This window comes from Mixophyes fleayi, chromosome 12, assembly GCF_038048845.1.
Source record: "Mixophyes fleayi isolate aMixFle1 chromosome 12, aMixFle1.hap1, whole genome shotgun sequence".
Taxonomy (NCBI): Eukaryota; Metazoa; Chordata; class Amphibia; order Anura; family Limnodynastidae; genus Mixophyes; species Mixophyes fleayi.
The window spans coordinates 17,106,243-17,178,331 of NC_134413.1; the positions used below are offsets into that span (position 1 = coordinate 17,106,243).

The following is a 72,089-nucleotide window of genomic DNA, read 5'->3' on the forward strand; positions in this document are numbered from 1 at the left end:
ATCTATTGTAACCATGATTGCCCAAGTGGGTTTTTTGGGGGTAAGGCCGCAGAGCTGTAGAATATGGTCTTTTGCCACTGAAAACAAAAAATGTACCAAACTGGGTCCCTTCACCCTCTGCATGACATCTCAGTGTACTGTCAATATATTTATGGTGTTTTTCAGGGCTGGTGGAGGCCCACAGGGACCCCCCACTTGTAAGTGATGCCCCTACCTTCACCCCCACTGCTTCTTACCTTGGCAGGCAGGACTTAATGATGGCATCCTCGGCTTCTCAGACTGAGAAGGTGACGCATGGCTTTGTACAACACTCAAACACTGACACGGAGGAGCAGCTTCACATGTAAATTCCAGACTCTTGCAGCAGAGTCTAGATGGAAGGACGAATTGCTGCTAGCTTCCTTGGAAGATATTGTGGGAATACTATTAAAGATGAGCTCACTTGCCCGGGATCTTCCTACCTCCATGGAGGGACTCATGGCCATTTGCATTCGGCTCAACACCTGCATTCGTGACTGTCTGCTTCAAAGGAGACAGCTACTCACCATCTACTGTAAGCTCACCAGCCATGGATGATCCATGCAGTGCCATGTAAATGCTTCCAGGACACCATGAAGCTAGGGAGGTTCTCTTTGAACAAGGACAAGAGAACTCTTTGCCAGAAAAACAGTTGTCTTTATTGTGGCCACCGAGACCGCTGGAAGAAGGAGTCCTCAGAATTTGAAAGATCTGAGCTGTGGTGAAACGATCTTGCTTAGAGGAACAGGAGGTAAGTATGTTGAGCATTGGGGCATTCTTTCTCCATGAATTCATAAGGAGTCTGCAACTCAGACATAAAGAGGTAAGTCCCTGATTTATTGCTGTTCCTGGCAGTAATGTGTCTCCATCTGCTTCGTGTGCCTGCAAAGAATATTTTTTTAGTTGAATGGAAATCATTTATGTGAATCTCTGACAGAGTGAGAGCTGGAAGGTCATCGTTCAACAGAGACTGCTTGCATCCAGGTACTAGGGGAATAGAGGTTCTAACTATGTGAGTGGGATTACTATATGGAGGGCACAATCAAGAGTTTGTGTGTTTTGATTGGTCCTTTTAAATAGTTGAGGAAGCTTCTGGCCTTCCCTCCCCCTTTCCCTTAATATTTTTTTTTTTCTGTATCCCTTAAATTTGGAGAAAAAATAAAAATACTATTGAAGTTAAATAGTTGAGGAAGGGAGGTGAGTACACTTAGGTGATAATGAAGCTTTAAGAAATATAGACAGACCCAATCAGAGGAGGACAAAAACATAAAGTTAGCCTAAAAGACTAACAAAACATGCTAAAGCTCAAATAGAACAAGAAAAGTGGTAAGATCACTAATAAAAGAGGACAAAGCACTCTTTAGATTATTTTATACTCCTATAATTTTCTGGTGCTCCCTTGAATAACAAATTAGATTAGTAAAAATATCCTCAATGAAAAGAGAGATTGATCTTCACAAAGACATTACTCCAGAAAACAAGGATAAAATTAAAAACGAATTTTTAGGGCATTAAAATTGCAGACTGCCTCAATCATTTTTTGCCTCTGCATTTAGAGTTAAAAATTCAAAGCAGTCACCTACACTAGAGGGATAAGTTATACACTACTGTTCTGTGGGCAGGAATATATTTACTGCAGAAGAGGTAGTACTTAAATGTGCCAAATTAAAAATAGAGAAGTCATTGGCTCCAAATTGTATCCATCCAAGAGATTTACAATAACTAAGAGTAATACTTACAGTACCATTTACCAAACTTTTAAAAAAAAAATAACACTGCTGACAGGTGTAATTCCAGGTGATTGGAGAAAGGCTAATTTAGTTCCACAACACAAAGACTACAGTAAGAAATGAAGATAGATATAGATATATATGTGTCTCAAATCAGTAGGAAAATAAATGGAATTACTAATGATTAAATAAATAATTAAATTACCAGATTCAAGACAGTATTGGTCTGCTGCTGGAAGATCATGTCAAACAAATCTAGTGGATTTTTTTGACTCGGTAACTAAAGAGATTGAAAGTGGATCAGTGGATATAGCTCATTTAAATTGGAGATTTTGATATGGTATGCTACACTATATCAATTAAAAAACTGAAACGACTTGGATTTGACTCAAAGATATGGATCAGTTAATTTTTTTTCTACCTAGAGGACAGGAGGCAGTGTTGTAATGAATGTTGTAGGTTCAGAAAAAAGGTTATTAACCAGTATTTTTACAAAGAACTAAGGATCAAATAGGGGTTGAGGTTACCATAGGTGAAAGAAAAAAATGGGCAGACTAGATGGGCCAAATGGTTCTTATCTGCCGTCAAATTTTATGTTTTTATGTACCCCAGAGGTCAGTCCTGGCTCCTGTTTTGTTTTGTTTAGTGATATTACTTGTGATCTGCAAGAGATGATATAATGATTTATAACAGGGTTCATTCCCCAGAATGGGTAAATCAATTGCATAGGTTATTTAGAGATAATAGAGAAATGGACTAAAATGTGGAATCTTTTCTTAATATAAATACATACAAATGTATAATATTGCATGAGGGTCTCAGCAGTTGAAAGTAGAACGCAGAATGAATGGTGATGTAATGTCAACGACAGCAGAGGAAATGGACATTGGACCTATAGATTCAGATGATATGAAGACAAGCTAGGAGTGTAGTCAAACAGTGGGAAAGCCCCCTAATGCTTGGTGTATAGAGAGAGGGTTATATTGCTAATTCAAAGGCCACTGGTAAGACCTCACCTTGAGTACTGCACACAGCTCAGGAGGCCTTATATCCATAAAGACATGAATAAGACAGAAAAAAAACCTGAGAAGGAATCCAAAAATGATGAATGGGCTACAAAACAGAAAGAGGTGAACATGTACAGCGTAGAGGACAGAAGGGACAGGGGGTGATGTGATAGAAACATTAAAATATATCAAAGGAATTAATAGAATTCAGGAATGCTGTATTTTTTAATATAACAATTCTTCAAGACTCATATAATACAAGAAATGGTAAAATTTAGATATACCTCCCAACAGTCCCAATTTAGACAGGATAGTCCCAAATTCTAGTGGACTCTCCAGCCGTCCTGCCAGTCAGTACATGGGTACATGGTTGTCGACAGCAATGCAAAGGTGTCTTTAGGGGAGGGGAGGGGTGTTGGGGCGCCCAAGTCCTTCCTAAGCACTAGATTTGCCCCTGGGTGACGTGGCCATGCCCCTATCGTGATGCAATCCCATCCGTAACATGAAGCAGATACGCCCCCTTTTTGGGACGGAAGGGGGTGTTTATGTCACAATTCCAAAATGTTGAATGTAGGGAGGTATGATCTAAAATATAAAAAATACATTAAAAAGATTGACTTATCCACCTGTGGATTCTTTTCTGCCTTCAAGTTCTGTTGATCCTGATGCAAGACCACTTTTGTGGGCAGCAGGTCACAATGCAAAGACCTACAGTCCCGTACAAATGTATTAGACAAGGGGCGTATTCAATTGTGAGCGTTAACACTGAAAAACGAGCGCTCTAAAAATATTACCGTTTATACGGTAATATTGCGCGCGAAAAGCGTTAATACGGTAGTTTACTCGCGAGTAATTACCGTATTAACGCTAAGATTTTTCGAGCGCTCGTTTGTTAGCGTTAGCGCTAACAATTGAATACCATTTTTGGCGCCTTATAAATAAAATAATACTCCATTACTAGTATGAATAACCCTGTATTTAATAACTCAGAGCCCTCCCCTCTTATTGTTTATTAGTTCTTAGTTTATTTGTGTGTTATATTGATAAATTATTATGCAAATCCTTTATGAGTGGTAATTTCTACCATATATATATATACATAGTATAGAAAATAACTCCAGGGTTGTTATGAATTTTTCATTTCGTATTATTCATATCTTTTGATGGTATAAGGAGAAATTCCATGAATTAGTTGTGGTATTATATTTTCTACAGGTAATGTATTGGGTTAATACTTTAAATAGCGCCTGGTGTTTTTATCTTGTTTTTGCAATGACTAGGTGGATCGTGGCTCCGTTATCACCTTAATAATACAATTTAATGGGGGTTCTCTTAATAATAAAATAACTTCAATCACAGCTTAATATTTATTAATATGACATGGAATCTATGGGTTATGAGAATGGGGTCGGTCGAGATCCTTCAAAACGTCTGCCCTCACACTCCAAGTCACTTCTGGATCATTTATACTCTTGATGGTCCAAGTGTCCTCTCCCTTTCTCTCCTATATTTTTCCTTATTACTATTATTATTCATTCATTAATCATTATTATTTATGAATGTCCTACTGTGTTTTTTATTTTTATGTTGTTAGACCTGACATCTTATTATTTAATTTATGGTCATGTGACTTTTTGATGAGCGATAAATGCTTAACAGCAGGAGCCTTCGAGAGTGAAAACGGACTTTTTTTTTAAATTTATTCTTTTACTATTGAAAATATTGACTTAGAAACTTACACTAGAACGTTACAACTCATCATTACTTTATTCTTTAAATCTATTTTCATATGCAAGAACCCCAACGAATGAGCATCAAAAATCCCAATAGCAACCTTTGTTCCGTTATATTCTATGCATTAATGGTAATTAATCACAATGTATGTAGAGAGTGGAGGGGTGGATACACAGGCTGGAGGAGGAGAGGGGACGACTGGGATGGGAGAATAGAGGTGGCGGATGGTAGACAGAGGGAAGGAGGCGGGACTAGATACAAAGGCAGCTCATTGGTGGCTAGTCTTAGGGGAGGAGCCAGCCACTAGGAAGTACAACGATGACAGGTGTCTGCCCTCATTAGGACTTGCCCTCATAAGGCCATGCAGCCCCTGCTGCATCTTCTAATCTGATAGCCTCAAAAGATTATTGAAAAAAACAAAAACACTGGCCTTGAATGGTGGGCTCCCTGGTCATTCCAGGCCCCATACACTAGTACCTCCCATACTCACCTGATGGCAGTCCTGTCTATTAGTGTAGTCTGGTGAAGAAGACCTCATTCATGTCCCCTCTCTCTACACCTCTCTGATCCAACCTCCAAATAAGGAAATCCTTAGTAATGTCACAGGAAATTGCTTACTAATGGGCATTAGCTAAATAAATGCTGTGCACATTGATTAGGAGGCCAGTATCCAAAATGTAACATCAATAAAATATAACATCTAAAAGGTTATTTTTTAAAAAAATATAAGAAATACACAATTATTCATTTTGCACCTAGGTTATACAGCTTTTTCAGATCACTCCATTGCTATGTGGTAAGGTAATACCATGGTGACCACCAGTGGCAAGACAAACAAAAAATAGGAGAGAGGAGGAGAAGCCAGGGGAGGAAAGGAAGATTTGAGTGCAATCTGTGTAGATGTGACACTGGAGGCCAAATAAGTGGATAAACCAAGAAAAGAGGTATACAGAGAGAAGAGCAGAGGGCCAAGAACAGAGCCTTGTGGAACCCCAAGAGATAATGGTAGTGGAGAGAGGGATGCGACAGAGGTGGAGACACTGAATGAGTGGTAAGAGTGGTTGGATAGGTGAGATGTGAGTGAGGAAAGAGCTGTGTCAGAGGGAAAGAGAGTGGTTGAGGTGTCCAAAGTGGCAGAAAGTTTTCCCTGGACTTTGCTGTAAATCATTGGTCACATTTGTACTTGTTGGATTGCTGGGGTGTGGAATTCAGATTGCACAGGGTCAAGGAAGGAGTCAGAGGAGAGAAAGAGGGTTAGGTGTTGTAGACAATCCTCTCATGTAGCCTGGAGGCAAAGGGGAGAACAGAGAGGGAAGTTAATTGGAGAGAGAGATTGGGTCTAGAGATGGTTTCTTTATGGCTGGTAAGATGAGCGTGTATTTGAAGGAGGAAGGGAATTCTTCAGTAGTGAGAGGTTGAAGAGGTGAGCTAGAGCTGGACAAATAATGGGGGCAAGGGAACGGAGAAGTTGCGAGAGGATGGGATTTAGGAGAGAGAATGTGCATAAAGTATATGAAAGTAGTGCAGATACCTTGTCCATAATGGACAAGAGTACTGGATACCTGGCCCAACAGAATTAACCACTGATATGGGTTAAACATAGTAAGCAGGTTAGGCTGGGAAGCTGGAGACTCTGGTGTACCAAATTATACTGTGGACTGTAGATACTGGATATCTGGTTTGCCAGATAGTAGCAATAGTCTGCAGGCAGAGAGTCCGAATGTCCAGGTCAAGCAGGGAAGCTTGTGAGCTGGATACCAAGCAGGTGAGATGATCTGCAGGCACAGATAGCACAGATGTCCGGGTTAACCTGGATGCATGAGGCACTAGAGAACACACAGAGAATCAAAAAGACAAAAGACGGGTCAGACAAGCCAGGGGTCAGAAGCTAGAAGGTCCACCACAATACCAGGGAAAAAGCAGGAACGAAGTCAAAACAAAGCCGGGTCTGTGTCATAAGATGAGGGGCAAAACAGAGGGACAATCAGGAGTCAATACCAGGAATGCAGTCAGGATCAGAACACAGGCATTACACTGAGGAACCAGCAGCAGTAGCATAGACAATTGATGAACTGGCCCATGTTGCAGGGTAAGGCAGTCTCTTAAAGGCCATCCACAGGTGATTAGGATCCTAATGAAATTATGCAAGTTTAACCCATAGCAGGCAGGATCTGCAGATGAAAAAGCAGCATCCACAGGGGTGATGTTGCTGCAAACGAAGGCAGATCATGACAGTATCCTTGTGTAAAGGAAAAAAGAGTCCATTCCCTGGTAGCCCAACAGACAATTTAGACCATATTCCCTCACTTCTTCAGCTCTCCTGTCCGTTCATAGCCTGTCCTCCAAGTATGGTAACCAGCTGGAATTCAGTGCAGAACATAAAACAATGCGATCAGCCAATCACAGAACAAGGTCATAGCAGCTCCATTTCCTTTCCTTCCGTTCAGTGGATTACTGGAAATTAAACTGGTATAGGCCAATAGGCTGGTGGCAGCTCTGTGTATGGGCTGGAGCGCTCAGGCCATCTGAGAGCCAGTGCTGCTTGAGTGTAGCAGGAGTGGTGGCAAGCCCGAGAAAGCTTAATGTCTCTCCCAACATATGTATAAAAAAATATTTTGCTGCAAAACAATGGGCAAATCCTAATATATGGCTTCTGCAAATCATTTGCAAGCCTCTAATTACAAAAGGTTCACCAGCTTCGTTGTTCACAGGGCCCGATTAAGGGTTCCGGCTGCCCTAGGCTATTTCAGCCGTAGCGCCCCCACCCCCCCTCCAGCCACTTCACCTGCCCCCTTCGGCCACCTCACCTGCCCACGTTTAGCCACCTCACCTGCCCATCTGCCGCCCCTCCCCCCGAGACATTAGAACGGACTTACCTGCTGTGGAGTCCTCTCTTCAGCGCTGTGTATGACAGGCAGTCTGGCAGCGATTGCTGCTAGCTGCCTGTCGGTGTGGCCGCGGGAGCGGCCGCAAACTACTAAACAGCATAATATGTGTTAAAACTTTTTGGTGTTTGTACCTGTATTATTAATTTTGATTTTTGATCATTTGTCTACCAGGCAGGTGTGGGTTTATATGAGTGCAATACAAACAAATTTATATAACAAATCTTATAGCTTGATATTAATTGATTATAAGCCTCATTGCAATGTACTGTTAATAGGATGCAGATCATTCTTGGTCAAATCAGCTATAAACCCACGTTATCTTCTACTTCCTGCTATAATGCCTTAGACATTATGTAGATTAGGTATTGGTGCATGTGGGTTCAGGAACAGGTATCAGTGTTCAATGTGAGGCTGGAAAATATCAAAATTTGCGAAGGACAAAAGGTTTGGAGGACAAGCTATATAAGGGTAAGGGTGGAGGCATACTTGCCGACTTTTAAAATCTCTCCTCTGGGAAATTGTGGCATTTAACACCCTGGCCCTGCCCTCTGCTGTGAAGTGTCCAAATTTTGTAGCACCGCAGGGGTGGGGGTGGAGCCTTGATGAATTGCATCTTCAAGCCCCGCCTCTCCAAACTTCACTAGTGTAGTGGAAGTATGGGCGGAATGGATTATGAAAAACACTGGGTGCGGCTTTGTTGATTATTTCTGTATTTATCACACAAATTTCCATTTCGCCGTGCGCATAAAATGCATCGCATGGCTTACTAATTTAGCAATGACCAGTATGCTGAGAAAAAAAGATTGTACTTGCATGTTACAAAGAAAAAGCATATATTTAGAATGCACAGAGCCGAGAACGCTGAGACAGTAAACACTTTGCATGTGTAGAACTGCAACTAAATATAGAGTAAAAACTTGACGTGCATGCAATGGTGTAAGCAAATGCTAAGCGTAAGACCAATGTTCACCATATACAATTGTAAGAGCTCCATGTTCACAATATACAGATTCATGCCGGTGACATACACAGCAGCCTATAAGGAACTGCAAATAGCCCAGTGATCCAGCCAGATCAAATATTAGCAAAGAATGAGGCAAAAGGGTCCAGTTTGCAAGCGTTGTGAGATGCATTGGATAGGACCAGCCCTGGATATGGCAGCTGTTTCATGCAACATGAAGCGTTGTTATAATGGGCCTGGTACCCTTAACCCCCAGACTTCACCTAAATTCCCCACCACTTTCTCCAGCACAGAGGTAAATAAAAATATAAATAAAATAAATGGTGTCTGAAAAAATAGGCATCGACATTGTGTTTTCATGGAGGACACAGATGTTTGTGTACGGACACATTATCAACCCCTGCCCGGGTTGTCTTGTGGTCTGTGGAACCTATAACACTAATGTACACGGCCTGATTATCCAATAGGCTGCCTAGGCTGTAGCCTAGGGCACGAGGCTTTTGGGGGGTGTAAGATTTTAGGGGGTGAAAAATTATGATAGGGAGAGTTAAAAACTGAAATTTATTTTAAAATATAAGAAAATAATTGTTCTCCAAAGTAAAGAAAACATAAAAGAAAAATGTAGTAATGTTTTAATCTTGTCGTTTTCAAAATGGTAAAGGCTGAAGAGAATGAGTGTTTCTCTAGGGGCCCTTGAAGACAAGCGAGTAGGAAAGTCAAGAATGGTGAAAAAACGTAGGTGCGACAGCCCCTTCCCCCCTCACCTTCACTTCTTGCTCCTCAGTAGCGCTTGTTCTAAGCTGTGTTCAGCTATACGGTTCTGATTTTAATGAAAACAAAATGAGTGACAAAGATTGCCATTACCCATTTAAAAAGCCAAGTGGAACTTATTCGCTACCCTCAAACGAGTACTGGAGATATTTTCAGGTGATGGACTATGTTAAGTCAGTGAAGGGCTACAAATCCCTGGTTAGGGACTCTTATCCCTTTGAGGCTCTGTGTCTTTCTAAAAATACTCCCTCCCATACCATTTCAGGTATTAACAAAATCCTAATGAATGATATATTTCAAGCAGCTCCATCTTACACAGGTCCATGGGAGCGTGATCTAGCACCTTATATATCACAGACCGAGTGGCCCAAGATCTATCAAAACACACATAGTTGCTCTGTGAGTGCCTCGGTTGTGGAAACCCATTACAAACTTCTAACAAGATGGTAAAGATGCCCCTCCACACTACATAAATATCATCCTCAGATGTCCTCATTATGCTGGAGATGTAATGGGGCCTTTGGCTCATTGGTGCATATATGGTGGGAATGTCCTTGTATTACTCCTTTTTGAGATGAAGTTATCAGGCTCTCCAGGACCATTGCTGGTCATGAGGTTCCTGAAGATCCGGGTTTTTGGCTTTTATCTCTTTCTAATATTCCCTCATCCAAATACAAGAAATCACTTTTAAAACACTTAAACAATGCAGCTAGAGCAGTTATTCCAATGCACTGGAGATCTCGTTCCCCCCCTTCAGTCAAGGATTGGTTCACCAGAGTGGAGTTTTATATGTCAATGGATGATATTATTCTTTCTGTAAAAGATAAATACTCAGATTTCACGGCCATCTGGTTTAGCTGGTTGGAGTTTAAACAAAAGAATTTAAGACCCTTCTTTGCACTCCAACCTCGAGCGATTGAGGGCTACACATTTAAAAATGTACCCTTTTATTTCTTATATAAGGTGATTTAAATTGGTATACCCTTCACCTATTCAGGGATATGGTTTGACAGTCACCTCCACTCACCACGTGAATATTTGAAAATAATAAGAAGAGTTCCTCATACTCTCCCCCTCCTTCCTGCCCTTTCCTTCTTTCCTCTTGTTTTTCCCCTATTCCTATTCCTTGTCAGCCCCCTTTCTTTTTCTCTTGTTTTTCTGTGTCACAAAAGAGAAAGAGGAAATAGTTGTTTGCTTGCTTTATTGTAATTGTTGACAGATAGACTTCAATCATCTATACTTTGCATATTTCTCTCTGATAACATATTATATCATTGTATTAAATGTAACAATATGCATATTTACCATGCTTCATTGATAATATACATTGTTGTACTTTTCTCTTTCTAATAAATAAAGAATTTATAAAATAAAAAAAAAAAGCCAAGTGGAAACTGAGTTTTGAAAAAACACAAACGTAAACATTGGTGGGTTTAGAAAGCCAAATGTTAAATGAAAAACAAGTTTGTCTTTACCTTTAGGCTGTCCTGGAAGCTGAGGGGGAGCTACGAGTGTATTAGCCTAGTGCAGCCTGAACCCTTAATCAAGCCCTGCTCATGTAATCGTCAGGAGCCAATGTACTGAAGTTGATTGACCTAAAAGTTTGGTGATTTTGCAAAACGTTTATCAGGAGCTCAGTGATCATGGTCCTGCCAGTACATGGGCTTACCAAAAGGTGGATTTAGAAGAAGCTATACAGCTGCAACATATGGTAAATATGGAAATTAGGGACAGTTGCCAACTATGTTGTAAAATTTTGCAAAGGTCATAATAGCCTGTGCATGGCTTGCTGCTGATTCCCCTGACTTCCAAACATGGCGAGGTCTCGTAAATGATGTTATGGGCCATGAACACTACATGTACTAGGTTGGAAATGCCAGTCATAAGTATTATCAGATATGGGTTCGCTGCTATAACTCCAAGTATATAATACATTCTGGAAACTAGGAAGTTTATGTGCCTCCTAACTAGTCTATGCATAAGGTTTCTCTTTGTAGGTTCCTGGTTACCATTGTCCTGCACATCCACCTGTTTATGTATTGTTCTGAGCTATGTTATTAAATGTACAGAAATTCTGTTTTATATGCTTTGTTTATCCACTGATACAGCTACATATCTTCAAATATCTGTATTGGACCAATTGCTGTCATGTCAGCCCTTTCATTAGTAATTATTATTATTTTTTATTATTATTACCACTTATTTATATAGTGCTACTAATTCCGCAGCGCTGTACAGAGAACTCACTCACATCATTCCCTGCACCATTGGGGCTTACAGTCTTAATTCCCTAACACACACACACACACAGACTAGGGCCAATTTGTTAGCAGCCAAGTAAGCTACCAGTATGTTTTTTTGGAGTGTGGGAGGAAACCGAAGCACCCGGCGGGAACCCACGCAAACACGGGGAGAATATACAAACTGCTCACAGATACGTCCATGGTCGGGAATTGAACTCATGACCCCAGTGCTGTAAGGCAGAAGTGCTAACCACTTAGGGCTAGATTTGCTAAACTGAGGGTTTGAAAAAGTGAAGATGTTGCCTAAAGCAACCAATCAGATTCTAGCTTTCATTTATTTAGTGCATTCTACAACATGACAGCTAGAATCTGATTGGTTGCTATAGGCAACATCTCCAGTTTTTCAAACCCGCAGTTTAGTAAATATAACCCATAGTAATTGTTTGCATCCTATTGTTAAACATTTACCTAACTTGTTACTATATATATAACCTGGACAATATATAATTTCATTGATTAGATTAGCAAATTCACATTAGTACAACATATGTCACTTGTTTTCTTTATTTGTTTTATAGCATTCTTCCAATAATAAAACACATGATTAAAAAAATAATAAAATGGATATAAGGGACAGTTAGCAACTGTATTGTAAAAGCCTCAGATTGGCATGTAATATTTATCCTCTGACCTGTCAATCATTGTAGAAGTAAATATTTCAATGAAATCTATGTGAAACAGGACTTCTAGGAAAATAATCAGTCTACATTACAGATGTATAATGGTGAAGCCCAGCAGAGACTGATCCCTGGCAGCATCTGACATCTGCCCCCATCCCAGGCAGGAACTGACATCTGCCCCCCTCCCAGGCAGCATCTGACATCTGCCCCCCCTCCCAGGCAGGAGCTGACATCTGCCCCCCCTCACAGGCAGGAGCTGACATCTGCCCCCCTCCCAGGCAAGAGCTGACACATTACATCATGGCTGGCCGCGGTGCATTGTGGGCGGGGAGGAGAGATCGCCATTTTCATTAGGGATCAGACAGGCGGATACCGGCAGAGCAGCAGCAGCAGGAGGAGGATGAGCTCCGGAGCCCCGGCTGTCAGCTAGTAGAGGCCAGGGCCCGGGCCTGTGACAGGGAGGTCGGTAAATCCCCGGATACATCATCCATTACCCGTGGAGAGCGCTGCGGCGGCACTGACCGCTGAACGGTACGAGGAGGAGGTGGGGTGGTCTGAGGGGGTGTACACAGGGGGGGTCTGAGGGTGACGGTGTACACAGCGAGGGTCTGAGGTGTACACAGGGGACTCAGCATGGTGACGGTGTACACAGGGTGTTTTGAGGGTAACGGTGTACACAGGGGGGGCTCAGCATGGTGACGGTGTACACAGAGGGGGCTCAGCATGGTGACTGGGAGGGGAGGATGCACAGTGTGTCATCATGGACGGTGGCTGCAGGGATGTGATGGGCATCGTGCGAGGCTGCATTGTTATAGGGGAGACCTTGTCCTGCTACCTGGAGGTTGTAGGGGACCCATAGTACTTGATGGATGGATGGATGGATGGAGGCTGTACTGGGGGAGGCATGGTCCTCTGTTCTGGGGATAGATGGAGGTATTACTGGGGAGTCATGTTACTTGGTGCTCCTGGGATGGATGGTGGCTGTACTGGAGATGACCTGGTCCTTGGTGCTTCTGGGATGGATGGATGGATGGATGGAGGCTGTGCTGGGGGAGACATGGTCCTTGGTGCTCCTGGGATGGATGGAGGTTGTACTAGGGGAGACATGGTCCTCTGCTCCTGGGATGGATGGAGGTTGTACTAGCCTAGTACAACCTCCATCCATCCCAGGAGCAGAGGACCATGTAGACCATGTAGTAGGGGAGACATGGTCCTCTGTACTGGGGATGGATAGAGGCTGTAGTAGGGGAGACATGGTCCTTGATACTCTGGGGATGGGTGGAGGCTGTACAGGGTAGTCATGGTCCTTGATGCTTTGTGTAGAGGTGGAGGTTGTATGGCTATGGAGGAACCATGGTCCTTGGTCCTCTGTGAGGATGGGTGCTGTGTCTTCATGGAGACACCATGGTCCTTGGTGCGCCTGTATATGGATGGTGGCTTTATTGTCCTGGGGAAACCATGGTTGTTGGCGTACAGTGGGGATTGATACTGTATTGTCTTGGAGAAAATATGGTCCTTAGTGCTCCTGTGGACAGATGGACGTTGTATTGTATAGGGAGGCATGGCCCTTGGTGTTCAGTGAAGAGGTAGAGGCTTTACTGCTATTGAGGGTCATTGGTGCTCAGTGGGTATGGATGCTGTACTGTCATGGAGGAAACGTGCTTCTGGCACTCTCTTTGGGCATTGACATGGGCACGTGCAGTATTTTGACAGGGGAGATCCCAAATTTTCATTTTGCCAAATATTTATGCATTGTATGCTTTATATGCTAACATTGTATACACGCCCTTCTCTGGAACATACAACACATTATGCTCCCCTGCAAAGAGGAGCCAATACAAGTGTGTATACATTACTAAAGATGAATTCCAAAACTTTATCTTCATATTATTGAGCAAGTTTTGTCTAGAGGGGGATTCTGGTGACCTGTCATACCCCACTGTGCTTGCCTATGTATCCTAATGGGCAGATGTGGTTCTATGTGTTATATAATGTTACCATGTCTTCCCTAGAACAATACAGCATACAATTCCTGGTTACATTTTGTTAGGAGCATGGATACAATGGGGTCTGCATGTAAATTGTAGTCTTGTGAGCTCCAGTTGGTGATTGGGTGCAGGTAAAATGCTGAGCCTGGTTATGTTGGGATTATGCAGTAAAACTGAATATATATGTTGCTGAGGTTCAGGGAGTGGTTTGAGGAGATTTAGAGGATGAGTTCTCAGCAGGTTCTACAGTGAGATCTATGGAGTGGCTATTGTTATATTATTGCATTTATATAATGATCATGAGAGCCATACTGGATAAGATAATATTTATAACATAGTTATAATGTGTGTGTGTGTACTAGGTTTACTATTCTGCTATAAATTGATGTCCATTGCATAATATTTTTCAAAAAGCACCTAATAGAAGAGTTACCTAGAAGATAGTCCTAAGTCATTTGTTTGGTGGGATGCACTTTGTTAGGAGGCATAGAAGTGGGAGGAGGGGAAGCAGGAAGCATGGACCGGAGGACCTGGGAGTGACTGTCATCCTTCGTTCTCTTAAGTGCACACACATAGGTGTTTTTGTGATGACAGATTAGTTGCTGGGGGTAATATAGTTACATCTGCTGGTCTTGGAAGTGGTTAGTTAAAATATTACAATGGCAAGGATGGATAAAGGAGATATCCTGTGTGCAGGATCAGTATTTCTAGTAGTGGTGCAGAAACTGTTGTGTCTGCAGCATTCTCTTAATCACTGAAGGATGACTGTGCTTACTGGAATCTGGGTGAAGACTGTGGTGTCTCAGTAGTTCTGGAAGATCAATACATTTCTTTATTGACAGGAACTGTTGGGTATCATGTGTCTTTAGTGTGTATGGTAACTAATCCTGTAGTATAAAATTATATAGTAAGAAAATGCATCTTGTAACATTAGTAATTAAATGTTAAATACCCATACTGTTACAGAAGTAACAGTTTACATATTGTAGTTAACCTTGTATAGATTTCATTGCAAAATGTTGTCTTTCAATATTAATATCTAACACCGCAGTGCCCTTCAGTGGTCCTGCAGACAGGAAATCTGGAGTACATGGGACAAACTGCTTCTCTGTAATGAAAATGTTATCTCAAATATAGCTTGTGATCTAAACATTTTGCATATCTAAGTGATAATGTTATTGCTAAAGCTTTTATACTAACCAATTTAAACTTTACATTTTGTTGGCCCTTTAAGTGAAAGTACTGTTTGGGTACGGTGCTTGCTTGTTATTGTAGAGGAAGATGTCAGGTGTTGTAAAGGTATAGTTTACTGATGCCTAAACTATTGATTCTTAGGGGTATATTTACTAAACTGCGGGTTTAAAAAAAAGTGGAGATGTTGCCTATAGCAACCAATCAGATACTAGCAGTCATTTTGTAGTGCACTAAATAATTGACAGCTAGAATCTATCTCCACCTTTTCAAACCCGCAGTTTAGTAAATCCGGCCCTCAATCTGCTATTACGTGTGATGATTTATTAGGTCATGTGTATGACTATGGTGGAGATTTGACAGTCATGCATTCAGGCCAATATATAATACATATTAGCATTGATGGGACTGAATTGTAAATCTTTGTATATTGCAATAGGTAAAAAATGCAGATCATTATGAGTAAGTGATGAGATGCAGTAGTGCTGATCTTAAGTTTAGACGTATAATGGGTACGAAAAAATGTTGATGGCCTGCTTTACTAAGCAGCAGATGAGTCACCGTAGGCTAAGTGCTTGGATATAAGGATCTGCTACCTTGGTCTGTGTTGTCTCTTGTGAACTACTCCTTCTATACCCAGGCATTGCAGTACTTGTACATCACATGGATTGTCCGTCTGCTTTCTGGCTACACAGATTTCCATGACAATCTCTCATGAAAGCAGGTGGATCAGAGACTGGGTGAGTCACACACACCTATTCCTGTCTTGTCACCTGTCCTGGTGCAAGGATGAACGGCATTGTTGTGAAGGCTGTGTGCTGTTGTTGCTCCCCAGACACATGGTAATTGTAATGAAGGGTGGTGTTTTTATCTGGGCATTGTTATTTGTGTCTTGTCATTCCCCTCCATGGGGGAGGTAGCTGCGTCACTAATCTCTCCATCGCTGCCTCAAGCCTCGTCCTTTTAAATTATGCACAGGCGGTGCCGGGCTTCACTTCCCCTCACCTCTCCCAGGGAGCCTACAGGAACGATCTGGAAGAGAATTCACAAAGGACTGCGCTGTATATAACTAAATCACATGCAATAAGACTGTACATATCAGTGTTCCTTCCATGCTTTAGCGTTTATTATGTTGTGATGCAATAAAACAAGATTGATTTAGTCACACTGTAAAAACGCACAGGTATTTCCTATGGAATTGGACATTTGTTTCCATCTGCATTGATGGAAGCTAATATCTGTCTATTATATATGAATTACAGCACCTCAAGCTGTTTCCATTTTTACTAAATAATGCATTTTAATATCCTATGTTTGATTATAAGTTACATCGTTTTGTTTCTGTATGACTTGCAAAAAGCACACGCTTGCATGGTAAATTTGTTTTCTTACGACATATGGGGAGTAAACTGTATATTATAACTCCTGTTCTGTAGCAAGGTTAAATAGGACTACCCACATTTCATTGCAGAGGATTATTACACCAGAGAGGATCGGGCATGGTCCTCGCTCTGGGCTATTGTTGACACACCCTGCCAGTGATGCATCAGGGCACTGTCACTCTTCTGCTGCTCTCTCAAACAAAGAGCCTGGCAACAAAGAGATACAATTACGGTGCGATTTGCCACTTAAGAGCATGCAAAAATCCTATTCCTATCATACCCACGTTGTTATTCGAGCAGTATGAAAGCTTTTAGGGCATACGGCTTTTGAGCAACTGAAATGGAGACATTATATTCTTGCAGCTGCCGAGATGATTGACCAATTAAATCACATTTTCTGCTGCTTGGTTGACATGGCAATTTCTACCATTAACCCTTAATCACACGATGGCTTCATTGCTAAAAATGCAAAATATTTACTCCCTAGTGTTGCAATGAGCGTCTTTCATCCAGATGTTGTGCAAGATTTCTGGCATTGCAGTATTTATTTACGAACATGTTGCCTTTGACCTACTACTTACTTGAATCCATATGAGTTAACAGAGGTGGAAAATCTGTGCCCCTCTAACATTTTTTGGAATAACAAGTCACAGGAAGCCTAAATTACTCATTTTTGTAATACTGAAATGTTAAATTCCTTTAATTCACATACATCCTTTATAAAACTGCTTCCACAGAATGCATTATTGAAGTCGTAGGAGCACAATACATTGCTAGAATCATATGACTCTATTAGAGAGCTCTGCCTCTTAGTGAAAAGAGAGATCTGTGGTGCCTACAGGAGCTCTATCAAGGTAACAAAGAAAACTGCAGTGTCGTAGTTTATTTTTATTTTGCGCTTAGAAAATGTACAGCCCTGTCAAACCTAGACAAGTTAGAAGCGTCACACCCTTGAAAGTACATGCCTACTGACACCAATAACGTGAGGTTCCCATGAAATGCAATGTGTAACCTTACAAGATGTGTCTGCTGAAATGTGACAACTCCTTAATAAGAAACTAGGAAATGTAGTGTGGTCTGTGAGCGAAATAATAACTATTCACAAAGTAAAACCGTAGTCGGAGACATCACCTCTTTAATTAGGTTGAAAGTATAAGGACCCTGCCATTAACAGCAGAGACACTTAGAGGATTTTGAAAGGGGTTTGGTCACCCCAAGGTATTGAGGCACCCGTCCATTTGGGTTCTTTTGATACACCGAGATGCCCTGTTCACCCAGTTACCATACCTGTGTAATTGGGCACATGGGGAGTGTGTGTCTGGTATTAGTAGTCAGTTGTGGGGTGGCTTCTGAAGGAAACAATTGTTGAACAATCTCAATTTTTTATATAAATGATAGTGTGTAATCTGTGGGTCTGGGCCATAAGTGGTATCTTAGAATTGTTTTGGGGGTTCCCTGTTTATCAGTTACCCAATACATTCTACTAGGAACGAAGACATTTGGGGCACCAGAGAACTGCACATTGACACTAGTCCTAGTTTAAGTTAAAAAATAAAAATAAAGAGGAGTATAATAAGCCTATTAGTGGTATTTGTTTTAATATTAAAGGTGCATTTTGTAGTATTTTATACACACTTAGTTTTTTTTAGATTTTCGCATTCTATTTAATTTTACATAAACTCTATTTTCTGTAATATGTTAATACATTCACTTGGGACATTTGTGTATGATGGCAAAGAACACCCTTATTTTAAAAGGCTGACTATGTAGTGTGTGTCTCTTAGAAGTAAAGACATGAGCTCATGTTTGTGTAGGCTGCTCGTTAGCATTGACTCAGATTTACCAGCTTCAGTCATCTTCTAATTGTTCCCACCCTGTTGTTATAAAGCTCTTTAGAACTTTAGTAACCGCTTGTCAATGTGAAAATCAATTTAAGGGCAAGACTTGTAAAGCAATTTGTAATTTATATTAGGCTATTGCAAACTAATCTAATGGTACACCCCCCCCCCCCCCCGCGCGCGCGCGCGCACACACACACACACACACACACACACACACACACACACACACACACACACACACACACACACACACACACACACACACACACACGTGTTTCTGGTGAATTGATAGGCTGCATAGTAATGGATGTTGGTCCAGCCCACAAAATGTCTGCCTCCACTGTGGGTTGTAAGGGATTTTAAAAATCGGGAAATTGGTTTCTAACCTGTAGAGCTTGCTAAAGTGTGTATATATACAGTATATGTGTGTTGTTTGTTGGCGAATATCTTCCACAGCTCTCAAGGTAAAATTTCCAAATCTTACATAGTTATTTAGTATCGAAAAAGTAGGTCACACAGCGGCAATGCCACAGAGCGACAAATATTGAAAACATAATTTTTTGGTTTTAAACAATTGTTGTTTGACTACTGGAAGGAAATCTCGCGGCAAAGCAACAAATCTTATTTTTTAAATAGTATTTTTGGGCTATTTACCAAATAATTTGCTAATATATAAACACTGCTACATGTTGCACTTGCGCAACGCTGGGTGACCTTGCATATATGATTCTATATTACAAATGGTTTATTTAAACATTGCTGTATAGAATACTGCAGCGGTAATGAGCTCAAAATATGAAGGGAAAGATGTGGTTTAAAAAAAATAAAATAAATGGTTAGTTAGCTTGTCTGTTGAATGTTCATAGGTCACCTCTGTACTGTGTGATCTGATTTAGAACTTCACCATTTTAGACTTAGACACTGAAATGTGTTTGTTTTGTCATTCACTTTTTATAAATTGAACGTTTAGTAGTAGCAGATATTTCGGTACAAGGAAAGATTTGTCTGCAGCACAATGTTTACCTCTTGGAACTGCTGTTGGTGTCACAGCATCCTGGGATTGAAAATTAAAATTCCTTTTATCAACAATTTTCACTTCCTCCTCAATTGGGAGCATCCTCGTGTTTAGTTGGGAGGGGGCGATTTCCTCTGAGTTGCGCTTTGCAGAACTAGTCTTTCAGAGCCTCCGTTAGAGTTGGTCTCTCATCTAAAAAATATATTGTGCACAAACCATGCACGTTTGCTACATGTCATTTTAGATTGTATGACTATATTGCCAATTTAAAACCAAGTCATGTATTTTAACTTTGTAACTGAGCAGTTTTCTCGGTCGGGAAATCATTTGAAGGTCATATGCAAATAGAACGTCTTATTCCCCAGTGGTGTTTTGTAGCGCAAAACTGCTTTACATTCTGATGTCTTACCAATCATTATTGAACTGTTAGTTTGTGTAAATAGTATGATGTCTCATTTGTTGGAAGCATTGGTGTAAATGTTTAGCTTTCAATTCTGATTCTCAATTTTTTGGGGGGTGTATATTTATGTATATATGTGAATTTGTTCTATTGAGTAGCAAAAATAATCAATTAGCACTACACTGTTCAAACTCCTTGTGATGCAGCAGATTAGGCCGGCCGTAATCTGGCGGGCATCCCAAAGAGGGCAGCTGGTCATCATCATTTATTCATAAAGGGCCACAAACCTCTGCCATGCAAGACAGAGGTTGATGAGTTCCGATCTGAACATGTGCTTTAGTAGCTTTGGGAGATCCAAGTAGAGGTGGCAGAGAGGCAGTTGGACGCACGGGATAAAAGCGAAGGTATTGGATCAGGGGAAGAGAGGTGTATTTGGGTGTCCTCTACGTAGTGGAGGCTAAGGGGCCGTATTAGTTCACCAAAGAGAAAAGCAGAGGCCAAAGAAGAGCCTTGATGGTACCTGGCAAATACTGGGAGTGGAGAGGAGTATGTGCCAGAAGTAGACCCTGATGGAGCATTCAGAGAGGTAGGAGGAGAACCAGGAGAGCTCTGTGCCACAAAGGCCAGGGACTAAAGGGTGTCCAGGAGAACAGTGTTCCATTGTGTCCATCTGCAGAGAGGTCATGAAAGAGGAGTACGGAGAGGTGACCCTTCCACCTAGGTGCGAGCAGATCATTGTTCACTTAGTGAGGGCTTTCTCGGTGGAAAGTAAGTGCTATATTTACCCTGTAGTAAAGTGTGTATAGAAAACGTTTGTTATAGTTAGGGGAGAGGTTATATATACCAAAATAAACACTTGAGGTTTTATTTATTTTTATTGTTTTGTAAATTTTAACAAAAAAGCCCTGAAGCTCTAAGCATGGAGAGGCTCTGTCACCAAGTACTATATTAGTGCTTTACTAAACAGTAGCTTGGAGGTAGAGCATCTTATTTGGTGTGCTCACTCTTCCAGGCAGTCGTCCTCCAGCACGCACAGCAGGACATAAAGAGCTTGTTCCTGGGCCCCATAAACAGCGCTTTTAATAAATGCTCTCTCCCAAGCAAACAAGGGGCGCTCTGTAATAAAGCAAAAATAAATAAAATAACAGCCTTTAAAGGTTAAATCTGCCATTTCTGCAACCTTCATAGAAATCTTTATATCATACTCCTTTCCCCCCCCCCGCTTTTTATTCCCTAAACCCCTCCTCCAGCACCTCTACTGTTTGGGTTGTGTACTCCTTTTCTAATTTCTAGCTGGTTGTCGGACAACCAGTGACAGTTGTGTATTGTAGTGATGTAATTAGTATTCCTCCCCTCACTTCTGCTTTAGCCTTGATGTCCGTGATACTGAACTCCCAGTATGAGCCCATATTCGCTCTGGTTCTGGGATTGCCCCAGTATCAGAGGCCGGGGGGAGTGTCACTGCTGTTGGGTCAAGTAGGATTCGCTCTGGCAGGTTGATGATTTGGTTGTGGTGGGAGGTGCTCATATACCATAGTCGCTGCTTCTCTGCATATTTTTATTAAAACAAGCTAGTGCTGTTATCCTAATTCACCTTTGTTTTTACAGTGGGCGAACTGCTTCCTTACAGTCATGCCAACAATAATATACTTGTTTGGCCTTTCAAAGAATTATCAGGCATGGAAGTATGCTCTGGTCCAGATGGCTTGTAAAATGATTAATTTTTATAGATTGTAAGCTCTTACGAGCTAGATCTTATGTCTCTATCTCTTCGTATGTACCTGATCTGCTTATGAGTGTGATTCGGTCTATGTTTATATACTATCTGTCCATCTGTTGCTGCTGAGTTTTGTGGGACTTACAAATTATCAATGATGATGATGAGATCTTTATTCCCAAGACATGAAGTTCATTTAATTTGTGTTTTCGTTTTTGTATTTTAATTGCAGTATTTATTTCCATTTTATATGCAGTTGATCTTGTATTGTGGATCGTTCGAAGCCAAATCAGGATATCACTAATACTTGTCAGGCCTAGCATGGTGATTGACTTCTGGTGTACACCCCTGTATGTCATGTGCAGAATGTTATGTGGAATATGCTGTCTTGTATATTTCATTTGGTATGACTGGTCGTGTAATTGTTCAGACTCCTCCCTGGAGCGGAGTTGAAGCTTATTGATGTCTCTTTCTGTCAAGCAATTGCTAAAGGCAGTTTCTGTAGTTTTTCCGGTTTTGCATGGTTCATATTCAGATGCCCAGTCGGTGAAGGACAAAGGTCACTGCGAGCAATGAATGCTAGTGAGAGAACAGTTAGTTTGGTCCATCAATCATCAGCACCTTGTAAACCATCACATTGTGATATTCTACATGAGAGAGTGTAGCACAGGCCTGTCCAACCTGCGGCCCTCCAGATGTTGTGAAACTACAAGCCCCAGCATGCTTTGCCAGTAGACTACCTGTTGATAGCTGGAAGGGCATGCTTGGACTTGTAGTTTCACAACATCTGGAGGGCCGCAGGTTGGACAGGCCTGGTGTAGCACATCCGAACCTGAAACTAGTACTTGATGTGATTCTCTGTTGAATCACTCTGTATGTCTCTACACTGGTTACCTGTTTTCTACCGAATCCAATATAAAATACTTTTACTAACCTACAAGGCCATCAACAAAGCTGCACCAACATACATCTCCTCTCTTGTCTCAAAATATCTCCCAACTCGGCAACTCCGTTCTACACAAGATCTGCGTCTCTAATCCACCCTCATTGCATCCTCCCATTCCCGGTTACAGGACTTTTTTCGGGCTGCACCCACTCTATGGAATTCTCTCCCTCGCACAATAAGACTCTCCTCTGGTCTACAAACTTTCAAGCGTTCTCTGAAAACCTACCTCTTCAGACAAGCTTATAATATTCCTCAACCACCCTCGTAACCTCACTATCTTAGCCTATTACCGCCTGTTACACAATTTCACACAAGACAACTACCCCCTGACCGACATTGTTGTGTGACAGGATCATTTAGCCTATGAGTCACTTTTACCTTTCCAGCCTGGCTGGGCCAAAATGAAAAATGTAGACTTAACCTCATGTGTCAATCTCTCATTGTCCAATAGATTGTAAGCTTGCGAGCAGGGCCTTCTCACCTCTTTGTCTGTTTTACCCAGTTTGTTTATTAGTTTCTTATGTTTGTCCCCAATTGTAAAGCGCTACGGAATATGTTGGCGCTATATAAATAGATGATGATGATGATTCTTACCAAAGATACAAAGTACTATGTGGTTCATTTTTTCTTACTATACACAAGTGAAGCTTATATTGTAACCTAGAGTTTCCATTTGGTGACATAGGTGTTTTATGGATAATATTTGGGAAAACGCAGACAATTTAGGAAAACAATCCCTTTTCACTGATTGTGTAACTTCCTTGTTACTGGTATACAATTATAAATTGTTGATATTTACTACAAAATCTAATCCTCTGGATCTCCCGACTGTTTGTAACCAATAGGTTCATATTCTACAAGGTCATTTTAGGTTCCATTCCCCCCCCACCTCGTGCTATAACATCACTGTATAGAGATGCAGTGTACTCGCATTTATCTGTTCTTAAGGTGGGGACAGTGTGGAGGTCTGATGACAAATACTGGAGGCACCATTTGCAGGTAAGAAGAAAGAAGCCATTCCTTAACATTTTTGCCAGACAGCTTAAAAGAGATCCAGGCAAAACTTGGGGAAAAGTATGTTGTTTTTTTGTGTTTGATCAGAAGAAACGAAGACAGAGCTTTTTGCATAAAATTTAAAGCTCTGGCACAACATGAAGACACTATGCTAACAGTACACTCTGGTGTGGCAGCATTATGCTGTGGTCTTCTCATGAGCGGGGCCTGAAGTCCTGTTAGGATTGATGGAGAAGAATAAATGGAACAAAGTATATGGGAACTGAAAAAAAACAAACAACAAATTACAGGACAAGTATCCCAAACACACAGGATCAAACTAGCATTTGAGTGCAAAATGAAAAAGATGAATGTGCTTAGGTGGACGAATCAATGTACATATGATTCCCATCAAGAGACTTTGACACAATTGGAAACCCGCTGTTCAAGAAATTTTAATGATATAAAACCATTCTTCTAACATGAATGGGTAAATCACTCCTAACCAGTGTGCATAGATGGTAGACCCCTGCCCAAAAGACTTAAACCTGTTATTGAGGCAAAATGGGGCTTTGGGATTAATAATTTATAGGGATGCGAATACTTAAGCAGCATATTTCAGCTTTTGACTTCCTTTAATTATACAGGCAGCTTCTTAATGTAACAAGTAACCCAGAATGCGGCATTAATGGAGATAAGCATCCAAATCATGTCTTGTGTTTTTCTTTATTATATTAACCTTATCCCACAAAATAGAACATCAGGGAACTGATGTCTACATTCTTAAATTGTAAATGTTCCTGCCAGCAACAGTAGGTTGGATTGAGCCTGAAGGGTATGAATTTGCATTTGCAGGATCTGCTTAAAATTGTTTACTGTAAACACATGCACATCAATCTGCAGCTAAACATTTGTCACGGACATAAAGCTGCCTTTTATATTTTCATAGACCATCACTCACTTTTATATCCGACACCCCTGGGGGACATTCACCTTGACCTTTGCAGTTGACATCGACCATGTTTGATTAAGTGATAAATCAAATTTAAGATAAGAGAACTGGCTATTTTTGGCTTGGTAATGCCTCATTCTAACATCGTAGAAGAGCTCATCACTATTTAATGTAAATGTACTGCAACATCTGAGTATGAACATAAAAAGGTTGCAGCTTGGAATGTTGCCAGTATGAGTGTTGTGTGCAAAGATCCGTTTTGTAGTCGTCACCACGTAGCTCAGTTTGGAGCTTGCGAGCATGGTGGTAGTTTCTGTTCCGTATACACTAATAACAGGAAAGGAGCCGGGTAGAGCATCTTCTTTAAAAATATGTCGTGTAAAGGTGATATTGGCAGTTGCAATGTTTGTTCTGAGTGATTCTCTGTTTTGCACAAATAGATGTCTTTTTAAAATCTATTCCAGTACAGTGAAGGTCATTTGGAAATATGTGGCTGCACAGAGCATTTATTATGTGCACATTTGTCAGAAGGAGGCTCTAAAGTGAGAGTTCTTCCATAAATGTCCCCTTTACATCTTTTGGGTTTCATTTAAATATCTCTTCCTACAAAGCAAAATCTTTGATTTGCATGTTGGTGTCATTTCAGATAGATTAGTGTGCGCAATACACGTTGTGCGTTTTTGCTCGTTCTGAATGTTTCTTAATGTCCTTGTTAAATCTACATTGTGTACTATGCTCTTATGTGTATTCTATCGATCATTAACCTGTGTACATGTCAGTGAAAGGCTGATCATACATCACACGTATAAGACCAGGCGGGTATCATGGTGTCACATGTGGTTTTATAATGCTCCTATCGCTCTTTGACCCGTTGAGTGGGGAACTCTCATCTTCCTGTCACATGATTAAGCCCTGAGGGCTCTGAATGCAGTATTGTCTGATTGTAATTGCTCCTGTGTAGCAGGATGAACGTCTCCCATTAACTTCATTGTGTCAGTGTGCGGCAATTTGAACTCTAGCGCTTTTTAGCACTAGGCTTCAAAGCTGACTCCAGCCTTCATTCTTACAATGTTGATGAGATTCACTTTGTATTTTCACTTAACTCAGTGAATAAATTAAATGTAATTGACTAGTAAGATGTCCAGTGTGTAGGACCTCTCTTAGCTTTGGTTCAGAGTACACAATCTGCTCTGGATTTCTTCCATTCACGAACAGATGTTCTCAAGTATCTCTCTGCCAAACTGGGCATTTCAGTTCATATGGAAAAAGTGATGATCAGCTGGTTGATCTCCGGTGCCTCCCATTTTCATACATGAACGTGGTTGCAATTCTGTGCTTGTTTTTTTTTGCAACCTAATTAACTTTGTTCTTGAAGGTTAAACTATTTTAATTGCTTCTCATTTTGTGTGGGCTGTCTCCAGATTTTTCCAATGTATGATAACAGGCATGATCTAGACAAGTCCTTAACTTTTTCTGCAGCAGTCTTCATGCATCTAGTTTTTGTCAGTGTGTGTATATAGTACATTCGTTAAAGGGTACTTTTCTCAAGACATTATTATGATTTTTGTGCTTTACTTACTAGTACTGTTTGCATATTGTTTAGTGTGCTTTGTTTTCATAGTGCAGTCTAAATGCTCGATTTATAAGGGGAGTGTGAGTAAGAAGCCGCTCCCTCTGTCTCTCGCCGTTCTGATGCGCGGACTGGGATAGCAGAGCCTGTGAAGCGTGATTGCTCTATATTGAAATACTTTATTTCCATAGTTAAAACAGAGCTGGTGTCACACGAGCGCTTTTATTGATTGAGAAGTATTTAAAATGCCAACAGCAATGGTTTGGACATGACCCAAGTGCTCTCAACAATAACTCCAATTTAATTGTATTATAGTTGGGCATTCCCTGTCGCACACAGTGTTTTAAGCGCTCGTTGTAAGCTGTGAGCAGTAAAAGGGCTGGGTGTTCTCGGCTTAGAGGGGGGAAAAAAAATAAACTATAAAAATTGGGAATAAGCACTTCTAATGCTGGAAAAGTGTCAGTGTAACACCAACTGTAACTTTAATAATTAAAATACAATCAAGCCAACAGCGGGCAATTAATGAGTTATTTGCTGAAGTGCCATTCTAGCTAGATCTGTTCTATAGGTTTGTCTTCTCTTGCGACACATCTATTCTGTCGCTGGTGCAGGGCTCCTGAAACCCTGTAAAAGGCCTTTGTGTGACTTCTGTTTTGTATGCAGCGGTGATTGACATGAAGCCTAGAGGGCTCAGTCTGAAATAACCATTGATCCCTATGATCAATACATGGTCTGACACTACCCAGTAAGTTATTCAGTAATGGGATAGCTGTTTCAGTGATGCATCACATGGACAGAATTAAGGATGTATTGATGATTAATGAATGACCCTGTGGACATGGTATGTAGGGAATGTAACTATTACATTTCAAACTAATGGGAAAAATATGTATCGTTAAATTTTCATGTCTGTTGGAGTTTTATATGCAGTGTGTTGTTGCTCCTGATCTGTTGTGGCGATCCATACTTCTATTACTTGCCTTGCCAATGGCAATAATAAGAAAAGTGTAACTGTGGATAATGAGGGAGTTTAAGAATCCCACTGTGATTGTGCACAGAGCACAATGTGGCTTTTCATCATCATCATCATCATCATCATTTATTTATATAGCGCCACTGATTCTGCAGCGCTGTACAGAGAACTCACTCACATCAGTCCCTGCCCCTGCTTACAGACTAAATTCCCTAACATATATACACACACACAGACAGACAGACAAGGGTCAATTTTGATAGCAGCCAATTAACTTACTAGCATGTTTTTGGAGTGTGGGAGGAAACCGGAGCACCCGCAGGAAACCCACACAAACACGGGGAGAACATACAAACTCCACACAGATAAGGCCATGGTCGGGAATTGAACTCGTGACCCCAGCACTGTGAGGCAGAAGTGCTAACCACTTATTATTTTCTAGCTGGATGTTTTATAGGTGAAATTCATCCGATTTTCAAATGACAGCTTTTCAATCGTAACTGATTATCTTTCTGTCGCAAAGCAATTTGTATGGCAGTATTTACACAGCTTAATGTACTTATTATGCATAGTGGAGGGAGGGATTGTATGGCAGAACCAGTAGGAGAATTTGTCCCTTTATCTTAGTGGCTGCACTGTCAATAGTGATTACTAAAAGCATATAGTGTCTCATTGATGGACCTTAATGAATGTATAGGCTGCATTCCCTTGATTGTTGGTTCAGCCCTTTAAATGACTGCTTATACTGCACTTCATAAAATCACTACCATGCTGAGTTAAGCATTTGTATTACACAAGACACATTGTCTAAAATGTTCAAATTACAATCCAAGTTGGATGTGTGAACTTTTTTGTTTCATATATAGAAGTATTTTGTCTTTACCGTCCCCCATCAGAAGCCTCAAATCACAGCTGTCAGTTTGGGGCTTCCTGGTTCCGCTCATGATATTGTCCCTGTTGTATGTGCTCAAAATAATCCCGCTAAGGGACAGGACACTACCTCCCACCAGATAAGTACGTACTCAGTGCGGCTATGAACATTCCAGCGATCTGATTGAGTTCAGGCTGTTTTGTCCCTGCCCACTTCAACACTGGAGAGACACTGATGTCCAGGAGATATTAAGTAATAACAAAAATATGCTCTGATCCTAATCAAAACACACCTGTTTAAATAAAAATATAAATAAAAGTTAAGCACTAAAACAAAATATTGATTTTGTCTTATAATATCCTCAAACTTTGGTATTTATTTAATTATTAAAACGATAGTTCTTAAGATGCTCTTGTTTAATCTATTTTCTTACCAGGACTAATACAAGTGACCAAGAACTCTCCACAGATAGCATCATGCTAACCACAATCATCAGACCAAAACTCTAAATAAGATGTCCTGCTCTAACGAAAGCTATTACAACTACTATACTTACTTTTACACATTTCAAGTGTCCTCTAGTTTAAACAATTGAATTGAAGGCTGCTGAGACGGGGGCTCCTTTTCTTTTATCACTTAACACATTACTTTGTGTCTTATATATGAACCAGCACCGCTGTAGATGAGTCTTTCTGTCCGTTCTCCTCCTGCTGAGCTGGAGAAACTGCATTGTATCTAAACCTGAAAACAAAATAATCTTGAAAGGAAATGTCAGAACACTTCTGTTTACTCAGAAATCGCCCCGAAGCTGCATGCTGCTATGTTCCTGTCGCATGATATGTGCTCGGCGCCTACAAACTGTGGTATAGCTGAACAGAGGTTGTGGGACTGATGTTAAGTCATTTTGGGACAGCTTCCATAGATATTTATTATAAAGGTATCATGCTCGGGCTTAGTCCTCCAGCACAGTGAGCCGCTGTATACATGAGAGAATAATTTAGACTATAAATACGGTTAGCATTGATGCTTTGGGTGTGAATCTTACCAGCGTCCTGTCTGCTTGGATCTTGTATGTTCTTCTTGTATTTGCATCGGTTTCTTCACAAAATCATACTCGTATGCTAATTGTATTCTACCCAAATTAGTCCTGGAATGTGTGTGCTTCTGGCGTGGGATTTAGATTGTAAGCTTCACTGGGGTAGAGACTGATGTGAATAATCAGCCTTTGATTGTATATGTTGGTACATTATAAATAAGAATAAGGGGATCAAAGAATAAGAAGTGACAAATGTACTTTATAGTCTTTCTTACCACGCAGAATAGCTTTGAATAACGAGAGAAGCATAGATAGGTACAAGAGTGGAACCAAACTTCTTAGAACTTCAGCAGCTGCTGGACCGGAAGGTCTTAATGCTTTATATTATGAAAGTCTTAATAGTCTGCAAGATGTTCTCTGCTGTGATGTCACCGCTCAATACCGTCAGTTGGGCTGGTGTAAGATGGGGTAGGGAGCAAGAACGGAGGTATTCCGCTATTTGGTGGCAATAGAGGTCTGGGGACAAGGGAGGTGGGGGGAGGTTGTAAAGCGAGTCATAATAGGCCTGAAACCTGCTTGCTATAGCCTGAGGATCATATAGAGAGCGCTGGGAGTGATCCTTGATCAAGATAGTTTTAAAGTGGGTGCACTTGGTGTGTAACCTACGAGCTAGCAAAGTGTCCGCTTTATCCCCTTTTCGTAGAAGTGCTGTTGGAGCCACTTGAGAGTCTTGGCTTATTTAGTTACAACCAGCTTACAGAGTTGACCTTTGAGAGCCAGAACTTTCTGATGAAAAGCACTGAGAGTTTTGTTCTGGGTCTCAAAGTTACTAACTGATTGGTGAAAACGTTTCTTCTCATGGGAGACGAGACTGATCACGAAGCCCCGGATGATGGCTTTATGAGCTTCCCACTTAATAGTGGGAAGAACATCATCCTGAACGTTGTCAACCTGGAAGTCTATCAGAGCTTGGCAGATAACGGTAACATTATAAGATTTCAGAAACAGGGAGGGGAGGACATCTAACTGTAGAAGCACTGCGAATGGTCAGACCAAGGAACTGAGATAGTAGGAGCAGATATGGGCGCTCTGGTTGTAAGAGCATCTGCGTAAGGGTGAGGAGAGCAGCAAAGCTTAATATTTAGGATAACAGTAGTCTCTCTCCCCACCCCTCCACCAAAAATTTGACATATCGTGAATTGTGAGCGTCTGGCAAAGAAGTTCGCAAAGAATGCACTTTGGGCAGTGTTGGGAGCATAAAGTGTAGCAATGGTAATGAGCAGTTGTGAGAGGGAGCTAGTCAGAATGAGACAATAACTGAGGATATGCGTAGGACGAGTTACTTGTCAGCGGTAAGGAGTGATGTAGGAGAATAGCCGTACCCTTCATCTTTTGAGAGGAAGTAGTATAATAGATATGGTGGTAAGTCTTACAATGTAAACCTGCCAAGGGAGATGAAACCATTGAAAAACATGATGAAGAAAAAAAAAAAGGCTGGGTGTGTAGGGGCTGACCCGGACCAGGGGACAGTAGGGGGGAGGGAAGGGAGGGTTAGTAGGAGCCAGAAGAAAGATGGTGAGAGAAGGCAACCTGACTAGCAGGGTGGGCCTTCCAGGGGCAAGAGCCAGTACATCCTGTGAACACGGGGGTGTGGGGGGTGGCGGTAGTATAAAGGCTCTTCTAAGAACTATAATAAAAATAAACATTCAGAAACCGTTTCAACGTTTCCTTAATAAATTATATCGCTTCTGTAGTGACTTTCAGAGTCCGGTTAGTTCCTGGTCACAGACAGATGGTCATCAATACTTCTCATTTTTTTCCAGCATGACTAAACAACCCATTTCCTTAGTACTGGTTTCTAATTGCAAAATAGAGAACTAAATAAATCTTTAGAATGAAGGTGTCCTGGCCCTTTACAAGAATGCAGTTTTCCACTATTCGTGGTACCTTCTCTGGGTGCCTCTTTGTCTGTTATTTCATCTTCCTCCCACATATACTACTACTTCACCAAGTTATATTCTGTTGCTGTCCTCCCTTTTTCATTACCCTTCAGTGCTTTCCTTATTACTGATGCATCTATTTCGTCAGACACTTTCCACCTCCTCCCTTCTCTCTAAACTGAAAGTTAAAAGGTTTCTCCACCAACATTGTAATGGTTAACAAACACGGCCCATGGGTATTGCATAGTAAAGTTATAATACTCGCTCTGGCAGCCCGTATGGTCCACTCAAACGCTGCTGCTCAGTGGCTGTATTATTTATTATTCCTGCATTTTGGAAGTCCGGTGCAACAAGACACTATGAGGACTACAACTCCTCAGCCCACCTGATCTGTACATGGCTCGGACTGTTCTCCAAGCCAAGTATGGACTGAGCAGGCTGGCTAACTGCAGCTGTAGCCTTGTAGGTGTGCTCTACATAGCCAAAGTACTGAAATGTAAAACCTTCCATTGATTAGTGGAGACCTTGCCAGTGATGAACCATTTCTCTGGTCTCTTCTTTACAGAATGTATGACAACATGTCCACAATGGTGTTTCTGAAGGAAGACAAGTTGGAGAAACTCACCCAAGATGAGATCATTTCCAAGACCAAGCAGGTGATCCAGGGCCTGGAGGCCTTGAAAAACGAGCACAATTCCATCTTACAGAGCCTACTGGAAACCTTGAAGTGTTTGAAGAAAGATGACGAGAGCAACCTGGTGGAGGAGAAATCCACCATGATCCGCAAGTCTCTGGAGATGCTGGAGCTTGGTCTAAGTGAAGCACAGGTAATTCTGAGACTTCTGTACATTGTTCAATGCAATTCCACAATTCAGAATAGGGTTTTGTTGCTTCCATCATTGCACAACCTGTGTATAGTTGTACTTGTATGTGCCACGAAAAGCCCTTCCGATACAATGACAATTGTATATGTAAAATCCAATTGCTTGACAAGGGTTGAGATGCATGTAATCAGCCATTTTGAACTCTAAAAAACAGGTTCAAGCCTTTTTCAATCTACGTCTGCTGTTTTGCCTTGCAGTGTTCAGTAGGTCATATCTGTGACTAGTTTATTAAAATAGATAATATGTTAATCACTTAACAGTTCGGCAATCCTTCTAGTAGTGCTAGAAAATGTGAATGGTACGTACGCTGGTGATTACTATTAAAGCATTTTATAATTGGCATTATAAGTAGTGTAACTAGTTGTTCCTATGAGGCAGGTTGCTGACGTCTGATGTGCATAGAGAAAGCTCTCTGCATGATAAAACCCCGTTTATATACTGTAACTTACATTTGCGTTCTAGTGGCCTATTCATACTATGTTAGCTGTAAAACATTCTAGTAATGGGGGAAAAATTGAAGGTAATACTTAAGAACATGCAATTTGCAGTCTTACTAGACCTTGAAATCCTTCTGAGATTATTTGCTTAATGATCGGAGCACAATGTCTGTGACACCTGGCTGTAATGAAAACAATTATAACAAATACAAGTGTTGTCCCCGTGGCTCCATACTGCAGCCGGCATCGTGTGATTGTGGTGTCTGTCTGCACAGGTTATGATGGCCTTATCGAACCACTTGAACGCAGTGGAGTCCGAGAAGCAGAAACTGAGAGCTCAGGTCCGCCGGCTGTGCCAGGAAAACCAGTGGCTGCGGGATGAGCTGGCCAACACTCAGCAGAAACTCCAGCGGAGTGAACAGTCCGTGGCTCAACTAGAGGAGGAGAAGAAACATCTAGAGTTTATGAATCAGCTGAAGAAATATGACGACGATATTTCTCCATCGGTTCGTAGCCTTCGTGTTTTCTGGCTTTGTCTATTACCCATCAGTACTACTCTGTTCACCCGTTCTGTGTTCAACTGGTGCTTGTTTCCTGCTCATTACTGGTAACTCCAGGCTTCCCCTGAGTTACTGTTGACACTGACGGACAGTAGTGACCTTCAGCTGTCCTGGATCCACGTCCAACCAGCTAATATATAGTCATAAAATTAATTTCTCTACTTGTGGCCAGATTAGAAACCTGTACATCACAGGTGCTAAACTGGCGTTATAAGCTAGGTCTGTCAAGGTGACTGGCATGAGCACTGAGTAATGTAGTTAAACGTGCTGGCAGGTTGCTCCTATTAAGGGGGTTGAAGTGTTTGTGTTCTTCCCCCTCCCTCTTTTATCTGTATCTTGTTTTCTATGCATCGGCCTCGTGTGTTTTACATGGGCACATCCAGCTGCCCGGCCTGAGCACCACACGACCGTGTCCCTTGGCGCACATTTCAGATGATGACTATACAGTGAATTCAGTCATCTGACTTTTTCTCTCGGTCCTGGGGGTAAATGTATCAAGCTGAGAGTTTTCCGTCGGGTTTGAAGAACCAATCAGATTCTAGCTATAGTTTATTAAGTACATTATACAAAATGATAGCTAGAATCTTATTGGTTGCTATAGGCAACATCTCCACTTTTCAAACCCGCCGTAAAACTCTCAGCTTGATACATTTACCCCCTGGTCTGCTTCTGCAGTTAAAATTCATGTGGAAAGAGGACAGGGCATGGGCGGGTGCTCACATGAAGATTTGGGGAGAGCCTGGTACTGCACTGCATGCGCCAGCCCATGCAGGCTCAGAAGAGCAGAGCAGGGCCCTGGGTGCGGATGGACCAGAATTGCTGGACCACCTTCATCTCTGGGCTCTGATAGAAATTCTACATTTAGCTTGATGTAGAGCCGAGTTTTCACATCTGTTTTAATAGCCCGTCCATCTCTCTTCTTCAGGATGATAAAGACAGTGACTCATCTAAGGAGCCTCTGGATGACCTCTTTCCCAACGATGATGATGACCAAGGACCAGGAAGTAAGTGCCCTGTAGATGGCCAAGTTCCTTCCTGTCACATGTCAGTGTGTTTATCTTTGCAAATAATTTATAAAATCTTTTACTGATGTACCGATTATGTTAAAAGATAAAATATGAAGATTTGAGGTTTTATTTGTGTTTTATTAATCTTTTACCTGCCACTAATAGTTTCACTGTTGCCGAATTGCTTATTTGCATTTTATATTGGTCCACTTTTGAACAAGTCCTCTTATTTAACCACCGTCTGTCCATGCTACAACTTGGGGAATCCCCACATCAATGTACATGTAGGATGAATGCTTAGCGGTGGGGTTGAGGAAAAAGTGCACAACAAAACCTGCGTAACTGATGCTTATTCTGGTGACTTCTTAGCCACAGACTTTAACATGCATTTACCAACATTGTAACGATGTTGTAGAAACTGCATTTTACTGTTACTAAAAATTATTAAAAAGAAACTTTTTTCTTGCACGGTACTCCATTTATGTTATCGGAATATTATTTGGTAGTCTGTTAATTATCTTGTCAGCATTTGCTCTCAACGTATTAATTGATTAATCCAACGCAATGTTTGCAGTACAACAGCAGCACAGCAGTGCGGCAGCTGCAGCCCAACAAGGGGGCTATGAGATCCCTGCACGATTAAGGACCCTCCACAATCTGGTGATTCAGTATGCGTCCCAGGGCAGGTATGAAGTGGCTGTGCCTCTCTGCAAGCAAGCGCTGGAAGACCTGGAGAAGACCTCTGGCCATGATCACCCAGATGTCGCTACAATGCTTAACATACTGGCTCTGGTATACAGGTCGGTAGCATCTGACTAGTTTAAAGACTAGCTCTGTATTTATCGCACAAAGCAGCGGTTTATGAGCAATGTGTGGACTTCCTGTTTTGGGAGCAGTTTGACAGCAGTTGGGAGAATCTAAGGAGGCCTAAGTCTGCCATTGATCAGTCTCCCTGATTGCTCCAATCTAAGCAATAGTCATTTCGTAATAATAATTCCGATGTATTAACACAAACCTAATTTATACATAAGTTTTCTGTTACAATGGTCTTTGTGTTTCTGTGACTTGGGGCTAGATTTACTAAGCTTCGGGTTTGGAAAATGTGGGGATGTTGCCTATAGCAACCAATCAGATTCTAGCTGTCATTTTGTAGAAAGAACTAAATAAATGAAAGCTAGAATCTGATTGGTTGCTATAGGCAACATCTCCACTTTTTCAAACCCACAGCTTAGTAAATCTAGCCCTTGATGTGTCTAATTCTGTGTTTAGTCATTTAGCAAGTGCCTTAAATTCTCTTCCAGGGATCAGAACAAATACAAAGATGCTGCCAATCTATTAAACGATGCCCTGGCCATCCGAGAAAAGACTTTGGGAAAAGATCACCCAGCGGTCAGTAATCAAATCTTTATTATTTATTACAATATTTCGTCCACCCTACACTTCATCCCACCCCCTTTATTTAGTGCTTATAAGTGTTTTAATGTTAAACTCAACAGGCGAGATTGCTTATGACCAGGCTGGGTTCCTTGATGTAGCAGGTAGGATTCTGCAGCGCTGTACGCTCCAAATACCAATCACCTGGAATATGAGTCACGTGTAACGCTTGGTTCCCCCAGTAAAGCAGCAGTCCTTTCCGGGGCCATTTCATTGGCCAATTGAGATGTACAATTTTTCTTATTTATAGGGTTTTGTTTGGTTTGAGTTGAAAGCGAGAGAGTGCAATGTAAAACAACCAGAGCCCCCCAAATATTGGAATAATAGTGAAGTTATTATAGTAATTTGCCATTTCAACACAAAACTCTACCTGCTGGAGAGAAGATCTCATGCATTGTTTGAAATACGGGATGATCATCTCACTTCGACAGTGATGTATCCCCATGAACCAGCTTCCGTTTGCTTAGTGTTCTGTGTTCTTACTTATCTTTATATATATTTTTTTCTCTCTCCTTGTTCCCCCTTCCTAATATCACACATATATAGGGATCTATGGCTCTTTAGGTAAATTCTTATCATGTATGTTGTACAGAAGAACAGGCTCAGAGTTCTGTTTGTCCTGATGGATGAGAGCTGTTTGGCATTACATACAGATGTGTCAGCTGATTACACACTAAAATACAGCCTTTATTTTTACTTAACAGTTTTAGCATGTTTGTATGTGAAGTGCTTCATCTTATTGCACAATACACTGGTATGTAGGTGCACGGTTTGAGCCAGTTGTATTAAAATAATAACTTTCCAGCGGTTGCTGGTTTAGACGTAAGCCATGTCCTGTGTGCACGTTTATAGAAAGGAAAGTAACATTAACTTGTAAACAGGAAATGCTTTGAATGTTCTCCTTTTCATAACCTTTTTTTTTTTTTTTAAGCTAGTTGTAGCATTATTTAAATGGAATATTTCTGGGAAGAGCTGCTGCTTTAACTGAACTTTGCTGCTATAGGAATGGGGGGGGTCGTTCCACCATTTGATTTTGCTGTTGTATAATCGTAGCATGGAAAACTAAATAGGTGTCTGCACAAAAATGATGTAGCATTTGTAGATACTGGCTGATTTTGTGTATTAAAAAAAGTGCACCGATCAATGGTTTTGGGTATAAATCTGTCCTCTGGGTATGATTTGCTTATTATTAATGTTCAAAAAGATATGTATTCATAGGAACGCCAGCTTCTTAAATGACGCCAAACAAGACTGCTCTTGTAAAGGCCAATTATAATAGGTGGTAGCTATAATAAATGTAGAAACTGCTACACCCATGTTACAAGGTGAGCTGAAAATCTGTTCGTGTTTTTTTTTTTTTTTTTTTTTTTTTTTAAAGGTCATAAAAAAATATTGCTGCACTGCAGTTACGTTCAGCGTGTGGCACTCCCCAGATCTGTATGTACCATGATCCTCAGCCATTGTGTGCTTAGCTGAGAATCATGGGATATGTAGTTGTACAATAACGAGAGTGCAAATATTTTCTCTGCACAGTTCTTTCAGTCTCCTACTTGTGTCGTCTATAATCCATATCCAATGTATGTGCATCACTTCCTTTATTGATCGATCCCAGTGCTGAAATTGTAGTCACTGTTGCTGTTTGAATGCTTTTTGGAAATCTGACGTCATATTGAACGCACAGTGAATAAGTATCGTCTGTTATTCTTTTGTGCCGCGGTGCTAATTTCTGCTTCTTCCACATCTCGGCCTGCATTGATTTTCTCCAGTGATCTATGCTTGTCCTTGGGGACCCTTTGTACTTTCATGTGATTGTGCTGAGATTGCTGCCTGTGGATATTCAGCAGTATCTTATGCTCTGCAGGTCGCGGCCACACTTAATAACCTAGCTGTGCTCTATGGGAAACGGGGGAAGTACAAGGAAGCGGAACCATTATGCAAGAGGGCCTTGGAGATTCGGGAAAAGGTAAGTCGGAGAATGGCGAGTAACTGCAGCTTGTTATGTTATAGGAACATGAGGCTGAGACATTGCTTATGTGTAAACGCTGGATTTATCCCCTGGACTAAAATGAAGATACTATAATTTTTGAGAGGCTTGGTTTTTATTTATTTAGGCACACAGGTACAGTATTGTACCATCTTCCACAAGGTGACCTCTAGGGGCGCTAGTGCATTGGGGTTTATAGTTGATGAAGCTGTCTAGCAATTCACACCCCTGTTAAGTACTAGCTATATGTTTTACTGAACACTTTTATAGGAAAGTAAATAGAAATGGGGTATAGTTTTCCTTTTACTGAGTAATGTACATGAAAGGTTTCCCTTTACTTGGTCATTAAAAAGCACTACATCATTAGTGTGTATAGTATCGGTGTAGAATATATTGGACTTGGGGATTGTGATTATTAGGACTTTCTATATTTATAGACCTTATAGTCCCAGGCATCTCAGGCGGGGATGCCGCCATTTATGTAATGTTGGCACTGATCTGCAGAACTCAGCTACACCCAAAATCTAATTTGTTCCCATATGAAAATAATAATGGATGCATATGTAATAGATCAGACAAGGAGAACTCTAGTTGCTGGAAATTGTTATTGAAAGATGTACAAGTAGTGTCTCCTGCTTCTTGTAGTGATTCTCAGTAAGCTTAGGCAGGAAGTCTGCTGTGACGAAAAAAAATGCTTCCCCTGCAATTCCAGCCGTATCTTAAATCAATTCCTGTTTTTTTAATTACAAATTTAAGGAGGCCTCTCTGAAATCATCCCAGCAGGTAAAACTGAGAGCTCTCATCCCCAGGGCCCTCATCTGACTTTTGCAGTCTGATTCAGCCAGGGGATCACTTGAAGCTGATTGGACGGCTGTCAGTCTGCATAAAGCAGGACCCTGGCGGTATTACCATCTGGTTCAAAATTGTCCAGACTGTGATCATTGGATAATATGTAAACCATTGGTGTGTGTCCTGAACCACTGAGGTCCTGGGAATGTGACCGGTTTTACAAGATGTTCATAGTGTAATTATCTTCTAAATCTTAATTATTTTTATTTAAAATTTCTGTGGGATAATACTGAATGCATATAAATGCACTTTGTCTTCCAAAGGCTTCCATTGTATAATGCACATTGGAGGAATTTTACTGTTTGTAGCCCTTCAGAGTAGAAGCCTTTGCTTTATACTTCTGAGACAGACAATGATAAGACATAAATAGGTTTCTGCTGTATTTAAGGCTCTGCATCTCTGGCTGTATCTCTAGGCTTTAAAGCTGCATTTTCAGCGCACAGAATGACTAGGCATGTGTCCAGACTCTTCCTAGGGGGAGATTGTTAGCTGCGATGCTCCTCTTAACATCGCAGGCGTGGGATTTTTACAATAAATCTCCAATGAATTTTCCTCGCGCCCTATAGAGGTGCGATGAAAAATCAGTGGAGAATTTACCGTGATAACAGTAAAAATGCGCAGTCGCGATGTTCTGAGGAACATCGCAGCTAATTGTATCTCATCCCTAGAGTGAGGATTTAAGCGCTTTCTGGTACTGTGGCATAAAACTGGATATTACAATGGTTCTGCTTAAAGATGCTCTTACTATAATATCATACAAGTATTTTTTGAATAAACATCATCATCACCATTTATTTATATAGCGCCACTAATTCCGCAGCGCTGTACAGAGAAGACACTCGCATCAGTCCCTGCCCCAATGGAGCTTACAGTCTAAATTCCCTAATACACACATACAGACAGAGAGAGACCAGGGTCAATTTGATAACAGCCAATTAACCAACCAATATGTTTTTGGAGTGTGCGTGGATTTCCTCTGGGTGCTCCGGTTCCCTCCCCACACAGGGAGAACATACAAACTCCACACAGATAAGGCCATGGTCAGGAATTGAACTCATGACCCCAGTGTGTGAGGCAGAAGTGCTAACCACTAGGCCACTGTGCTGCCCATAACCACCACCAATCATCACCATTTATTTATATAGCGCCACCAATTCCGCAGTACTGTACAGAGAACTCATTCACCTCATAATGAGTTCAGATGAATAAACAAGCTTTATATGAGGACGTTTGTGGAACCTTTGTAATTTGTATTTACCTTTTTTATACATCTGGTCAGTGGTCACAGTGGACCGGTATAGGGTGGTACCACCACTTCTCCTACGGACTTCATTGTAAAACCACCAAAGTCCATTCACTTACACTTTCCATATCTCCACCTCGGCCATTGTGTATAGCGTAATTTTCCATTACATAGGAGATATCTCTGCTGTTTATACTGATTGTTGGTTTATGTTCAGGTGCTGGGGAAAGACCACCCTGATGTAGCCAAGCAGCTGAACAACCTGGCCTTACTCTGCCAGAACCAGGGCAAGTATGAAGAAGTGGAGTATTACTACCAGAGAGCCCTGGAGATCTATCAGACCAAGCTGGGCCCAGACGATCCCAACGTGGCAAAAACAAAGAACAATTTGGTAAATTTGGCTTTTTCTGTGTCTCCTCCCCCTGTTCTAGCTCCCATAGCGTACTTACGGTCCTTCCTTTGTGTCTAAAGGCTTCCTGCTATCTAAAACAAGGAAAGTTTAAGCAGGCTGAGACCTTGTACAAGGAAATCCTGACGCGAGCACATGAGAGGGAGTTTGGATCAGTGGATGGTAAGGATAACGTCGCATATAACAAACACATTTTGTTACAAATCATGAAATTGTACAGCCAGGTGACACTGGCTTTATCTTCTTATAATCTACAGTGATTGACGTTGGGATTAATTATGTCCTTAGACCTTTTTTTAAAATCTGCTATTAAAACAAGTGATTGTTTTGTCTTAAATTCATTCGATTATATGTTTTAAAATATTGAAGTTCACCTCATTTCCTATTTTGAGTAAATGGGAAAAGCCAGAGACCATTTATCTCAATGTATTTTAGACAATACAATTTTATTTAAATGCACTGTAACATCAGGGGGTAAATGTATCAAGCTGAGAGTTTTCCGGCGAGTTTGAAAAACCAATCAGATTCTAGCTATTATTTATTTAGTACATTCTAAAAAATGACAGCTAGAATCTGATTGGTTGCTATAGGCAACATCTCCACTTTCCAAACCCGCCGGAAAACTCTCCGCTTGATACATTTACCCCCCAGGTGTTTAGTAACCATTATAAAAGCAAAGTAAAATCTTGCAATATGAATATTATACATTCTTGTCTTCTATTATATTGACTTTATTTTCTAACGTGAGTCATGATTTACTTGTGACTTTTTATACACATTTTTGAAAGGTTGTATAACTTAAAACAAATGCCTACATGGAAACTAATAATGGTGGATCCTTTAAATGTTTGACCCACTTAGATTGTTGCACTTGTAATATTTTAAATTGCATGTACAGTGGTTTAAAATATATACAGTGACATATTTCCTTCATCCTTGTATCTTTGCTGATTTATTTTTTTTTAATTTATTGATTTTTTTTAAACATTTTTTTCCTGCTTTTGTAGATGAAAATAAACCGATCTGGATGCACGCTGAAGAAAGGGAAAAATTCAAAGTAAGATTTAGTCCTAAACCCGGACGACAGTATAAAGACAACGATGGACCATGACATTTAATCTCATTCATATCGCACATCCATCCGTGTTCAGTAAAATGGACAGTGATTAAATAGTGTTGTGCATTGTGACCAATTTAAAAAAATAAATAAATTGATGTAAACACAATATATATATAAACTGTTAATGTTAAAAAAAAAAAAATACTACAGGCTTGTGTGTGTTTGTTAAGAAAGAGGACTCGCATCGCCTCATCCCCACTGTCAGTGTTTCCCAACATGGCCTATTTAGTCTTTTTTCTTTTTATTCCTAAAAACCTCAGACCCTCTTTGATCATTAGATTTGTTGCCACCTTTAGGCCTCTGTGAATCCATAGCATGATTAAATTTCCCTATGACCTTGGCCTCTACCACATCTGTTTATAAGGCTATTCTACCTATCTACAGCCTTTTCAGTAAAGTTACTTTTCCTAAAGTTTCCACAAAACCTACTACTTTCCTTTAGAACCGTTTCCTCCTGCACCTTGTTAAAACCCTGATCTAGTCTCTGCATATTGAGGTAATCTAGTCTTGGTGATATTTGTGATGAAGACCATGAACCATTTTGGTACCTCTTCTTTGCACAATGTTTTATTGATGTCCTCCTGGACCAAACATAGTATGTAAGTGTGGTCTCGCCAATGACCTATATAGAGGCATCTCCAAAATTCCATTACGGATACCAATTCCTCTTCTATGCAACGTGGCATCCGACTGGCCTTCCCCATTACCCTGCTCCATTGTCTGCCTGTGTTTGTCACCTGAAATAGTGTAAGACTTGATTATCAATGTCCATCCAACCTCCCTCCTTTCCTTTAGGCATGTCTTCAGCATATCATTAATGACTTCCAACTATAGCCTGATGGACAAATGTATATATGTTTTTGTGTATATTTATATTTCTATCTTAATATAAGGGTGCAGTTAGCCTATTATTGCAGAATGTGTTTCTGGGACAGACTACTTGCGTGGATTTTGCCTGTACCTGCATAACTTTGTGTTTTAGGGGAAGCAAAAGGATGGCACGTTTGGAGAATATGGAGGCTGGTATAAGGCATGCAAAGTTGATAGGTAAGTGGATGTATGTGTAGCTGGAGCAACATGGACCGGCATGAACCATCTCGCAGTCGTTGATCAACCTTTGTGTTCCAACGGGGCAAATGTGCAATTCCCCCTAAACCACCATCTATGACTTACTCACTACATAATAGATGCAGATGAAATATGCCCACCCTGCTTGTGCTTGGAGACCAGGTCACAGCAATGTTAATGCATTATATGAATAATAAAAAGAACATTGTTATCAGTGCTTGGCGTTAACAATGCAAATCATTATATATCCAGCACAATAGATATGTAATATATTGGTTAATAGTTTGATCAAAACCATTAATCTTACAGCCCAATGTCAAGGGTCCTCCTCAATGCTTCAAACATCACATTGTAGCGTTACCACTAAGGATGTGACCGGTTTATAGGCTTGCTGGACAGCAGATTCATTAGGCAAGGAAGCTTATATGTTTTCATCAAAATATGAACAAATCCCCAATTTCTATTGTGCTAGATATTAGATTGGTAAGAATAAGCTGTGACATCAGCTTTGTTCTCTGTATTTCTTCCTTATTGTACTCGCCGACAAAACTCCATAGTTCAAGAAACAAAATATGACCTTCTGCAATATACATGAAATTCCCCCCTCCCCGTTGAGCAGGAGCAACTCGGGGTCCTCCACAAATCACGAGAACTTGCCCACATCTAGTACTCCAGTTGCTGCTTGTTCCCACATTAATTATTTATACTGACATTGCTCTGTCACTTCCTAACAATGGTGCTGTCTTGTCCGTGTTGGAAACTGGTTCTGCTTGTCCTTAATCAGTGAGAAGAGATATAGTGTTGGTGGGGTTGGGTGGATTCTTCTTCTGTATCTAGCATGGGAGCCCCACCATTCTACTAGTGTCAGATTATCAGGGGACTGTTCACACTGCCGGGACATTTGATAGGTGTGCCTGTTCAGGGACACGCCCCCAATGTGACATGGCCACACCTCTTTTGAGGAAGTGCTACTTGGTCACTCACTCGCTGTCTGGATTCCTAAGCCTGAAATCTTGTCCGGTATGCGGTTAGATGGGTATTAGCCTTGTAAACCTGGGGAACTCATGAATACATGTGCTGCGTGGCTGCATTACAGTTAGTTCATATATGTACTGCATGTTCGCTTAGTAAAAACTGAAATGATGCATGCATATTAATGGCAGTGCGCCCATGCAGAGTGCATTATATACATCTTTATATGTCTGATCTGGTAACACTAGTGAGTGTGCAGGTGCCATTAATCAGAGACTTCACTTATTTAATTGGTTATATAAAAAACCTATTGTCACTGAATACTGCATTGTAAGTAGCCTTGTAAAAGTGTTGTGTGTGTGTGTGTGTGTGTGTGTGTGTGTGTGTGTACACAGACTACAAGCAATGCTGACCAGTAGGTAACTAAACCTATATTCAGCCCAACAGTGACCACAACACTGAAAAACCTTGGAGCACTTTACAGACGTCAGGGCAAGTTCGAGGCTGCTGAAACATTAGAAGAGGCAGCGATGAGGTCACGGAAGCAGGTACGTGTGGATACCAGTGTAGTGTGTTGTGTGATCATCTTCTGGATGTGCCATAATGCAAAATACTTGTTGTTCATTCCATAAAGTGCACTTATTACCTACTTGATGTGGAAACAGACATTTTGTTGGCCAAATAAAGATTCCTAAATATGCAGCCTCTAAATTCTCTGGGAGCCAATAGAATGTCATGACTGGTTCTTCGTGAATGAGTAGATTGGTTTCTTCTTTGTTCAGCCACAAAATGACTGTCTGCAGGGCTAACTCAGGGCTAACCTTGGTGATATCTTTTATTTTTGTCCCTTGTGGCAGTGTTTGCATGTAAGTGTTTAGTAGTCAACTGTGAATGTCATTTGTAACTTTAGTGGTCAATGCCTGTTTCCTCATTGTATTATGTGTGTGATGTTCTTGGGTGGACAAGGTACAGTTTTTCCCCATAAAGAGTACTGGGTCCATTCACATCGGACTATGCGTCGCCCTTTTAATATTAATATATTTGGAAAATAGGTTCTGGATTACAAACCATTCATGTTGGTCTGAAAATCACATTGAAATCCGGTGCATTCCAGATGTAATTTCACCCAATAATTTCCTGAATATCCATCTTTACTCTTCAGATGATGGATTTGCAAAACTTCTCTCCTGTTCAGTCACACTAGACTATAGTTTCTCAAACATCTTCAGCAGGGCCATGTCTTAAGGATTGCCATAAGCATGCCGATATGAAGTCACTGACTATTCTGGAAACAGACTTTGAGATTTGGACCCTGTGCAAGGTTAAGTGGGCTTGTTAAGGAGTGATGTGCATTCAACACATAGTTGACTTGCATCATGGTCTTCACATTGCTTTATGTTTGTGTCTTTATTCTTTTTATTTGGCTATTGCTTTTTAATTGCATGTATCAAACAGACATTCTGGTACCTGCTCTGTCAAATGTATAATGTCATGAAATGTCAAGGTGTAAAGGTCTTTCTGGAAAGAAAACAGTGTTTCCTTTCCAGGCCTTGACCGTTTACAATTACTGCGTCTTTCTTATGTAAATCTCCGGGCTCTCCCTTTACCTGTAACGCAAGGCTCCTGTCTCACAGGGACTAGACAATGTCCACAAGCAGCGAGTGGCCGAAGTGTTAAACGACCCAGAAAGCATTGAGAAGCGGAGGAGCCGAGAGAGCCTGGATGTGGTAAAGTACGAGAGCGGTCCTGACGGAGGGGAGGAAGTGAGTATGAGCGTAGAGTGGAACGGGGTAAGTGCAGTACACAGTCAGGACCAATGATGGACAATCTTGCTTTGTAACCAATCCTAAAACACATTAACACGATCCGCATGCTGTTTATAATCTGTTTTGTAACAAGAATAATATACAGCAAATCTCCTGTCTGAAAGATTATCTCCATAAACTTTCTCCCTGTCTTATGATGCTGATTGAATGTCCTGGTTTTAGCGTTTTGTAGTCTAGAATAAAACAGCCTCATAGTAATTGATACTTTAGGAAAGAACAAACGCTTCTTGTTAGCCCAAGTACAGTGCTTGGTACCTCCGCTTACTAATCATTTAGTTTTGTAGTTAGTATCTCGTATTCACTAATTATTCCTTCTCTTTTAAGGGGACTGTACTGCCCTTCGGTTTCTGAGATCTAAACTAGATGGGGTCTTTCAAGGCTAGTTGGTGGCTTCCACCTCCCTTTACAACCTCAATACACTGTCAAGCACCGAACATTCTATTGAGGCTCAGAAGCAATATTTGGGGGAGGGAGGGTTAGTCCATCCTACAGAGGCAGAGGGCCCCCCTTGACCCCACTGCTCTTCTGGGCTTCCAATACCCCCCCATGCATGCTCAGAAGAGCAGATGAACAGATATTGCTGCCCCCCATAACCTCCACATTCCCTGCAGTGACGGCATATCTAGACCTTCATGGTTTATGTGGGTGGGACGGAGGAGGCCATTGTCTTCTCCTTGTAATAGAGGTGAAATGATGTCTTATGTTACCTTACCTTTCTCCTCTAGCAGTTTAGTATGTTTCTAGTATAATACATGACTTGTATTGCATCAAGCTTTTATTGTGTGCTTCATCTTACTGCAAGTGTTACCTACTAACACTGTATATGGCCAATCCATGACCTTGGCTCAACAGTGGTTGTTCTCGCTTTCCATACCTGGGGCCTTTCAAGAGAAGCTGACCCTGAGATGCTTTATGATGTCAAGTGCCTCATAGCATTACCATAGTAAACTTTTAGACAAATCAATATTTTATTGAAGCTATGGTTCTAAAATCTGATTTATTTTTTTTTTGAGCCTAAAATAATCTGCAACAGTTTCCACTGATCACAACACACTGACCATGTAACACAGCAGAGTCTGTGGGACACCTGGAATAAGGGGTTCTGGGCTGCGGGACCCTGAGGTTTTGGCCATTTATGGTCAGATGTAACTGAAAGCTGAGTCTCGGGGTCAGGTTCTTGGAGGTCCCAGGTATGACACCTCTCCAATCAGCATAGATCTCAACGTATCATATTAAAGTGGGTGTCCTGTTTTGGATATCCCCAGCTTAATATAACCTCCCCCCAGTAGCAAATAGGAGGTTCCCCAAGTCTTGTTACCCGAAGAGCTATGGACAGCTTGTTATAACGGCTGCATCTCACAGCTTCAGGTAAGCGGGATGGTGTGGTGGTAATTGCCCCTATTTGCTACTGGTTGGGGCAAATAATGCTGAGGAGTTGGTCAGAAGGTTAAAACTACTTTTAATATTCCATATAGTTCCAGGACAATCAATCAGCATGTATTCCACCCTCATACAACTTCCTGTAATCAATACCATACAATGTAAAGCATGGGATTCTGCTTAATATATCCTGCTGATTTATACTGTGTACTGTGCTCTTCCCTTCATTTCTGCTGTACTCTGCATGTTGTGCTGTATTAAACGTGTTACTGGTCTCTTACGTATGTCATTGGGGGGACGTTAACAGTATTTCTAGGTCTGTGATGCGGCTCCTTTTGTATAGAGAAATGTAATGTTTACATCCTCCAGTTAGTAATGTGTTAGATGTAGGGGGCACATTTTGGCAGGAATTAAATATATAAATTTCAAATTTAGTCTGATTTACCCTTTTTATTTTATGGGCGTTTACATTCCTCCAGTCTTGTTTATCTTTCTTTTGGCGCATACAATGCTCTTTCAGTTATTTCATGCTGTTTTATCTTCTGAGAAAGTACCACATACCATATACTTTTTTTGCCTTTATTTCATTGCAACATTCTGTGTTTGTTACATTTTATGCATGATTTTGCCTGTGTTTCTGTTTAATGTTTTAATTGAATATTACGTAAAAGTGACCAGCATGGTCGGTGCAGACTAGATCCTTAATGCCAAAGCTCAATACAAGTCATGCCTCCTTCTTTAAGGGGGCCTTGTCGTTTGAAATAAGTTTGAGGCGACTATAATTGCACCCATCAAATGCATCAATGAACTGTAAATGTAAATATTAAAGCAGCAAATCCCACATAGACTATTTTATTTTTCTGTAAATAGCAAGATAAGTACATTTTTTTTTTCTTTTTTTTAAAGCCTGTGGGCTAGATTTACTAAGCTGCGGGTTTGAAAAAGTGGGGATGTTGCCTATAGCAACCAATCAGATTTTAGCTATCATTTTGTAGAAGGTACCAAATAAATGAAAGATAGAATCTGATTGGTTGCTATAGGCAACATCCCCACTTTTTCAAACCCGCAGCTTAGTAAATCTAGCCCTGTATCTTGTTGATCTTTCTCAGCTATCCTCCTATAAATCATTGTCTCCTTTTCAGCAGTAATGATTGTCAAAAAATGGCTTCCATACATTGACCTGTTTGCTACCCAGGCTAACCGCTCTCGGTACATCATATGATGGTAGAGAGTGGAAGATGTAAGATGTCACAGTGCTGAAAGAACTCAGAGGGGCGTTTCAAAACTTCCCTGCTCACTACATTAAGTGCTATGTGACTGTGGTTGCCATGGTAGTCCAGAATCCTGAATCATTGATAGCAGCCTGAATACAAAAAACAAAGGAAAGTTATAAATACCAGCATTATTTTTATAGCCTGCCATAGTGATTTATGTTAATAGAACGCTGGATTTATTCATGGGATTGTAGCTTTGAGTTTGCAATGTTCCTCTACCTAGTAAAGTATAGACACAACAAGGTGTAACTTTGCAGAGCAGCTTAAGGCTCTTCATCTGTGGTGGACATAGGAGACCCAGCATGCCCTGCTAGACTGATAATATGCTGGGACTTGTAGTTCCCCAGAAGTGAAGAATCACAGGTTGAGCTTTCCAGGAAACAAATATGCAGTGTGTAGTTGGGCTTTAGCAGGAGGTCGCTGGCTATTACTAATGTTGCCTGACATCATCTTTCTATGTACTATTGAATTTATTTTTATGGTGTGATAGCATGTCACGTCACTTGTATGATCGTACCCTCGGCATGACCGTTTTAATTTTACCAGTGATCATTCATTTTCTTTTGAGCTTTGTGCATGATTTTTCATGTTCCATGGATGGAAACGTATTTGAGGATTATTTGATATTACCAGTGAATGAGCGTTGTGGTATCCCACCCGTATCTGTATTCTAAACCTCTCCCATGAAAGCTGCTGAATGATGCTACAGCCAAACGCCACACCTGGTCACTTCTCCCACACAGACGCTGTGTGTCAGTAATAACAAGCAGGCTGTACCAGAGTCTGCATTACTGAAAGGCTGCATTACAAATGACCTAGGCTATGAAAGACAATGTTGTAAACTACATATCACAGCCAGGTGTTAGACATACATAACCGTTCCTGCTATATATAGCATTGGCTAATTAATAATTGATTTTTGTTCTCACTTTAGCATGTTTTCAGGAAGTGCATGCTTACCTCGCCTTTTCTTATTATGCTATGTGTGTTTTTAGTTCTGTGAAACCACTTATAACAGTACCAGAAACATGTGTCTGTAAATTTAATAATACAGACTTTAAATTTTGTATAATATTGACATTAATATGTACTGAGGTGCCGTACTGGTCACCATGAGCTCCTGCCTAATCAGTCTTTAGAAGTTGCTCACTGTACTCTACCGTATAAATGCCAGTTTTGACACCTAAAGAAAGGGGACTGAATACAATTCTTCCTCCTAATCTTATCGAATATATTTATTTGTTCAGTTTATTTCCAGTACAAATTTCTCGTTATTGTATTTCTTGTATTTATTGTACCCACGTTGCAATTTAAGCAAAGAAAAAGATAAACCATCTTTCATAAAATCTTCATTGGATCCGTCCTTTCTGTTTTAATAAACAGTCATTTGGGTACAACCAATTCTTTAACATTTCAAATTTAATTTTAAAAAGTTATATAAATTGAAATGATGGTAGCTCCTGAGGACTGGGTTCAACGAGCCATGTTTTCATGACCTCTGATGTATGGGGACTACACAGACAGCTAAGAAATGGTCCCTTCAGTATGGCAGAAGTGGACCAGTGTTTAAGATGTTCCTGTTGGTGACTGTTATAACTGTTTTCTACCTATATACTTTTATCTGTGATACATCTGCCTGTCTTATCGTCAGTTTAGCCTTTCTCCATTCGCCAGTGTTTCCCAAATCCAGTATCAGGAAACCCTGACAGTGCAGGTTTTCCATATCTCCCTGTTGCTGCACAGATGTACTCATTACTGACTGGTGGTGCTAATTATGTCATGTGAAAACCTGCACTGTTGGGGCTCCTGGAAGACAGGATTTGGAAAAAGTATTATATGTCTTATCTGTTAGTTCAAAAATCCCTTGTAAGCTGTCTGGACAGAAGTTAAAGCTTTTTATTTTTTGATTCATTTTTTTTTTTGCTACCTGCTGGTGATGTCCTCTGATAAGAGAAGGTCGGGGTGTCTGACCTAGAAATACTGTGACAGAGCTGTCAGACGGGGTAAACTACTCATTAAGTCTCCAGCGGTTTCACGGAGATGTGTTTTTCTCTCTCTCTCCATTTCCTTCCACAGGCCTAGATGCCTTGTGTGACTCTAATTCTGTCTCCTGCATGACGGACGTACTCCATCTTCAAGCTTTAACCTCTCTCTCCAGTACTGACCGCTGTGTCCTAGCCTTCCCGTCCAAGTTGTCACACAAACTTCCCTTGTAAATTGACTTTTCACCACCAGAGCTGCCACTTTCTTCCCCACCTCCCCCCCCTTTAACACAGTACATTTTGTCGCCTTGTCATCCTGTAATCTAGCTATGGAGAATTGTAATCTGATCATAAAGCGATGTGTTCTTATAATGTATTAAGTCACTAGCTGCTCTATCATGGAAGGTTATTAATATCTTGAGGTCTGTAAACGGCATGATCAGGACCTCTGCACAGAAGCTGTACGCTGCATGTTCTGCAAGTGCTTGACATGGGCTGTGGAGACCCATTGTGTGGTTACCATCGAAGATGGATTTATGGATCTTCCACCGTGAATTGTAATTGGATTTAGAGCTATTTCAGTCTTAGTGTCACTTTTTGGCCGTCATGCTTCTTCTACTAATCCTTAAAGTGTATGGTGATTTGTGTATAAGTCTTTCTAACTTCTAATAAACTCTCTCGAACTGACCTGCACCCGTGTCTCTTGTCTGCTTGTTGGGCCTCTTATGCCGGTTTTCTGTTAAGGAACCTTCAAACCTAAAATACAAGTATGTACGCTGGGTAGAGATTCCCGTACACGTGCAATCATCGCGGGCACTACTTACAAGTAGTCATGGGGAATAAGGCTGAGATTGTTGCCAGGTGTTGTAGTTTGCACTTCAGACATTACATCTGTAACCCTTCCCAAGAATGGTACCAAGATAAATACAAGGGCACATTCTAAAAACACGCACACACTTGCTAACTTGTAATTTAGGTCAACTGATTTTGTGGTATTCTTATCTGATCTGCTTCTGGCTCATTGGGAGAAATGTGTGTCTGCTGTACATTGCTTATATTAAATTAGAACATAGTCACATAAATGTTTATTAACATAAGGGGAATATTTATTGCATAATCAATATTTTCCAACACCTAGAAGTGTCTCTCCTATGTGTATGTCTGGCTGCTTCTGGGAGAGGTGTGTGTATGGGGGGAGGGGGGGGGGGTGTCTGGCTGCCTGGAGGGGTGTGTGTGTATGGGGGGGGTGTCTGGCTGCCTGGAGGGGTGTGTGTGTATGGGGGGGGTGTCTGGCTGCCTCGAGTGTGTGTGTGTATGGGGGGGTGTCTGGCTGCCTTGAGGTGTGTGTATGGGGGGGTGTCTGGCTGCCTTGAGGTGTGTGTATGGGGGTGTGTCTGGCTGCCTTGAGGTGTGTGTATGGGGGGGGGGGGGGTGTCTGGCTGCCTCGAGGGGTGTGTATGGGGGGGTGTCTGGCTGCCTTGAGGTGTGTGTATGGGGGGGTGTCTGGCTGCCTCGTGGTGTGTGTATGGGGGGGGGGTGTCTGGCTGCCTCGAGGGGTGTGTGTATAGGGGGGGGGGGTCCACTGGCTGTCTGTGTGCCTACTACCTAATAGAATATTCCAGTCATAATGTCTGTTTTTAGAACTAGCTAAAGTTTTTCCTGTTTTCAAAAATAATTGACAAAAAAAAATATATGTACTAACAATGAGAAAATAAAGTATCAAACATAGTTTATATTAAAAATAATTTGAAATATTTACATTAAACCTAATTGTGTTCCTGCAGGAATTGCTCCCTGTCTATATTGTTATACTTTTTGCTTTATTTTATAAAACAAAATAAAGTGTTGGGTAATTCACAGCCACTTTTTTTCATGCACAAGTTACAGCTAAGTGAGAATAAACAAGTAATATCTTATATAACATTAAACACACAGGGGAGGCTGTATGTGATAATACAGGAGATCACTAAGACTGGTGATATCGGGGGCTGAAGTTCATATGACTTCATAGGACATATTCTTCTGTGTGCAGATAATTGGCAAACTTTAAAACAGAACACACTTTCTAAATTACCATGACAGAATAAAATGAATAAGGTATATGGATGTGGTACATTTTCACATTTGTCTAAGCTTGGGTCATATATATGTAATAGATCTCCCCATCCTACAAAAGTATATAAAGGTGGATTCTGTGCTCATTGTCCCTCTGAATGAAACATAATATGAATTCTAAGTTTTGTGGTGGGAAAGGCCTCACTGGCTGACTATAAATTCCTATGTAGTAGTTGCACCTTAAAACTCAATAATTCTCTATAATATAAATAAAATATAGAGCGTGTTTTTTCTGTAGCTTGGTTTGCCTGAGACTGATCCTGTATAGACGAAATGCATTTTCATGTATGTTAAACCTTCTGTTCTAGGATGGCACTGGATCGTTAAAACGCAGCGGCTCCTTTAGCAAACTCCGCGCCTCCATTAGACGCAGCAGCGAGAAGCTGGTTAGGAAGCTGAAGGGAGGCAGCGCGCGGGACGGTGATCCAAAGAATCCTGGGTAATTATCCATTGCTAGCTGGGCTTACTGGCGCTTCCTGTAGCTTAGCACTGTGACGGATGGAGGAGGATTATGCTGGCTCTGTGTGTACAGTGAGACTGTGTGCAGTATGTGATATAATAAACACTCTCCAGGGATCGCAGAGTCGGATGCAGAAGAATCTAATCCATGTGACATATATTTGTACCGCTACAGCCATTCATTTTAGAGACTTTTGAGGGAACAAGTGGATTTGTAAATAGAAAGTGTATAGAGATAATATTTTTTTATATGTCTGTGTAAAGTAATGTAATAAATGACACAATTCTCCCAGTTTTATTTCACATCTGCAGAATATAATGCACTTTATACTGGGCCTGTCTCCTACGCACAGTAGAGGCTGGTATGTCGGCTAAACCAATATTCAGCCTATCGGGTCACTAGGAATTATAGAGATCAATGACAGGAAGGCTGTAGTGTCGGGTGTACAGGTTTACCCCATAAATAAGCTGCCTCCGCTCTGTGTGGGTCAGTAGTGGGCAACATAATACAGTTTGGGGGCTGCAAGGCCCTTCGTTACCTTTAATCTCCATTGAAGATGTTCCAACAATACATTAAATTAATCCACATTACCTATCTGTAATAACATATCAATAGGCATTTTAAACCAATGTTACATATAACACATTTGACAATAAAGGAGGAAGGAGATGAGCCGCCTCTCGCTGTTTGAAAAGCAATTCAGAAAATGTTACATTAATCATTAATTTAAGGAACACTAAACCTGCGTTCTTTAGTAGACAGAAATATAGGAAGTCTGTTGTGCATGGCATAAAAATTCCCCCCATAACCAAAATAATAATCTTAAATGTGGTTTTGTTTAGCCAACTTGTATTTTGGGATTTGTGGCCCTATTAAAACAAAACAAAACTAACTAAGGGGTAACTTATCTTTTCATTTATCTATACGATTAACATGATTTAACAAAACAAACAAACACACACACATTTTGCACTGTATGCACTCACTATGGCATGCTGTGTTTTTAAATAAATTATACTCCTAAATTGAATTTAAAAGGAGGCGTCCACAGGGGAATAATATAGTCCCAGTAACTGACCTGTTGGAGATTGTACAGATCTTTTAGGGTGCTGTATATTGTCTTGATGAAATTGTTTAAAATTAAATAAAAAGACGCATGATGTTACTTAACGTTTAATGGAGCATATTCAATTGTTGGCGTAACTGCCTAAAGTAATGCGGCGTGCGCACTATTACCGCCATTACGGTAATAGTGCGCGTAAAATACCGTTCTTGCGGTACATTTCACGCTAAATTTCAGCTCGCGGCTCCACCATGGAAAAATGCCAACAATTGAATATGCCCCAATGTGTCAGTTTTCTTTGGTTAAGTTCATGTTTACACAGGGATTTATATTCATCTCCTGTCAGTAGCTTTTTCCTTCTCTGTGTGCACTGTTAATAACTGAAGCACAAAGGACCATGGTTGGCTATTTTGCTAATTTTAGACTGAATTGGGCCCCAAAATGCTCTGTTGACATCCGCTCAGGATTGATGAAATGCCAATCCGGTACTGCTGGGCAGTTTGTGAGGCTGATCTGCCAGTGTGTACCGTCATCATCCAATGGAATGAATAGCTCCCATGTGGTCTGAGGTCCATGATAACCGATTAATCCATATGATCAGCCACGTGGGTGTAGGCAGATGGACCTGGTCTATGGGCAGTTTTATACTGTTCTAGAAAGGAAAGTTCACGTTCTCCTGATTCCATAAATGATGGACTGCAGATGAATTCTTATGTTGGGAACAGTAACAGTCCCCAAACTACTATTGTCCTACTCCTCTCACCCCATTCAAAAACACAAACCTTATGGCTGTAATACATTCTTGTGTTCTGAACACCTCATAAATGCATCCAAACATAGCTACCGGTAAATGTCTTACAATATATATTTTATTTCATATGTGCTCTCCCTACCCCTATTTTATAGGTACAAAGGTTCCAGAGGACAAAAACGATGCACAACAAATAGATCATTTCATTTATTTCTAAAAATCAGATTCAGGATCAGATTATCTGATATATAGATTTACATTGGTGACCTTTTAATAAGTTTGTTTCTATTGTGCTCAATTAATACATTTTTACTTATATTTTTTTTTGTTCCAAAAAAAACCAAAAAAAAAACCTTAGGGCAACATTTTAAACCTGCAGTTACCTGTGTGGAGCTCTTTTTGTTCATGAATAAATGGACTAAGTTTTAACCTCGATTCATTGTTTTTATTTTTTTGTTTGACTTTTTATTGGTTGTGCATCAGGTGGTATGTAAATGAAAGCTGCTTCTAATGATCAAATGTACTTTTTTTCCCCCCCCTTTTAACCGTCTAATGGGTTTGTTCCTAACCAGCGTCAGACTCGGACCGTCAGCCTGCATGGTCCTTCTACTAATGCAGACTGTTTTATGTGAATACTCGTGTTTTGTGTTGTTTGTTCTTGCTTCCAGCTCTTTCTAACCAGAGCACACTTTGCCTAAACGTGACTCCCAGATTCTGGTCTCAGAACTCACCAGCAGTGCTATATTGTAGGGTGTAATTATTAATACGTCAGGCAGTGTACGTAAGGCCCCAGTAGTCTATAATGACCAGTATAGTTACTACCATTGCTTCTTGAGCTCCGATGCCCACATATACAGACTTCAGGTGAAACAATTGTTCTTTTCCTACATACTATGAATTGACTGTTGCAACTATCTGGTATAGTGTTGGAGGTCGGATGTCATGGTGTCTCCGTCAGTACACTGTGTGTATTCCTTGTTATTTTTAAATAGGATCTGTTCAAGCTGTGGTCACAGTGCAGTGAATTTCAACTGTGTGTGTGCTGGCACAGTGAGCGGGTGGTAGCCACAGTCTAATTAGTAGTGATTACATACCCTTCATCGGCTTGTCTGAGAAGATCTTGGTTATCGTGGTAAGGGGACGTACTATCTGGCGGTTGTACACGCTGCTGTAGTAGATTGTCATGCCCAGTGGTAATGGTTAATCCAATGCTTTTAATAACGACCCTGCGTATAAAGACATATGTAATCCGATTGCCATAAAAGCGACCTGTTTGAAATGCTGACATTCACAAAGCTGAATGTCTGTTTTTGTTTTGTAAAACGGAAGTGCCGGCCTGCAGGGAGTGCGGAATTGATAGCAGTCTGCAAGGTAGTGTGTTCGGATATATTCTGTGTCTGTATTAATGCAAGTCAGCATTTCAAACAGGTTGCTTTTATGGCAATCGGATTATATATGTCTTTATACGCAGGGTCGTTATTAAAAGCATTGCAGTAACGTACCCTACCCGTCATGCCAGATGGTCAGTTGGAGGTGATGGTAGCTTTGGAGAGTCCTGAAAACAGAGGTCTTCATCACTGGGGACTGCAGTCCGTACGAATAGTAAGGACTTGCACTGAATGGGTCAGAAATTCTGTCTGCTGCGTTCCAGCTTTTTTGGGATTGGAGCCTCATGTACTGATAGTGTGGCTCTTATAGTGATCACCAGAGAACAGGCACATTTAAAGTGTTGTCAGCTGTTAGGGTTTTAGACCACTTTAGGTAATGGTAAAGGTTTTGTGACATTGTTTCAAACTGTTTATTGACTGATTTGGTGCAAAGTATAAAAAAAAAAAAAATGTATAAGACTGCAAGGTACACAATAGTCTCAAGGTTTTCTCTTCAATTTTCCCAAAACTGCCTCACAGCAGTAGTGATATAATCTTCCAGCTAAGTTATGACACTAAAATATTACCATAAACCTGAAATCAGCAAGAAGTGTTCATAAATATGTTGCAGGGTGTCTGATGAAGGATTTCTTGTATAATGTATAAAGCTGCTGGAGATGCCAGAAGACAGCCAGATGTACTAGGACAGACTAAATATGACTCGTGCCTCGGACATAAGAGAAAAGAACAATACTGACTCGGGCCTTGTACTCTGAGGGACATTTGCAGAGTTCCTGCCTGTGAGCCCCAAGATGTGTTGGCCTTGAGGGTGGGTGGCAGGGACGTCACACCATGAATTATCTACCATAAATAGGACCTCAAATCTAAATACATTCATTATTTGTTCCAAGAAATGTATTTAGATATTATGATTTTGTAACTTCCATTTTTTTTCCTGGTAAGTTTGTTGTTGATTTGATAGCACCACTGTGCAGAATGTAAATTATAGGGTAATTACAAAATGGTTTTGTTTAATGTAGGGACACACGTCCACTTATAGTGTACGGGATGTAGTCAGGGGAGAGTTACAGTAAACAGCACTGATGTTGAGACTGAAGGAACAGAACTGTGATAGCCTTTTCCTTCCCAGTTGGTATGATTTGTATTACTGTGTCTAGTCCTCCAGTGATTCTCATTGGTTTGTCCTTGCATGTCCACTCTCCTGGTTGCAGCATGAAGCGTGCCAGTTCTCTGAATGTTCTTAACACGGGCGGCAAGGCTGCTGAGGACCACATGCAAGTAAGAGGCACACTCATGTTCTTACATCATCACGTAGTACTAGCGTGTTCGTGTGCAGGACAAGAACCTGCCGTGTGTCAGCTGTGTGGATGTGAATGAAGCCCAATGCTACCTATATGCCATGATTAGCAACCCAGAGCCCCCCAAACTGGAATTCATTGTTCTTTAAGGGGGACTGTTAAAATACAACATCTCCCTTTTATGCTCAATGGTGTAGATTTCTCTTACAACTTATCCTGTTCCGTAGTCGAGGAACTTAAACGGAAATTGCTTTTAATTGTGCTTGCGTGACACCTGTCCAGTGCTCGTTACTAACATAATGACAAACTAACACGCTGCAACTTTCTTCAGTTCCAGCTCTTCATTCATGTATGTTACCAACGTAATTGTCACCTACTATTAATTATGGCTTGTTGGCGCACTCAGTGTCAAACCCTAATCATGTGGGGGATATGTAATGAATGTTGAAGGGTTATCTGCCTGGTCATAAATGAAGTTTTCATCCATGTTTGAGGGGTGGGGGGGACTGATCTGTGTATTATGGTAGTATGAAAGTAATGTACCAAACAGCTCCAAGTTATAGTAGTACACAATGTCCTTCAGCTTGGATCATGAAGCATAAACACTGCACAGTACAATACAATACATGCTGTACTGTCTGCATTTAATCATGAATAACACAAAAGATATCAGAAAGATTCACTGTAGCACTCAGAAAATTTTTATTTGTCCTTGTAAATCTAATTCAATATATAAAGCATAATTCTAAGCAGAGACTCCTATCGTCTCACAGATCTCCTTAGTCTCTTTAATGGGACATTGATCTACATTTAACAAATGTATTTATCCATTGAAATAACATTACAGTGGTGACAGGGGACCCGATTCATCTTCGGACTTGTCCATTTGCATAGTCTATCGTGCGTGAGATAGTTTTGCGCATGTACCAGAACTTGCCCCAATGGAGCCAACTGCACGCAATTCATGTTCAAACGCAAATGGCCCTTTATGACTGCCTATGATTTGAAGGGCGGAACAGGGCAGGGAAGGAGCGGATGAACTTGGGCAATGTACTGTAAGTACATTGCCCAATCAGCAGGTAATCTGTACTGGTCCTGAAGTGTCTACCATGTTTGGTGGACCCCCTGTAATCTGCCCTGACTGCCATGGATTTGAACGGAGTTGTGCAAATTAACTTTTGCCCTGTTGCGTTCAAATCTGAAACCACTGGCAAAATGACTTTAATGGAGGGAGCTGGCTGTACACAAAGGACACGCTACGGCTGGCCCATCGAAGATTGCAGGAGCTTCAAGACGGGCAAGAGCTATATAAGCCATAAGAGTATATATAAGTATATATATAATATTATAATGTTATACTTCCAGTATATAGGGGTTCTAGCTGCAGATCTACCCCCCCACTGCCACCCCAGATCCTCTGGATCTACATGCCCTGAGGGAGGGCTAGCATGCAGATACATGTAGTTCTACAACCTTCCACTGATAGTCTTGGCAGTTAAATCAATAACTGATAAGGATTACAGATGATGTAGGTGTTGTATACAATATGTTCTATTGGTAACTGTTTACTTTTTCTTTTCCACTTTACACAGGAGCGAAATAATTGTCTGACCGACTCGAGAGGTTTGAGCGCCAGTCACACTGATTTGGCTCATTAAGACTCGCCCGGAGAGACTAACTAGAATACATTTTGAATGAAGACGCACTGAGTCACTAAACTCCCCCTCCCCCTGTAAAAAAAGCTTATTCATGTTTGATAATGAATTGATCTTTTTACTTTTTTAAAAGGTTAAGAATAGAGATTTTTAATTTTAGTGTAATTAGGGTTGTATTTCTTTTTAAATGGAACATTTTATTTATAGGTGTGTATGTATATATAATTTTGCTGCTTGCCCTGTTGGCTGTAGAAATATAATATATATATAGTACAAAATAATTGGGTCGCTGTTACAACGGCCAAACGTTAGGCAGAAAACCTACAAAGACTTTGGCGTTACACAAATGCCCGCGTGGGAAAAAGGTTGAAGATTAGGATGAAGACCACTGAAAAAATATCTATTGGGAATGGCTGAATATTTGCAAATCTTAATTTAGGTAAATCTGTGTGTGAAATGCTGGATTCAAATTTCAGGGCTCCAAATGCCTTTGTACAGCCATCTCCAGACCTCAAACAGTGACGGACATAAATGTGGCACTTCAAATAGCAGCTGGATCATGGATGTAGATGATGCCTTTTCGGTCTGTCTGGCATTTGACATCAATGAGGCCCTTCTAATACTATGATGATCACTATTTTGAAGCTTGCACAAGCTGTGTTCACTAGTTGCAGAATAGATCTGCAGGTTCTTTTTTCCAGTGCTCTCAATTATGTACCTGCATTTATAAAATAGGACTTTCAAGAAAGGGGGATTAGATGTTTTTGGTTTGTTTTTTAATTTTATTTCCAGACCTGTTTTATGCTTCCAACAGTGTTTATGTTAATGTTTCTAAATCACCCTGGATTGGAATTTGAGACACAAGATGACCTATTGAAGCAACTGCAAAATGCAACAGTTAGAGGAGCTGTAAGATTAAAGGGACTGCAACATTTATATTTAAAATGAAATTTGCTAATAGCTTTACTATACCTCTGTGCAGGCTGTGAGTAGACAGAAGGGGGTTGTCTCTCCTACCTGCAATCTTTACATTCTTTTCTGGACCTTGCCGCACGCTTTTGCATTGAGAGGATTTTCACATCTCAATAAGTGGAGAGCACTGGAAGGGTGGTCAAACAATGGCAACTGTACTAACTGGTGAGGTTTGCAGGGAGAGTTAATAAGGCGATCACATAAACTATGTAAAACAACAATGGTTTTTTTTTTATATATTCAGTCCTTTAGCACTTAATTTGTATTTTTAGCCCCAAGCTGGTTCACTGATGCTTATATACATGAGGTTCCTTCCCCTTTGCGTGGGGAGGAAAGGAAATTAAGTTTTATTGCTAAGTTATTTATTAATGACTGGGAAAATGGATACAGGTGCTGCTTCTAGTAAAGATTTACAATGAATATAAATGGAATTATTGGTCACATGACTAATTATTTAGACTCCTCAACTTGTCTCCGAGAGTTAGGAGACCCAATATATGGCCGTGGATAACGATGAGGTGTATTCCTTCCCCATGGATGTAGTCACCATACTTTCTGCATATGTTTGGCTGGAGTTGTTCTATAGCCTGGACTGTTACAGAAACTAGTGTCAGATGGACTGATTGTAAATAGCTGTCACTCAGCTCCACATAGTACCTGGGGGTACTATATTTATGAATGTCATTTGTATTTTGAATGTGAGGTGTGTATCATTGTCATCTATGCCAGGACGATACTTACCATATAAATACATTGATATCTAATAAAGATGACTAGATTGCTTGTCTGTTACTGCTTTTCCTTTAGCGTGTGCTGAAGTCTATGGTTTAACCGCCCTGTAGATGAGGGTTCACACTGCAAAATACAACCTCTTAGAACCTGTTCTATCGGCTACACGTGGCAGAGGCAGCCTCACACTTCACTAGGACCTGGCGGCATCAATGAGATATGACACTTTGTGCTTCGTGTCACAACGTTGTTGCTGGGTCAATTGACAGTCTGACCCCCAGTGTGTGTAGGTGACACTTGTCTATAACACATGATGGTTCATCCATGCTGTGACTGAGTACTGGCAGGATGCAGAGGAGTTTGAAATAAATATAATTGACAATATTGAAAACGTCTCTGGCGCAGTGCACGGGGACAAGATGTCGCAGTAAGGGGCAGCCCCTGCTGTTCAATGCTGCCATTTGTGGGGCAGGGCTATGATGGCTCAAATTGTCATGAAGCTCCACCTTTACTCACTTCAACAGTGACGCGGGTGGGATCAAAGAAGGAGGTCTGCTCTCCTTGGAGTCTCCAGGACCTTGCAGGAGAGTAGGAAAGAATGATTCCAAATCATAGGGTGATGCAGAGTATCAGTAAAATAATTATGTATTCTGTCAAAATAAGCACATTTGATATACTATAATTTGTGTGGAAATAACACAGATATTAGATTAGGTAGGAGATGGATTACACCAGAAAGCAGTTTTTGCTGGTTAAAAGCACATGTTTAGAAGTAAAGGGAAAGAGGAGGCTGTTGTACTATGAACACACTTACTACGTATAAAGAAAGTGAGATATTAGAGCCGTATGCTATATTAAGAGGTGCATCAAAAAACCCATTAACAGTAGTAATTGAAAAGAGGACCAAGAAGGTTATTGTAGAATTGATGCATTGCTTCCTCCTCAATAATTAATCAATTGTATAAGTGGATTGTCCCACAATAATTAAATTAACTTTTAATTCAAGATGTTTTAGTATTAAACAATAAAAGTTATATTTTAATTATCATGGAACAATCCACTTATATTTGGATTGATTAATTATTTAGGAGGAAGCAGTGCATCACTTCTACAATAACCTTCTTGGTCCTCTTTCAATTAAATTCACACATGACAAGTGGCTATATTTAATTAAGCTCAGTCTGATATATCGTTTATAGGAAGTTACTTAATTTATATAACTTAGTAAATGCCACAGGAGCGATGGTCCTGTACCTGTGTGTGTGGTGACAACACTTCTACTATGGAGGTAAGAATAGAACATGGGGAAGCTGGTTGATTGGAAGAAGTGTAGAGAAGATTAATTGTTAGAAAGAGGACATACAGGATGTACCATTAATAATTGATGACTATGACCAGGCGATGCACATGAAATATTTTGTATTCACACATCCGTTGTGTAATTTCCTCATCATTCAAATATTGTTAAAATTGAATCTGTTAAACAAAGAAACTAGAGGACTTCTGTAAATATTTAGTGCAAATTATAGAAAAAGTTCAGTTAAACACTTATTACATTGTAATTCCACTCCAACAATGCAGTGATTTCCTCTCTGGAGAACTAATGGCATAGAGCTGTGTCCACCATCCAAGATCCACATCTAAATCCTACAGTGCTGCTTTCCCCAACATCACGTTCTACATACAGAGCCCCTGTCGTTCTGACTTGGGAGTAACAGATCCATTCTATGTTACTGTACGTCCCAGAGGCAGCATTTACATTCATGTCTTCCACAACCTGTAGGAACCTTCTCCAACACATTTATGGTCCCAGCAGCAGGTATCTCTATACCTCACCGCTCAGATTAGGGTTCATGTCCCCTCGCCATCAATCCCTTTCACCCCTTCCATGTCTATCACGTAGTAACAAGTGGATTGAGGAATATGTGGAGCAAAGATTACCTCCATTGTCCGTAATATGCTGCCTGTATGTGGGGGAGGTGCCGTACGCTGCGTGCGAGACACCATGAGTCTCATTAGAAGCTGGTTAGACCAGGAGATCCCCAGAGCTGGCAGTACCTTCCGCTCCTGGAGCCTGATTAAATACACAAAGGAAATACCATCAGTGCTGCTTTCAGGCAGAATTAAGTTGGAGTCAGGTGACCCACAAGGAACCAATCACAGTACGGTATTGGTTCCTATTGAAGGAATGGGCTGCATTCTGGTGCATAGTAGTTCTGCCAGCACTGTGTGCAGGTCAGGGCACTACGCTAATGCAGCAGCACATCTGGCTTTGGACATGAGCCCTTTTATAGTACTAGCTCCTGTTCTGGTCTTTACTGGTGAACGGAGACAAGAGATGACCATGTAAAGATGAATATGAAGACACACACAGAGCCCTGGCACGCAGGCATTATTACAAAACTCCTGTTGCTCCACTGATCCCTACATGACTATATGACATTCCTACGTTCTGTCTAAAATTGAGCGGAGGAGAGGGGTTCCCAAACCTTAAGCGGTTACGTTCCTTTATTCTGAGCCCCACCACCTTAACAATAAAACCAACTTTTATGACCATGCCAGTAATCAGTTCACCTTTAACTCTCATTTAACATTGCTGTCTGTGAAAATATTTTTGGAAGCCTTTCAAACAAAATAAAATCAGTTTCTAGTAATACCTTTGTATGTATTTTTTAGTGACTGGATACAGCCATGATGATCTATCTCACAGCAGGTACACCTAAAATACTACATTAATGTAAACTTCCTGCTCTCTAGCAAAATTTGAGATGCAAAAGATAACTAATGTTTTCTACAACACATTTAACAGACCACATTGATGTAAGTGAGGAGGGGGACTAGTGATGGACTCACTGAGAAATGAGGCAGCATACACTAAGCAACTTCTGAGTAAAACGAGAACAGGAGTAAAATAAGGTCGATTTACAAAAATAAAAATGAAAAGCTGTGATAATATATAAAACTTACCCGCAGTGAGTCAGGACAGAGTCTGTTTCTTTCACAGTGTCTGTGACCTACAGAGTAATTAGTGTATATGATGAGTTACTGAATTATTAGTGGCAGCCGAGATCTGCAAATAGTTTAGCAAGAGCTGCATTGTGGCTGTGGGTCAGAATATCTATTAGTGGGATATAGTCCTGGGGAATTTCATGTCTCTCTTGCAATACAAGTTACAGGTATTTCTAGCTACAAATGTTGTAGCCCACACATTAAACTGTATTCTTCAGCCAATTTATTATGACATTATATTTAGCCATAAGAGATCAGTGCCAGGATAGCAGCAGTCTAAAGACTATTTTGGCAATCCACAGTCACCCCAGCCTGAATGAGGACAGGTGCACTGCTGATGAAAACAGCTGACAAGTGCCTGGGTATCTCGCAGGTGGTCTAAGTATCATGTGCTCCCTTCTAAAGTCACATACACAATCCAGGCACTGACTATGGGACGGATAAGAATGATTTGCATAGAGCACAGATCCCCAGCGTCCAGGTGATCTTCTGACAGTTTGTACATAAGAAAGTAAATAAAAGGGAAGTGCTTCCATAGGATTGACTCCGCTCAGTCTTCGTGCGCGCACATAACTCTCGATTGTCCCGATTTGTGGTGCTTTTCCAGAAGTGGGCAAAGTTGATTTGGAGTGTGGGTTTGTGGATTGAGGGCTGGGATTTATTTTTTATTTTTTTACTATATTTTTTGCACTAAAGTCACAAACAAACAATTATTTTATCAAAAAAATGTTTGCTTATATTTTCCTTTATAGTGTAATTGTATCGAAAAACCATAATACACAATCAGTGCATTTTTAAACAGGGATACAATAAAGGGGTGATCATGGGAAGGAGGGAAAGGGGGTTAGAGATACAATTAATAATATAATAAGGGCCATCATTTTGATATCACATTTGAAACAGTATATAGGCAGGTATAGACTACTCAGGGAAAGAGATTCAACAGGGCAGCACAGTGGCCTAGTGGTTAGCACTTCTGCCTCACAGCACTGGGGTCATGAGTTCGATTCCCGACCACGGCCTTATCAGTGTGGAGTTTGTATGTTCTCCCTGTGTTTGCGTGGGTTTCCTCCGGGTGCTCCGGTTTCCTCCCACACTACAAAACATACTGGTAGGTTAATTGGCTGCTATCAAAAATTGACCCTAGTCTCTGGCTCCCTCTCTGTCTGTCTGAGTGTGTGTCTATATTAGGGAATTTAGACTGTAAGCTCCAATGGGGCAGGGACGGATGTGAATGAGTTCTCTGTACAGCGCTGCGGAATTAGTGGCGCTATATAAATAAATGATTATGATGATGATTCTGACAGGGAAGGGCATCCAACTGAGTGCATTACTCCACCAAATCTATGAATGGCAGCCAATCGAACAAAGTGTCGGTGAACTCCGCATATTAATCTTGGGAGAAAAGGATAAGGCCTCATTCATACCTGGGATTTTTTTTTGGACCAAATATTGGGAGGTTTGCTCTCCCGCAAACATCTTTGTTCCATAAGATGCCTCACGTCGCGTAAGAGTATCATTAGGGGAACTAGCTATTATAACAAGCAAAACTGATTCTCTCCAGCTCCTGATGTAATTAGGCGGGGGCTACAAGACTACCCCTCTATCTCACTAGGCAGGACAATAAGCTTTGTACCATTTATACATGGGGAGAACATAAGACTTTACCTGATTGATACAGAACACAGGCGTTGTGAAGCTACTGCTCAGATGGTGAAGTTTGGCTCCAAGCGTCTGCAGATGTTTAGCCTTCAGGACGGCATCTCTGGCAGCAAATTCACAGCGAAACAAAGCGGCGATGGAATCGATCACGATCAGGCGGATCTGACCGCGCAGGAGGAGGATGGGAAGTCTCTTTGTGATGCAGACTGTCAGCATGTCCTGCACAACGGGACAGTCACAATCCTAAGCAGTGTATGACAGCAGTTCAGGAATAACCAGATACGGATTACTTTCTACGGACTACACGCGTTGTCCTGTGTACCCCCTTTCATTGCCTAAAATTTTCCCCTTGTGCGATTTAACCACTTCCTGTCCTTCTGCAAACAATGGAGGCTTATTCATAGTCATTATAATATAGCCAATCAATTCACTAGGAACTCTAGTGCACTACATACATATCTGTTGCATTACATGACACATTTATACATTGTACAGAATTACACATTATTTACATCCTGGTGCCATTGATAAGAATTTTTTTAAAAAAATCCTTAAAACTGAAGTGCTGATGATCATAATGTCTCGGTTACTTACTACGTCAGCTGCGTGTTCGATAAAGATACGGTCTCCAAACCGGATTTTGTGAATGACGTCAGCTGGGACTTCCGCTCTCAGCTTACTCTGCTGTTTAATAAGTTCCTGCAGGCGCTTACTAGGGAAGGCGTCTTCTGTGCAGATGTAGACCGCTCCTGTGCCGTAATATGTATATGTTATATCACATTAATCTTCTAGACTGCTGTATAATTCTTTAATCTAGCCCCCTGATTTAATGATAATAACATACAAGACAGATGGAAATAAGAGAGAGGACCAACAAAGTCACAAGTTATTTATAGAAAAGGTTTGAAATAATAATGGTTAAATGTAAGTTCCTGGATTTTCAAGTTGATTTTCTCAAATGATCTATCTGCTGGTAGTCTGAACAAACGTCTGTGCCAGCATGTTATATTTTGTGATTTTAGTTATAGATGTATTCACAAATATGGATTTTGTTAGTTTTGACTCACAAATGACTTTCTATGTGCATTGCTAGAAACCAGTGTTGTCTCCTAGATCAATAATCTTGATTAAAAGAAAAACAACACTTAGTGTCACACCCAAATTCCTGCTGTGTGATACTGTTATAAATAGGATTGCTGTTGTACGTACCTGCTCCAAGACCCCCATATTCTACTGGGTACTGAACAGAGAGACAGAGCTGGAGAGCGAACTGTGTCTTCCCTGCTGAACTCTCCCCAGCTAGTTCTGTAATGCCCACCAGGGGGAGCCCTCCTCTTAGTAGGTTATTCAGGACATTACAGCCAAGGCTCAACTTCAGGTGCTGAGAAGGGAAATTGGTCTTTTCTCTGTACATCTGCAACGCTGGAAATCATGATCATAAAGGAGAATGAAATCACAGGTCAGCACTGAAACCAGCGAAATTAACCCAATATCATAAGACTTTAGCACTTTGATCCATGCTTATAACATTTACATACCAAAGAAGAAAAACACCCACTGAAATAAGTTTAACTCCACCCAAAATTAAGATGTTACATTTGAGTGTCCTAAAATAAAATATAAAGTTTTATTCACTGGTGCTTTGTAAATTCAGGGATTCCCTAATGCATGTAATGTGTGAGAAAGAGGTAGTCTCTCCAGCTCAGATAGGCTTTGTAGAGTTGTCAATGCCCCTCCCCCGTGAATGTCTGATTTCTGCAAAATAAAAGCTTACAGGGAGGGGCTTGGAGACAGACCTGCCTTGAAGTTGTACGCACATAGGGAAACCTGCAGAGTCTCTGCTTCAGAGCTTCTATAAATGAAACTGGATTTTATTTTAGGTCACCTAATTAAAATAAAAATAGCTTTGGAGAAAATTGTCTGTAAGGCTCTCTCTTAAAAGTGACATGATTAAAAATATATATAATATAGACGTATTTATGCATAATTTATATTTGCTTTTCATCATAAACTGATGAACAGAAATTATTCTTCTCTCTTTTTTGGTGCATTAAAAAGTCAGGGTGTTTATACAATACCCAGGAAGACATTTATGCAAAACAGGAAAAAGGTGTTGTACCTCATATCATCTAATCAGATATCTGCACTAGTAACGGGACAGTTACAATCTGACTGATTGTTAGGAGTACACTGTAGCTATAACCTACAGCAGATGTTCCTGCTCCCCAAATAATCCAGACTCTGCGCAGATGGGATTCATTACTTGATGCCACCGTATAATTGTGCCCACACAGTGCCATCATCTGGTCCAGTCTGACTGACAAATACTTGGATCTGGGAGAATTTTGACCATTTGGAGAGATTGATGGCAATTAGCAGCGTGTGTGACCTCATACATACATACATACACACATATCTATATATCAGGATCCGCCGGCCCCCTAGTGATCATGATATCCAGCTTACTGTTCCAACAACCAGCTGTTTGAAACTACCACATTGGTCAACAACATCTGTGGGCATCAGACTATCTTAATGCTGAAATCACCTTTTTTTTTTTATCTCTACAGAATTCTCTTTATATGAAGGGACACTTTCAAAAGCGTTCAGAGAAATATTTACCTCATTTTGTTAGTGAAATTTGGCTTTTAAGTATACCCAGTGCGTCAACACACAGCAGATTTAATCATCCCAGCTCTATCCATAGTGCAAATTCCAATAATATCCATAGGGAAATGGCATTATGCAGAACGTCGGAACAAACATAGACCCTGAAGACTAATCGCCGGAACATTGCACCTCTGAAGCGCCCTGTTCCTCCGCAACATCTCAGCTCTACAGAGATAATCTGCCATTGCATTTATTTTACAACCATTGTGATGCCATCACTTGAGCGCTTCTCTCTAAGCAACTGTGAAAGGACCATATACAGCTGAATGAATTGAAGAAAGAAAAAGAAACTAATATGAAATCTTCTCCCTGAGGTCTTAAACCTCCCAACTCCTCACTGGAGATATCTCCACCAAAAAGGTTTGGCTGATCTTGGAAGCTGTGAGCTTCCAATCCAACGGTTACCCATGAACGCTCTAACAGTCCACTCTTATATTAAATGTCTCTTTACAGCATGCAGCCTTGCTGAAACCCCTTACCACTGATCATCCCTACAGTGGGCTCTTCACAGTATATTATATTATATATATTTAATTTGAAAGGAATTATGCATATTGTGGCTTCACAACAGCCACAAGCTCACACCAGCACAAGTATGGCAGTTCTTAGCAGCCACATCAAAGAACCCCATGCAGCTGCAGCCTGTGAGAAGCTTTTCACCTGGGAAGGATTTGTACAATAAAGAAATAACTTAATGAAATCACCTGTAACCACTGCATCTTTCTGCAGAGTAGCAGACACAGCCTTCTGTAAGCGCTGGATGTCCGTAACAGACAGCTGCGTAACCCTCTGCAGATCCACAACGGAGTAAGTTAAAATTTCTCTGGCAGATTTTATATTCGCTGGAAATAAAAAGAACAAGTTAGTTACACTGACAAACATCCCCTCAACCCACCTACTAATGACATGTACCTATCTCCCTGTGGTCATAGTTCATCCATCATCATGTACAAGAGAGGCTGTATACATCATATAATAAGACAACATACAAAATAAAAGTTGCAGTCACAGTGCTTAGCTATCCAGCTGTTCTGGCAATCGGGTCCAACAACCAGATTGTATTGCCAATTTTACTTATAAGAAACTATATTGTCCATATCATAGAATTTTAAATGAACACACCCAATTGGATAGGTAGAAGAGCCCTAGAGGTCAGTTTTTAAACGCCAAAGAACAAACTGATAAGAAAATAAATACAAACATTTAACACCTGTTTTGTTGATAATGATATAATTGTACATCATATACTGCCTATTCCAAAATAATCTATGGCTCATTATAGGGAGAGCCCTGAACTTGTAGCTTTAAAGCTCAAACTTGACCCAATAATCTGACCAATCAGGGAACCTCTTTGTGCTTTGGTTCGTTAGTTTGATTAACAATGGGGCTTGGCTGAAAGAAACGTATTCATTCTGGTCAGTATGTAAATCAGGGTTGGACAGACCAGAGGGGGGTCTTAAAAATTCTGCTGATACCTTTGTAACCCTCATTCTCTCCCTAATAATAAATATCTTTGGTGTGGATGAAATAAATCTAAGCAGAGTAAAATGATTATTTTACATGTAGCTTTAAGAATGCTGATGCCTCCTATTTGCCTGATTAATAATTTGTACTAGGATATTCCCAGGTCACAGAGAGGAGCAGAGGCTCAGCTTCCAATGTAATGTAATTTCGCGGTGTAAAGTGGAATAGCCAGGAGTAAGTGTTACATCATCATTCATATTGTTTAAATATAGAATCATCATCACCATTTATTTATATAGCGCCACTGATTCCGCAGTGCTGTACAGAGAACTAATTCACATCAGTATATATATATATATATATATATATATATATATATATATATATATATATATATATATATATATATATATATATATATATATATAAAATAAATGACTCCCACAGTAAATCAATAAAATGCCCTTAACCACTTCAGGATGTCCAAGATAAACATTTTAACAGATGTAACTTAGAATCATGACTAATATAATGCTGCATAAAATAACTTATGCTACCGTGAAGAACTCTGCATTTGATAAATTGCATGTAGACATCTTGATCTTAACCTATAGGTGCAGATATAGGTTGAACTCACAGGTCCAGCAGTTGTACCCAGAAGGATCCACTAGACCTTGGACACAACGCTGTCCTCGGCATTATGCTGCAATTTCCCACCGGCTTCACCGAGTAGTTCCGGAGCGTCGCCACACCAAGGAAAAACTCGTGTCAAAGGTCTACCAGAACCATCTCTGTACAGCGGCTGGACCCAGTGAGACCAACAGTCATTGCTGTTATCCTGTCTGTGACCAATGCTGTCACCTTGGTGTTGGCAGCTTTTGCAAACATGGAAAACAAGTGTCCAGCAGGGAGCGTGATGCCAAACAAGTACACCGGGCACACAGCTGGCAGGTAACCGCAAGAGTGCCCATAACCGAATGTGTTCTCCAGAACCAGAGCAGGAAGCAGTTAATATAAATGGTGAAGGACAGTTCTAGGTGCCATATAACAATTTCTACAATGACTAGTTTATTTTTCATGGCTCTACCTTCCACCATCTCTCTCCCCATTTGTACAGCACCGCATCACAGACGCACAGCAATGCCAGACACTAATGGCTGCTGTAATATTGGTGGCCGATGCTGCTTCTGACTTATAGTCACACTCACTTTCCCCACCAACAGGACAATTGTTATTCTGCTGTCTTATGTATCAGTTGCTCCCCACACCTCTTAGATTCTTTCTGCTACCGATTCCTCTCCCTATATAACCAAGCATCTGACTTGCTGTCCTCATTGCTTTGTTACATTACTTACCTGTCTTTAAATCACCTGCAACAGTGACTCCCAGATTCCTTCCCTTCTCGGTAGTTTATATTATAGTGCCATTAATACTATGTTTAAGCTTTGGGTTTTTGAGACCCAAGTGCATAATTTTACATTTGTTAACATTATGCTGTAGTTGCCACTCTTAGTTTTACCCCTCCTTGTGTGTCTACCCTGTTGCATGCCCTTACCCCGATATTGGCCCAATAGAAAGGAGATGTCAATTACCGAGGGAGCCACCATGAAAAATATGGCAAGGGGATCACAAACATGACTGCCAAACAGAACCTATCAAAGAGTATTTGTCTCTTGTTTCAGCCTCGTTACTGGAAAACCAGAGAGAAAGACTCGCTATTACTACTCATAACACAAGAATGGTATTGGGGGGGAAAAAATAATCTGAAACGGCTATTTGGGTATTTCATCCTTTTTTCTAACTCACAAATCAATGTCTGTCATTAAATATGGCAACAAGCGCAATATTTGGAATTGTATTGGGCAACCTGAATTGTGCTACAAAGCTTCACCTGCACCTCGCTACATAGTGATTTCCTACCAGTCATATCTGGTACCGCTGTGATCTCATGGCCACTGAGGTTTAATTCTCAGTTCCCCTAATACTAAAGATTGTTGTCTGATTATATATTGTGAAGATTACTGGTTATTATAGACTGGTCACTGGGCTATAATACAATATTTTGGGCAATTATATGCTGATCACTGGGCAGTACAATGCTAAATTAGTATACCATGCACTGCGTGAAATAATATTTGTTTTTTCTTACGTAAATATATCCCTTAACTAAAAAAGGGATTGCTGCCTCCTCACTTTTAAAGGAATCTGTGGAGCCTGGGTTCATTATCAGGACATATTAACATAACTCGGCTAAAGCAGGTATATACCGATAGTCTGTACTGTTAGCACCAGGGCCGAGAGACACATACAAAATGTAACAAACATCTTACCCTTATTAACGGCTGCAATGATCCGAGGATGCAAATCCAACTGCTCCCAGTCCATAGCTTCATGGAAAGCATTGTTTAAAGGAAAAAAAAAGAAGAAAAAAATTTAGAAGAATTAAAATTAAGAGATACAAGTTTAGGGGTAAATGTATCAAGGTGAGTTTTCCCAGCAGGTTTGAAAAGTGGAGATGTTGCCCATTGCAACCAATCAGATTCTAGCTGTCATTTTGTAGAATGCACTAAATAAATGATAGCTAGAATCTGATTGGTTTTTCAAACCCACCGGAAAACTCTCAGCTTGATACATTTACCCCCAGGAATCATTTCTTCCCTGATAGTTACACATTACATGATGAAACACTTTCAGATAGATGGCACACAAGTATGCAGTACATTTAAGTGAGGACAACAAACAGTAATAAACAATTCACATCAAAGTGCGCCAAAGGAACAACTCATTTCAGTTAGATGCTACACTGCGTAAAGTGTTTATCTTATAGTGCACAGTACTTCCTTTATAGACGAGGTCAGGCCTGGACAACCTGTGACTCTCCAAGTGTTGTGGAACTACAAGTCCCAGCATGCTTTGCCAGCCAATATCTTCACAACACCAGGATAGCCACAGATAGCTCAGGCCTGGACAAAGGTCTGCAGATACAAGCTAACCAGAAGTAAAACAGTGGTAGACAACATGAGGCCGTAGGGTGTCCATCTTCAAATGTACCACACATTACCCTTAATCTCAATAAGTTAAAACAATACATTTAACCAAAGAAAGAGACACCCATCTAAATAACATATCTGCAGGCAATGTAAACAAGTAACAAGCTATAACATACAACTCTGACAAAGCAGGAATAAGCTGGAGGCGACAGCTTGGGATGCTGCCTATTGCCCATCGCTGCCTTAAGTACGACTAAACCACACAGATATGAACCACTGTCGCTCTGCTCAACATGCAGTCAGGTGATACCCAACATCTCGGCTCAACGCCACTCCAGGGAATACACAAAACAGGGACTGTGAAGGAGCGTTAATATCTCGGGATCAGTAATAGTCCCAGGCGACGGATACCAAACATGTATTATTTGGGAGTACGGCGCAAGGATATGGGAAACTAGATTGTATAGTATGACTCCATGAATTATCTTTTAACTTGTTTATTGCAGCATATTACACAGTTCTGTACATGTCAGAGTGAATGATTACCGCATCAGTCCCTGTCACAGTGGAGCTCACAACCTAATTTC

The 72,089-nt window shown here is 40.7% G+C and overlaps 2 protein-coding genes across 11 annotated transcripts in view; one reads left to right on the forward strand and one right to left on the reverse strand.

The window, feature by feature from the left end:
* Window positions 1–12,364: 12,364 nt before the first annotated feature.
* KLC1 (kinesin light chain 1) lies at window positions 12,365–59,765 on the forward strand. 10 transcript variants are annotated; one of them, XM_075192509.1, is made up of 16 exons: window positions 12,365–12,563; window positions 31,413–31,674; window positions 32,444–32,674; window positions 33,654–33,732; window positions 34,310–34,535; window positions 35,037–35,124; window positions 37,031–37,132; window positions 39,463–39,636; window positions 39,717–39,816; window positions 40,662–40,711; window positions 41,757–41,821; window positions 43,254–43,362; window positions 44,434–44,604; window positions 51,700–51,830; window positions 56,265–56,331; window positions 57,944–59,765. In XM_075192509.1, the coding sequence occupies exons 2-16, from the start codon at window positions 31,414–31,416 to the stop codon at window positions 58,007–58,009; spliced, it is 1,920 nt and encodes a 639-aa protein (XP_075048610.1). In that variant the 5' UTR covers window positions 12,365–12,563; window position 31,413; the 3' UTR covers window positions 58,010–59,765. The 10 variants fall into 10 exon arrangements, with proteins under 10 accessions (XP_075048610.1, XP_075048608.1, XP_075048611.1 ...); XM_075192507.1 differs by lacking the exon at window positions 12,365–12,563 and adding an exon at window positions 15,858–15,951; XM_075192510.1 differs by lacking the exon at window positions 12,365–12,563 and adding an exon at window positions 15,858–15,951 and having other exon boundaries at window positions 44,434–44,577.
* Window positions 59,766–61,205: 1,440 nt separating this feature from the next.
* Window positions 61,206–72,089, reverse strand: part of XRCC3 (X-ray repair cross complementing 3) — an 18,498-nt gene continuing 7,614 nt past the window's right edge. The window contains exons 2-8 of the mRNA XM_075192519.1: window positions 70,843–70,899; window positions 67,753–67,890; window positions 65,588–65,800; window positions 64,973–65,127; window positions 64,385–64,597; window positions 62,675–62,721; window positions 61,206–61,781 (exon numbers count right to left, since the gene is read on the reverse strand). Of these exons, the coding sequence (XP_075048620.1) occupies window positions 61,559–61,781; window positions 62,675–62,721; window positions 64,385–64,597; window positions 64,973–65,127; window positions 65,588–65,800; window positions 67,753–67,890; window positions 70,843–70,897 (1,044 nt within the window). The 5' untranslated portion in view covers window positions 70,898–70,899 and the 3' untranslated portion in view covers window positions 61,206–61,558. The remainder of the gene's footprint in view (window positions 61,782–62,674; window positions 62,722–64,384; window positions 64,598–64,972; window positions 65,128–65,587; window positions 65,801–67,752; window positions 67,891–70,842; window positions 70,900–72,089) is intronic.

Bases quoted from the DNA above. Each gene is read 5' to 3' on its own strand.
- KLC1 (XM_075192507.1), top strand. From the start codon at position 15,926: ATGAAAGCAGGTGGATCAGAGACTGG. The intron at 34,536-35,036 runs GTCGGTAGCATC...ATTCTCTTCCAG, and splicing joins ATACTGGCTCTGGTATACAG to GGATCAGAACAAATACAAAG. The intron at 41,822-43,253 runs GTAAGTGGATGT...ACCTATATTCAG, and splicing joins AAGGCATGCAAAGTTGATAG to CCCAACAGTGACCACAACAC.